We start from the raw sequence: 72089 nt of genomic DNA on the forward strand, positions 1-72089 counted from the left end.
CGTTGCACTAGGCAACGTTGAAGGCGTCTACCCGATTGACTATGCTAAGTGCAACCAAGCACGTTTAGAATTGTCAAGTCACCGTGCGAAAGATTCACGCGAAGACGAAATGACGGCTGCTGCAGGGACAAAGAAAGAACAGCAACAACTACCCGCACCACAAGTCAACCCGTTAAACATCAGCCAAGAGGAAATGCGGAAGTTGCAAAGCAGGTACCCCACGCTAGAAGCTTGTTTCGCAGCATTGGACAAAAGAAGCACTTCCAAGAAGCAAGCTGTAACCGAGTTTGTGTTGGCTCGAGGCATCCTTTTCCGCCGCTACCAGACTGCAGAACGACGGGACTTGGAACAACTTGTGGTTCCGGAGAAGCTCCGGGGTACAGTAATGAAGATGGCGCATGAAGGGTTGCTTGCTGGACATCAGGGACAAAAGAGGACAATAGATCGTGTCCTTGAGGAATTTTATTGGCCGGGAGTACAGGCGGATGTTACACGTTTCGTCAAATCGTGTGAAATATGCCAAAGAATTGTACCAAAGCACCTTGTAGGTCGCGTGCCGTTAGGGAATATGCCCATCATCGGGACACCATTCCAACGAGTCACAGTGGACATTATTGGTCCTTTGTCACGAACGGCCGATAAAGGGAATAAATATGTACTGACCATGATTGACTTTGCCACCCGCTACCCCGATGCGGTAGCATTACCAAGTATTGAAACAGAGCGGGTAGCAGAAGGCCTACTAGGAATGTTCTCCCGTGTTGGTGCTCCACGTGAGATACTGAGTGACCGTGGCAAGTCTTTCACGTGCAGCCTAATGCAGAAACAGGGACGACTACTGCCGTTTAGACAACTGCCCACAACGCCGTATCATCCCATGGCGAATGGCTCCTGGAAAGGTTTAATGGAACGCTTAAACAAATGATCCGACGCATGTGTCAAGAATGCCCTAAAAATGGGATAGATACTTGGCCCCATTGCCCCATTGCTGTTCGCCTACCGAGAGGTTCCACAGGCAAGCCTGGGGTTTTCGCCATTTGACCTCCTGTATGGAAGACTTGTGCGGGTTCGATGTCCATCCTTAAGGCATTATGGACTGGCGATAATCTCGACGCCGAGACAAAGACGACGTACGAATATGTCGTAGAGCTCCAGGAAAGGTTACGGTACACCTGTAAAATGGCTCATGAAGAGTTCCAGAAAGCAAAAGCTTCCCAAAAGAAGTAGTATGATAGAAAGTCAGCCAGCTTGTTGCAGGTGATAAAGTGTTACTGCTCCTTCCATCAGAGAAGAACAAGCTAATCTTGACATGGAAGGGTCCGTTCACGGTAGTCGAAAAACAGAACGATTATGACTACCTTATCGACCTCGATTCGCGAGTGAGCCTCTTCCAGATTAACCTCCTTAAAAGATATGAGGAAAGGGAAAGGAAACCACACAACCAGCAGTACGCCGCAGTTGCCGTTGAGTCGGGTATTTCAGTAGAACAAGAAATATCTTCTGTGGCTCTACACCAGAGAGAGACCCATAAAAATGTTGACGTAGTGACAGACTTGAGCGTGCAACAGATAGACCAGATTAATAAGCTTTTGGAAGAGTATCAAACGTCCTTACTGAATATGGCTTCGTGGTGGACTAGATCGACGGGGCAGACAACATAGGCGCTGAATATCTTAGCCGTGTGTGAAATCCTCAGTGGTGTTCTGCTTAACTAATTTGTCCTTTTTCTTACGGCAAGTTCTTCTTGGACAGATGACCACCACATGCAAATCGTGTTTGTGTATGTTGTTTATTTCTGTGCACTGTGGACAAGTTGTTCCCCAAACAACTTTCTTAAGTGGGGGGATAATTGTAGTGCAGGGACATTATTAGTGTTTTTGTGCGTGGACTGTTTCTGAGAACTCTCTAGATTGTGCATGAAGAAAGAAGAAACAGAACAAGGCGAGCCAGAGGCAGCTTGCGCGCTTGACAGCGGCGAGAACAGAAGCAAGAGAAAAGGAAGAAGAGAGGCGGGTGCCGAATGGCCACAGGGGGGCTCGTGACTTGGAAGACGCAGGACCAGTGCGCTGTTCCAGGAGCTCCTGCCACGGTACCTGAGGCGGCCCTGGGTTCATCACCCCTGCTGTCGGTGCAGACGCGGAGTGGCGCCGTTTGGAGCAGACCTGGCTGTTGCCTGCTCGTAGCCGCCTGTTGGAGCAGCTCCAGGCTGTGTGCGGGGTGAGGCCTATCCGAGGCCTTTGCTCTAAGCCTAACTGAGGCCTTTGCTTTGAGGCCGCCTCTTGCTCGAGGTGGCACGTAGAGTTGTGGCGGTGGAAGCCACCCACCTGACACCCGTTCGAGTGCTGTGGCCAGGGTAATGCAGCCATGGGCCGTCGCCTGACTCATCTGATGACCCGTGCTGTCATGCTGCCTTGGCTCGCCTCCCACGAGGGTCATCGTGCCTTTGGCTTACCTCCAACGGAAATCGTTACGACAGCTCAGACGATCTACCGCCGATCGACGGATCGACAGTAGATCAGGACTGAAGCTGTGAGACGTACTTCTTTTTTTCCTTGAACGCTGCGAGTAGGACTTAGTGTAGACGTGTGTGTTTTATGAACCTTTGCTCTGTATTCTGTGTTTAGTGCTTGTCTTGTCTCAGTCCTATCATGTTAGATAAATGTTCGTTTACATCCGTTCGTGCGTCTCTGACGTTTATTACCGCCTGACTGCACACAGACATACGTGCCTAACTATTCCATCACACCTGACTTTGCTACAGCTGTTGCACTAGCCGTAGAAGAGGCGGGTTTATCGTGAGTAGAAACGGTGAATTTCGGCAAATAAGAAATGCTACTTTCATCATCATCATCATTGACAGAAGCTGACCTCCCCCTCAGAAAAAACCTGGATCCGCCCCTGGATTGAAGTGTCGGAGGATCGGTCGCGACGTCAGCACAAACTTCAGCTGTCGAAAGGAAGCAGAACAATCAGGCGTCCTCTCGAAAGCGGCGTTCTTGTGCAGGAGGCTTGTCAAGAAATAAGCGACGTCAGCAAATCGAGGAATGAACCGCCGAAAATAGTAGCAGAGTCTTAGAAAGCAGCGAAGTTGTTTGACACACTGAGGTGGTTCAAATGCTTCAACGGCCTCTGTCTTTGCAGGGTCAGGCCTGACGCCGTCTTTGTCCACAAGATGTCCCAACACCAAGGCTTCGCGCTCACCAAAATGGAACTTTTTGGAGTTGAGCGCAAGACAAGCCTCCTGTATGCAGCGCAGTACAATACCGAGACGTGTGTTGTGCTCGTGAAATGTGCGCCCGAAATTTATATAATCGTCGAGGTAGCACATGCATATTTCCCACTTTAGACCTCGCAGAATAGTGTCCATGAATCGTTGGGTGCGTTGCACAAGCCGAACGGCATGACATTGAATTCAAAAAGACCATTGGGTGTTACGAACGCCGTTTTAGGGGCGAAGCACCTTAGGGCCGAGCCTTGTCCCTCGTTGTCCGTTGTCCGTCCGCAGCTCTGGTTGGCATGGAAACCGCTAGGGGCACTGCGGTGCCCAAGGGCTATATAAGCGCTGTACTGTACACATGTACAGTATATATATGTATATATATATGTATATATATATATATATATTGTACATGTACGCGAAGCTCCGGCTTCCGGAAGCCGGAAGCTGGCTTCCGGAGAACGCTTCCGGCGTTTTACCGCCACTTCCCGCGCTCTCGCCGCCTCTGGGTCCGCTTGCCAGCGTCGCCGTGCTGCTGCACTGTTCACAAGGCAGTCTTAATGAAGGGAAAACGAAGTGCGCACCTCAGTACCATATACGACCAATAGAACAACATTCTATATACTGTACACATGTGTTGTCACTCATTTGCATGTTCGAGTGGGCAATGTATGGGGGATTCACGGTTACCCGAATGATCCCCCGGTGCTTCGCCCACTCATCATCATTCACTTCGTGGATATGCGGTGTTTTTTAGTTATCCGCGGCATGCATAGGGATTTGCCAGTAGCCGAATCTCAAGTCAACAGAAGAAAAGTAAGAAGCCGAATGAAGGCAGTCTAAGGCATCATCTATACGCGCAAGTGGGTAGACATCTTTCTTAGTAATGTTGTTTAACCGCGGATAATCAACACTGAATAGCCAACTGCCATCTTTCTTTTTAACGAGAATGACAGGTGCATCCCAGGGACTCGCGGACTCCTGAATTATCCCCTTGTGCAGCATTTCCTTAACTTGCTAGCCAATTATCTTGCGCTCAGTCGGGTATACTCTGTACGGCTTCGGTCGTATAGGCACCGGGCGGCCGTCGTAAGGCGCCAGCGGCGCGCCGGCGATATGCTGGCGAACAGCGCCGCGAACGGCAGCTATCAAAGCACTGGCATGTGAAGCAGACGACGGGACGAAGGCGCTCGGTGCTTCCAGTGATTTGGCACCGCGGGTTTTAAAGGATGACGCACCGGAAAACGCCTTCTTGTGTGTCTGCTTTTGAGAAAGGTCGTCACTTGTACGAGGCAGATCACATTCGTGGCATCAGGTAGTACATAAAGCAGAAAACGAGCGCAAATTGCGATGCAAATGCACCACGCGAACGGAGCTCACCGCGGCAAGCGAAGACGTGGAACTCCAGCAGTTATATTCCAAATGTTTTTTGGCTTTGCGCTTTAACATTACCGCGTATTTAATCATAGAAATATGCGAATGACACAAAAATTATGGACAGAAAAAAAAAGGAAACATACGTCTTCCTTATTCTCTTTCTTGGGCTGCTTCGCCGATCACACATGTGTCAGTAAGTTCCCGCTCTCTGTCCGTTGTAGTTCTTTTATCTTTGCAATGCTTCCCCATTCTTAATTGCTTATAAACTAGCCCAATCTTCAGTCACGGCCCATTTTAAATTGCTTAGCGCGACTGGAGCCGTCGGTGGCGGCGAGTGTGAACACGCCAATGCGTTGGCGTTCGCCGTCGATGCACAGCACAGTCGTGTGCCGGACGCAACCAGAGTTGGGAATTGCTAGGAACGAAAATGTACATTAAAGGAAGACTGATACACTGATAAGACGGTAAAATGACTACACGTCTGAGTGTTCGCCTTCGGTGCCCAAACTCCAGAGCCGTTACACTGCGGAGGCGAAGACAGGTAAGCGGGACACGAAGCTCTTGCGTATGAACGGCTCTTTTATTAACGTTAGAGCAACTACATGATAGCAAATCAGCGTCGGAAATGTACAGTGCTCAGCGATTGAAGCGCTGGCAGCGCGCGGCTGCCGCCGTTTTTTTTTTCTTTTCTTTTCGTGCCACAGGTGAGCGCCGTGGGACCAAATGCAGTCATAATGCGTTACGAAGGTTCTCGCTTTCACTCTACACCACAATGCATCAGTTTGGTGTCCCCAGCGCTTACAGTCAGTGCAAAAAGCGCTGGCGACCATGCGATTCGAGTATCGCGTTTCAATTGCTGAGCACTGAGCGCGCTGTTGCCTACAGACCGCACATATTCCGCCTGAAAAACGCGATGCCGCGATGAATAACGGTTAAATTGAATGGCCTAACCAGCTTAAGTCATGTTTCAGTAACTGTTTGTGCACCCAAAAACGCAACATGTTTGATCAGACTTGGTTTCACGGCAGCGCCTGCTGCGCGCGGCCCAGCCGCCACATGCCATTACATTCGCGGCGCCTCCGCATGAAGGCGCCACCGGTCCAAATTCATCCCGCGCCCGGTGCCTATAGGGTGCGCTGATCCGGTATTTATACGATGTCGTATTCGAGACGTCGGAATTTGGGACGTCGTGTCAGTCTGGGAAAAGTAAAATACTTGCGAGTGCTTGGATACAACATCCAATAACGTGTAGCACTCACTCGTGCTGAGCGACTTGCTCACAATCTGAAGTAGTTTCGAGTCCGAAGGGCAGGGATGGAGGGACTCGTCTGCAGCTACGAGTACAGCCAGTACTGCCTATGTCCGAGAAGGAAGAAGTATGGGCTGGGCCGCTTAGTTCATTGCCCGTAATCCAGAGTGTCCTTCAACTACCGACACTAAAAATGCGGAACCAAAACGTTCTTCTTTAGACAGGCCGAATGAAGAGGCTCCGTTGCGGCATCAAATGTGGCGGGGTTGGCACCAGACCAAATGACCGGAACGCGTACAGCGCAAAGTGGGGGAATGACGATGTCCTCAGAAACACAAGGGCACCTTCTTCACGTGGCGAGTTCTCCATGAGTCCTGTCATAACCTCGTGTTGTGCCGAAAGCTCCTCACTTCGACAGTCAACGGTTGCACCACACTCCTGCAAGAAATCGATGCCTAAAATAACATCATGCGTGGATCGAGGAATAACGGCAAATTCAGTGGTAAAGACTTCGCCACACAAACTACTATCCGCAGAAAAAACTACGATCGGGCACTACATGTCACCACTAACACTACGAAAAGTGGAAATATTGTTCCAAGAAAATATCACTTTTTGTCCCAGCAGGGCTTGAAAATTTAAGCTCATCACGGAAATTGTTGCCCCAGTATCCACAAGAGCCATTCTAGGTATATCGTCAACAAGCACGTGAACTTTGTTTTTCAGCATGAAAACTCGCGGAGGAATGTCGGTTGGCAGCAAACGGTATCCAGCGACCTCACCCCCATCGGTCGCACTACCTAGTTTTTCGGTGGTGGGGATAGCAGGAGACGCCGCGGCGATGGAGACCGCTGAGTACGTGGACCAGGTGGTGGCGTTAAGCTGTGATCGGAGGCTGGTGACGGGTTCCGGAAGCTACCTTGACGAAGTCCACGATTGGTTGGCGGGCGTGGAGGCCATGACGTGGAAAAGGGTCGATATTTTGACTGATACGTCACTCGTGAAGGTTCTTCTCGGAAAGGCCGGCGGCGGTCGCAAAACCTAGTGATGTGGCCAGGGACACCGCAACTATACCACACACGAGGAGGCCGAAATACACAATGCTGCTAAAAGCCTTCATTTCCGCCAGCGAGCATGGGGTATCTGTCATGATCGTCATATTCTCTGTACCCTGAATAAGTGGTAAGGTACCGCTGCGCCGGATAAGAAGTGCGGCGCTGCTGCTGGTTGTTGAAGCGTGCCGGTTGGTGGGTGCAGATGGAAGCATAGCTCCATAACCGTCGCCGGTCGCTGCATTAATAGAGGTTTTCCACGACGCAGGTGGGAGACCGGGCTCGTTGCCTCGCGAGTCACCGCTACCACAACGGCCGATTTTGTGGCACCGGAGGGGCTCTTCCCGAACTATCTGTCGTATCGCCGACGACAGATCGGATGGTGTGCTCGCGTCCACGCAGGCCAGTGTCGGCACATTAGCCAAACGGCCAAATTTCGGTGCCATGCGACGCATCTTCAGTGCTTGTCAGTGGCAGCAGCAGCATTGTACGACCCACGTCTAAGCCTGATTCTTCTGTTTGCGCAGCTGTCCTTGTCGGCCGCTGTTTTTTTCTGCGTTCGTCTTCGTGGTGCTGTCCCACCGCTCTGCTTTCCTGGACGGTGCTGAATCACCCTCACGGAGTGAATCTGCGACTGCGTAGCCACATCGTGGTCTACTGCTGGCATCGGCAAAATCACCGCTGGAGATCGCTGCTATCGCGGCGCGCCGCATAAAACAAGCCCGCATCAAAGCCTGCTTTCCAGTGGCGGCAGCAGCATTGTGCGACCCATGTCTAAGCCTCATTCTTCTGTTTGCGCAGCTGTCTTTGTCGGCTGCTGTTTTTTTTCGGCGTTCGTCTTCGTGGTGCTGTCCCACCGCTCTGCTTTCCTGGACGGTGCTGAATCACCCTCACGAAGTGAATCTGCGACTGCGTAGCCACATCGTGGTCTACTGATGGCATCGGCAAAATCACCGCTGGAGATCGCTGCTATCGCGGCGCGCCGCATAAAACAAGCCCGCATCGAAGCCTGCTTTCCAGTGGCGGCAGCAGCATTGTACGACCCATGTCTAAGCCTCATTCTTCTGTTTGCGCAGCTGTCTTTGTCGGCCGCTGTTTTTTTTTTCGGCGTTCGTCTTCGTGGTGCTGTCCCACCGCTCTGCTTTCCTGGACGGTGCTGAATCACCCTCACGAAGTGAATCTGCGACTGCGTAGCCACATCGTGGTCTACTGCTGGCATCGGCAAAATCACCGCTCGAGATCGCTGCTGTCGCGGCGCGCCGTATAAAACAAGCCCGCATCGACGCCTGCTTTCCAGTGGCAGCAGCAGCATTGTACGACCCACGTCTAAGCCTCATTCTTCTGTTTGCGCAGGTATTCATACGTTGAAACGTTTTGTTTTCTTTTTTTTCGCCTCTGCTGCTGCTGCCAACAGCCATGTACTTTTCTTTTTGCTTGAATTTGTGTTTAATTCTCATGCCATGCCGACGAATGCTGAACTCTCAAAAAGAAATTAAGGAGCTGGAAGATAAGATTAACAACATGGCTAAAAGCACGCATGAGCTCGTGTTTGGTAGGATTTTGCTGAGAATGAAGGAGTCTGGGATAGATGTTGTCGACCTCAAGAAATTGATTCATTGAACACAAGCGCTGAGCACTTGAACGGACTTGTTGAGGAATTACGCAGCCAAAATGCCACCCTAATCGTTGAAAACAAACTGAAATTCCAGAACCATTCATTGATTCGCAAAGTTGAGGAGCTTGAACAGTACTCTCGCCTTGGCAATGTCGAGTAACGCAGTCCTCTCCCTGCTCGCAAGGAGAGGACTGCGTTACAATCATGCAAACGCTGGGAAACAAAATTGACTGTCCTGTAATCGCGTACCCACCAGATCAAATGACAAAAAAACATCATTGCTCGTTTCTGCTCGAGAGCTAAGCAAGCCGACTTTGTTAGCAAACACGTAAAGCCAAACTCTGTCTTAGTGACATTGGCTTCTTTGGCTCGTTCAACGCTCCCGTCTTTCTTAACGAGCATCTAACACCATGTAGCAAGGCTCTCTTTTCTAAAGCTCTAACTCTAAAGAAAGAAAAAAACTAGATGTTCCTTTGGACTGATAACTGCCAAATCAAAGCTAGGAAGACTACCAACAGCAGAGTTCTGCGCATTTGAGACAAATCTGACCTCGGCAGAATTGACTAAAACCGGCTACTTCACCATATGACATAACAATTAAGGCTTCTCTACTGAAACCCGCTCAAGTAAACTCTTTCTTAAACGGGTTTCATTCCATCATTCATTTTAACGCGAGGAGTCTTCGTAAACAGTTCGATGCTATCGATAATTTTCTCGCATCGCTAACCAGTTCATTTTCATTAATTGCCATAACTGAAACTTGGTTATCTGACAACGAGAAAAATCTGTATTGCTTCCCTAACTATAAATCGGAATACCGCAATAGATTAACTAGCAGTCATGGTGGTGCAGCCATATATATTTATTCTAATATTGCTTATCAAAGAAGACATGACCTATGCTTAACCGTTACTAATTGTGAATCTGTTTAGATCGAACTCGGTAACTGCTTCCTTGCTCAAGACAACAAGAATTTTATATTTGGCTGCATTTACCGTTCTCCCTCATCGTCAGTCAACAATTTCTGTACCAATCTTGATCATATTTTGCATAGTGCATCACTAGAAAATTAAATGTTATAATGGTTGATATAAACATTAATTTACTCTATGAAACATCACCCATCTCTATTGACCATACTAGTTTGTTTCATAGCTATGGATATGATTACTTAATTGATGTTACCACACGCGAAGTCTCGAATGGCACTGGTACACTTATTTATCATGGTCTTTCTAACTTGCTTTGTTCACAAGATGCGAAAGTTTTGCAAATCGACATCAACGACCATTACCCCCTGCTCTTACGCTTCAATTCTAATGTGCGACCTTGCCCACCTTCACATACGAAACTTGTTCTGGACAAAGATGGCTTCATAACTGATGTTGCTAATACTAATTAGTCTGAAATCAAATCCCTAAACGACCCGCAGAAAGCCTTTTCCAAATTTTTTTCACTAATTATATCATACTTACGACACTTCACTTCCAAGAAGAAATGCAAAAAGACCATGGCATTTCCTCACAATCCATGGATCTCGCAGTACTTATTAGCAGCATTGCGCAAAAGGGATAACTTATATAGGAAAACTAAAAAGCAACCGTTTAACATGAACTTACGTGCCCGATTTAAAAGCTTGTGTAACATGCTTAACTGTAAACTGAAAACAGCTAAACGACTGTATTTCGAGCAAAAAATTTTACACGGAGCAAATAACTCTAAAAAAAGTGGGAGATTGTTAACTCCTTTTTAAACAGAAACACTAGACTAGATCAGGTATCCAGAATTTTAAGTGGTGGAGCAGAGCACAAATCCCCTCTTGATATAGCTGAGGCTTTCAGCAGTTTTTTCTTTCATACCAATCTACCTGCTCCCACACAGATCGTCAAGATGAACCGTCTTCCTCATTCATTCTTATTTCCTACAACGCCAGAAGAAATAGCTTCTGTTGTAAATAATCTAAAAATAACAAGTGCTGGAATGGATGAGGTGCACCCTGCCAACATTAAATTAATTGCGCACTTAATCTCAGATGTACTTTCATTCATTGTTAATTTATTATTCAAGACTGGTTTATTTCCTTGTGAACTTAAGCGTGGCAAAGTCATCCCAGTTCTAAAGAAAGGCGATAGCTCATTACTACTTAACTACAGAACCATTTGTATTCTACCATTCTTTGGGAAAGTCATTGAGAAACTAATTGGCATACGGCTAACGAAATATCTCTCGAAATTTAATATCCTCTCTTCATGCCAGTTTGGTTTTCGTCCTGGATATTCCACAGAGCTGGCACTCATCCATCTTATTGACCAACTAAAAAATTTATCGATGAAGGATTTCTTGCGGCCTCAGTTTTTATCGATCTAACGCAAGCATTTCACAGCATAAATCATAATATCCTATTCACTAAGCTCGAGGCGATTGGCATTTGCAGCCCTGCCCTTTTACTACTAAAAAGCTACTTATATAACAGAGTTCAAGTTGTTTCTATTTCTAATGTGTATTCCCGTCAGCGAACTATTAACATTGGTGTGCCCCAGGGCTCTATCCTGGGGCCACTTCTGTTTTTGATTTATATTAATGGTCTACCCAATTGTCTCTTTTTCACAAAATACATTCTATACGCTGATCATACCACTATATTCACCTTTGATAAAGATATCTCCTCTCTCGTTACTAAACTAAATACTGATTTAGAAAATATTCTAAGGTGGTGCTATGTGAACATGTTATCTATTAATGCAACTAAAACTAAATTTGTTGTATTTTCTTCTCATCAGCAATCCTTAACATCCATTCCGCCTATAACTTTTGGTCCCCACTGTCTTCCTCCAAGCTCATGTTCATCTTTCCTCTGCATTCTACTTGATTGTAATCTGAAATATCTAAATCATATAGCTCGCATAAAAAGAAAATTTGCTTACAGTATATGCATCTTAATTAAAACACGCCCTTACTTCACGCGTACCACATTACTCTCACTTTATCATTCTTTCGTCCACTCTCAGATTACTTATGGTATAGTATGTTGGGGAAAGACCTATAATACTCATATTGCGTCTCTCCAGATAGTTCAAAACCAAGCCATAAGAATAATTACTTGCAATTGAAGTTTTTCTAATGCCAAATCTCTACTACATGAGAATAACATTCTTACCATCTCTGAACTCACTAAATACAACCTAGGTATTTCTTTCTACAGATTTCTGAATAACGAGCTACCACAAATCACGTTTTCACCATGTAACCTGATGATTTACAGTACCACCAGATTCGCCTTAAACAACAATTCTCTTATACCAAGAGTCCGCACTAACTATGGTAAACAGACCGTAGAATTCGCCTCCATATCAATATGAACACTCTTCCACTTATAATGAAAAACTCAAGATCTTTACCGACATTTAAAGGAGAACTAAAAATGCATTTATTGTTGAAAGACTAACGAGAATATTTATTGTGTCCCATTTATTTGATATGTCTTTGTTTCATCCGTACTTTTTATTTATTTATTCTTGTAACAAAGCAAATACGATGGTTATTAATTTTTAATTTTTTTCAATTGTTCTTGTTCCCATGAGATATGCTAAACCTTGTTATTCTTTACAATCTACTGAGTATTTTGTTCTGTTAACCCTCTTTTCTTTTTGCTTGTGTACTACTTTATTGTTTGCTACTGTTGCTTTAACACGTTAACTATCATAATTGCTCTTGTACAGGAGGTCCCGATACAGTCTTTGACTATGGGACCTCCTTCTGTATACTAAATACTTGTAATATGTCCCAACCTTTAATAATGAAGTTCTGATTCTGATTCAAACGTGCGGCAATGTTGGATTACGTCGGCCACAGATGTCAGGTTTTCTTTAGCTATCAAGAACTGGTATACATCTTCAGGTATGCTAGAATCCACGAGTCTACATAGCTTGAGGACCTCTTCTAAATACATAGTACAAGTCTCGCCAGAGTGTTGGGCCCTTTGGGACAGAGTCTGTTCAGCTCGCTTCTTACTCGCTGCGGAGTCCCTAAAGCACTTTTTCAGTTTTTGGACAAACGTATCCCAGGTCGTAAGCGTGTTCTCGTGGTTGTAGGACCACATGAAAGCAGTGTTCGTGAGCGAGAACACATTTGACAGCTGAGCGGCGGATTCCCAGTCATTGTTTGCTCACCCGTCGGTACTGCTTCAACCACTCGTCCACGTCCTCACCGCCAGTCCCGACAAAGCTGGGTGGCTCCTTGTACAGTTGCGAAGAGCCCGTCAGCCTCGGAGCTTCAGTTTCTCGGGACATGCCTGCTGTTGAGGACGGTGGAAGTCCCGCCAGTCGACGACTGCGACGAGGTTCAGGTGGTAGTGATTCCGTAGTTGGATGCTGAGGTACCCAGCACCTTCCACCACTCTGTTACGGGGTGTGTAGAAGGCGTTTATTCCAGGGAGCCGTAGGGCAAGTGTTGTTGTTGTAGCCTATCACGCATGTGGCTCCTACCCACGGTGGGGGATTGGCCAAGAAATGGGTGGATTATTCCAAATTAATATGGAGGATCAATTCCCGAATATCTATGGAATTAGTATTGAACAGCGTAGAATTATATGTTAAAGTAAATCCGGAAAGTCATATTGAATGAGTAATAATTAATTTAAAAGTACAAAAAAGATAGAATTTAGCAGGGTATTCGTTTGGATTCTGTAAGAAACGTTTGGACACCGAAGCAAGCATCCCTGTGGCTGGATCCCAAAGTGGACGCCCCGAACGACAGAATATTAGGTTCGGTTAAGTCCAGGCCAAGCCTTCGAAAAGGTCTTTCCAACAATCGTTTTCTTGCCGCAGTAAAGCTGCGACAAGATAGAAGAAAGTGGTGTATCGTCTCTTCCTCATTACAAAACGGGCAGAGGGGGGAGGGAAACAAACCCGACCTGTGTAAGTATACATTTAGGGAGTGAATACGGCAACGTAATTTGGTGAGAGAGACCTCAAGCATCTTTGTGTTACAGTATTCGCTACGCCAGGGAAATGTCAGGTGCTTATAATCCAGAGAAGCAGTCAACTGGGTTTGATAAGGCTTTTTTCATTGATCCCATCCAAAATCTAGCCGCCGTGATGTGTGCTGTCACTGGTAGAATAGGAAGAACAGGGCCGAAAGTGAGGTCTTTGCCAGTGAATCGGCAGTTTCATTAAAAAAACAACCCTTTATGACCAGGTACCCAAATCAAATGAACACATTGCACATGGGCAGGAACTAGCAAGTAAAAGCGTTTTAGCATGGGTGAATCATTAGTGGCGGTAAGGGAAGATCATACAGAAAGGGAGTCAGTAAGAATAGCAGCTGTTGTAGTCGTCTGGTCTAATTTACGTAAAGCTAGGATTACTGCTAAAAACTCGGCTAGAAAAATAGGCACAAAATCGGTCAATCTTAAAGAAAAAGACCAGTCGAGTGCAGGACAAAATATCCCAATGTCAGTCTTTTCCTGGCTCTGTGATGCATCTGTTGCGATGATAATATTTATTCCTATGGAGCTTAGGTGGTCTTGTAACATGGCGTTTAAGATTCCGTAAGGTAGTAGTTTCGCATGGTTCCGGAAAATGTCATCGAACCTGATCTCCAGGTAATTTGAATGCGAATTGTTAGGAAGCACATCGCGAATTTGCACATTTAGTGGTTCAAGTAATTTTTGCACAAATATAATCCATGGAGTATGAAACCTGGGCCAATGAACGGGAAAAATAATTGTGGATTGGAGATGAAAATTATTTGAGGACGGGGCTTAATGGTGATTCATATAATCGTAAGAAAGTCTGAATGATCAGAAGGTGAAATCGGCATAAAATTGGTGCGATTCTCGCTTCCAGATATAATACGGCATTTGCAACGTATTTTGGAAGGCCTAAGCACAGACGTAGCGCCTCTCGCTCTAATAAAACTAACGGTCGAAGCTTATATGATGGAACACCTGAGAATAAAGCACAGCCAAATTCTAAAACCGGACGAACGTACATTTTATACACCATCAAAAGGGATTTTTTTCGCCTGCCTGTTCTTCGATTGCTCAACTTGCACAAAATGCCCATTGTATGAGCTTCTTTTGTTGCAAGTTATTCAATATGCGGCCGGCAGTTAAGATTTCCGTTATAAATAACTCCAAGGTACTTCAGGGCAAGTGGGTGCCGGTACTGCACGTCGTCCTTATCTTCCTCGCTGCTCTCCTAATGTTGTTGCTGCTGATGCTGCCGCACCACTACCTTGGACGCACTGTAACAATAATATATATATATATATATATATATATATATATATGTCCCAATGTTACTCATTGGCGTAGTAGCGCCGAATTATTCAAACATCTACGCACTACTGCTCATGATTTCTCATCTTGCCGAATAAGTGCAGCGGCCAGAATCGCACGCCTGCGTCTTTCGGGCCAACGCCAACCGGCTCTTTGAGACGATTGGCCCGTGCGTCATGTCCAACAGCAACAATGTACTTCAACGGGCGAAAGCACTTGCTCGCACGCCAGTTTACACAGCCGCAGAAATTAAGCGCGCGAAGAATAAATCATCAATCTTACCACTGTCTTTCGCGTGCATGCAGAAGGTTGTATAGCACTAAGTTCATAAAAAATGACAGCATGCCAGTTTCCGCCATTCCTTCACTCGTGACAGATAGCGCTTTAAGAAGCTGTGTTCTTAGACTGTACCAACTTTGATATGAGCCCACATTTCCCAGTCCTTCCTCCTAACAGTCCATGCTACACAGACGCAGTGCAACATCATGCCGCCTTCGGTATAGGCCCAATTCTTAGAGGAACAAGTCATGTTGTTTCTTCGCCGCAGCACAAAGGAAAGAAAATGAGTTGTCCTCAGCCACCATGACATTGTCAATGTCACCGTCTTGCGGCGGTCGTCACACACAAACTGGCGTGACAAACACAACTGCTCACCTTACACAAACACGTTGCTCAACCTGATAAGGCTTTACGAAACCCCGACGACGCTGGATAGCCAGTTACATCTGCAAAGTCTTTTACATAATATCGATTCTGGCTGTGGGATCTAAAGCTTTTTTAAATAATTAAGGTACATGGCAGCACTAAGAACAGATGCAATTGAAATTTTTAATGGCAGCTGTTCCTCTTCATCCTTTTATAGAAGATCATGTTTCATCATACGGAAAAAAAATTGTGATCGCTACGTATACGTAGCGATCGCAAATCATCTCATTGGCACAAAGCATCTCGCTGGCAGCGCTTTCTTAACCATGTTGCCAATACGTTTTTCACGGTAACTGTATTCTGCTTGCTGCAGATACGGTGGAGTTTGACTAAAATGTTGTTTGTGAAAATAAAATGGGCGCTCAAAAACCAACATCAGCCCGGAAAAAGTTTGACGGCTACAACTTATCTGGCTACAACTCTGCGCTCCGCCCAAAATGGTGCCCCGTACAACACAGGAATGAGTTTGTGGGCTGTGCGACAGGTGTCGAGTATGCTATTTCTCTGACGTGCGGAAGACCTACCTCTGCCAAAAAGGGTGCTGCCTCACTGAACGTCTTCGCGAGCATAATTATAGTGTCCATTGTTGTATGTCTGATCACTTTCGCATTCAAGTGCACGATTATGAGTGTAGAGTAGAGTTTAACGACTGCTATTTAAAAAAACGTTCTAATGAAGTGACTAGGCAAATTATTTAGGCAGCCGAGATATTGAGTGTGGCCGACAGATTTGTAAGAATGGCGTCGATTCACCTGGCTGACAAAGAGCTTTCATTCCCCTCGTGGTTGCATGTAGGCTGCGGTGTGCGATTTCGGTTTTGGTCACGTGCTACTGGCATGCATTGTTTTAGTCTGGTTTATTTGATAATTTATTGCGATAGCAATTATAAAGACACTCCAGGTAATTTTTTTGCCGTCGCCGTGATGTTCTGCATAAAGATATAGTGCGATAAGATCGTATCGTGAGAGGGTAGGCTAAGAACGGTGGTGTCTTGATGGGCGCCGTCTTCCCGGTCGCCCAGTGTTGTGCACGAAAGGGGGTGGAGGGTGTTGAGTACGCGCCAAGGGGGAGGTATTGAGACCGGTGAGCACGCTACAGCACGCTAGCCCGGCCGATGCTGCGAGCGCGGCCGCGTGCGCCCTACCTTGGAGGTAATCTGTGAAGGATATAATGGTAACAAGAGCCGAGATGGCTTGTGGATACGTGTACGCGGTGTTCTCGAGGGCCCTGCGTTGGAGGTCGCGTAATCTCAAGTTTCGAAGACGCGTTGAAGTTACAGGCAGCGCAAAGTGTTCTCCCGCCACCGCGGCCACCTACCACTGAGTGAGCTCTGTGCATGTTTACCGGAGCATGCGTGACACCATGCTTGGTAATTTAGTTAGTAAGCAAATTTTACTGCAATACATACAGCATATAAAACTACTAACCTTACTTCGTACAACCGTCTTAGGATTTGCTATCGCAACCGATGCTTCGCCTTTTGTGCCAAACTGCGGCTATGTTGTCTGGATATGGCAATACATGTTTGCTGTTCTGTGCGCGCATGTGTGCGAATAAAGTTAGCCGGAAGACAGCGCTTTGTTTAGGTTTCTCTTTATTTAAATTTCGTTGTTCCTGTGTTTGTGTAATTCTGCGCTGAAGCTACCACGGACCACACCAAACGGAATATTTGAGATCGAACTGTTGAATGATTAGCTGGAAAGATTACCAGAAATCTCTTTCATGGCGATGATTAGAGGAAGTCTGGCTTCAAGTACTACTTTTCAACTGTTTTGAAAGCCTAGTGCAGAAACACATTGTGTGCCACGAGCTTTCATGATACGTGCAGGAGTCATCATTTACTAAGAGCACTTGAATATTTTCTATACTACATGAAATGTTGGGAACATCATTTATATTTAAGGGACATGGCGATTATCTTAAAGGACCAAATATGACTTGTATGTGAAAGGGAAGCCGTATCACAATAAATCTGTATGGTTGCAAGGGCTAATATCTAGCACATTAGAACTATAAAAAAGGTTGCAGACATTTTTAAAACTGCCATAGATAGACGTCTAGCTAATGCCGCCTCATAAGCTTCGCAGTGCTCCACCGTGCAATTTTGTCGTGTTTTACACTTCAAGAATACGAATATCAGTGTGTATGATTGTGTTTCTATCCGTGTGCTTTTTTACGCCGTAATTGGCAACGCGACTTCCATATTCTAATTACCCCCACTGGCTCTTCAGGTGGCATCTCGAAGAGGATTGGAGCTTCTTCAGCGACGACACATCTGAGCGCTTAGAGCAGTTCTTGAGCCTCATAGCGGGAACAAAACACAACGCTTCTGAGGAGTACACCCTGCCAGAAGGTAATTTAAAGAAACATTTACCGCAGCTGTAGCGCTTATTCGGAAGATTCTAACGCGCGGACGTTTTTAGGACATGGCTTACAAAACGCGACGTCTTTTATGCTGAATTCACAAAGCTTTTCGTTTTTATGGACCGTCTGGTATTAACGAGATGCCCTCTATAACAGTTGCACTATCACGATTGGCTGGACTTGATTCTCCTGGACATCTGCAGCGAATGAACTCCTTCATGAACACGTGACCTCATTGTTTCGCTCCGCCACCACAACAGCTTATACCACAATGTTCGCCAAGAAATTGTGGAGAGAAAATTAATTCAAAGTACCACAATTTCAGAGTCGCATTGACTGGCTGCCTTGTTTTTTTTTTCTTGACTAGCCATCTCGTTCACCAACGAGATTGCGTTTATTGCGCAGGGGGAAATGGGGTGCGGGGAGCAGACGGAGCATGTGCCTTCGCGTTTTACGAAACGGTATTCAAAACGTCATACGATCAGTCCCATCACAATTTCGTGGTCGGCAGGAGGAAACCAGTGGATGTTTTGTGTCCATACAGCTGCATTACACGAACTTCAGTTGCTGTTGTGGTGATAAGTACTTATGAAAACTCTGGCCTTCTAATCCACAAATCTGGTGTCGAGTGCCGTATGCCTCTCGTTTGGAGTTATTTCAAATGATCGAGGCAGTCGTGCTATTCTGAAAAGAGCAATTATAATGTCCGATGACCGAACGCCAGCTAATTTCTGCTGTTGCACTTTTTATTTGTGTTGCGTTGTGCATGTTTTATTGATGACAGCAAGCATTAAAGTTATATGTAAATGATGAAAATAGCATAAGTAAAGGAAAGTTCGCTGTTCGAATTGTTCATAATACAATTAATTGCAGTTTCTAAACAAGGAAAAAAAACTAATTCGCCGTTACTGATTATTATTCTGAGAAACACCTGAAAAATACTTTTCACAAAGAAAAATTGTAGTTTGTCCTGACGGAAGTAGATTACATGACTGAATGGCTGCAGCGGAAGTTTTGCCTACTTGGAAGGTAAATCGCGGAATCTGGTGGGTTGCAGCAACTTTTCTTTTCGTACACTTTCCTTTCCCTTATGATTTAGAGATCTCAAACAAACATAATTATTTTCTCCTATACTTCCTCTGGCTTTCATCTGTTTTCTTTATAAGGCAGTAAATAAAAAATATTCGAGCTCTTCTGATCCCTTTGATTTTTTCGCTCATCAGTAAATTGGGAATTTCCTGCATCCATGCTTAAGAACTCCTCTGGCCCACACGATTTAGATTAATCCGATTGTGTTCGGCCTCGGAAAATTGTTTCTCGCCGCTTATACAGATGTGGTGAATGGGAAGCTTCGATATAGTACAAGGAGAGAGGCGACTTCTATTCCCGCGATCCATCTCAAGCAAGCTGAAATAAATTCCAGCGCTAGCTACTGCACGTTGCAGTTGGAAGCTTTTATGGACCTCTTTCGCTGAGCAGTTTTCTTTAGAGAAAAGAGAGGACGCTTTCGGCGGCACGCTGCACGCTACCTCGGCGAAAGCGCTAGAATACGAAAGCATTCCCGCTTCTGCCCTGCTTGAAATGAAACTTGGTTTTCGCTGACGCGCTATGCTCCATTTATGCCGTAAAATGTGCAATGGTGAAGGGAAGACGTGTGCGGTAGTTGGTTGCAGCACAGCTTCTTTTTTTTTGCTGGCACCTGTTCTTCTAAAAGCTTCAATTGCAATATTGCAAGCCTGTTTGACCCAGCACATAGTGATTGAGCTTGGAAACGTCACCTACGCTGTGTGCAGTGAGCTTTATCCTTTCTCTTGTGTTTTGTGTTTTTTGCTCATTTTTATTATGTATTCTACACCGTAACCGCACGAGTACCGAACTTGATCTTGTTGGTATCAGCTCTCATGGTTGTTACAATAAAACAGAGTAAAAAACAAACAAGAGCTTGGAGGCATCCAGTGACCTTGGTTGTCTCATGGTGTCCCTCCATGAAAACACCATGAGGCTCCTAGAGACCAACTATGAAGGGAGGTTTGTTAGAATTTCTTCTGAACTGTATTGCCATCAAACCAACTCAATCACAACTTTTTGACGGAAGAAGGCTTGCACCCAGCAAAGGCTAAGAAGGAAGCATTCAGGATGGAAGTGCGCCTTTTGAAGCTGGCAACGTCACTCAAGTGGTTCTGCCTGTCTGCCCTCTTTATGGATGCACAAAGATGATTCCCCCTTTTGAGGGGATTTTTTCAGAGGTTGCTACCTGGCAACAGTGTTGGGTGTTTAGCAGCAGAGAAGCTTGTCTTTGGCGACTGTCAATAATCCGTTGTCTCTAGAGCCCCTGTGAATTGTCCAGTTCTGGGACGCAATATGCTTTCCATGCATGCATACACTTTTAGCTCATGAAGACGTCTAATACCCCTTGCCTCAAGCTGGTCCTCACTGATGTCGCCCAAGAAGGCATCGGGAAGTATGGCGATGCACTTACAAAACACTGTTGATACCAGTGAAACCAAATTATTTGGCTGCGGTTTTTTATGTCTACTCCATCTTTCTCCGTTGCAATGACCCATTCTTTCTAGAAACAGAAGGCATACGTACTTGGTCGTGCATAGCCTGCGTACTAAGACCTGTTAGCGTCAAATATGTCAAAACCTTCTAATACAATGATGACTTCCTTCTCTTGTTTCAAACTTTGCCAGATGAAGCCAGCAGCAGGGTCAACCAGATGTTCAACAGGATCCCCATTAGTTTCTCCTTCACCAGGGCACTGCTCATAGATATTTACGTTTTCTTGACTTCACTCTGCATTTCAACCATGGCCACACCTGCTAAACCTATAGCCTGGGATCAAAAAAGGGCTGTGCATCATGTTGTTCCAAACTCATGACGTGCTATAAGGCCTTGAGGAACACCCTCGTTCATTTACGCCATCATATTACATCAATCATTGCATCTTACGAGCAATGATTAGCATCTGCTGGTTTTTCAGTTATTGCTGTCCGGCGCACTGAAAGCTATCCTGACTGAGTTTCGGAAGCAAAAGAGTGCTGCCTGACAAGAAGTAGATAAAGCAAAGGTCGCTATAGCCGCATATGTCAATCAAAATGAAGAAGGCCGCCGAGTGCACACGTGGTTTACTTCATATCCAACAAGCTTGGTTCTCCCTTTGCGAGTGAGTAAACTCAACTTTCTCTGAAGGAATGGCCGGTGACAAACTACATGCAAGCTGCTGTGTCCCCTGCAAAGCCGAAGTGTTGTAAGAGATTCTGACATCCCGCGGTCGCTTCTACACTGGGCAAACAGGCCACTGTAAAAACAACTGCCCGTACAAACATGCTAATATCATGAACATGGGGGTGTTGCATTCTTCTTGGCTACTGAAGAGTGGTAGGCTGGGTGCGGTCCGAGATGACTCTGTGCTTACACCGTCAATGTAACCTAAAGGCAGGTTTCCTTATACATATGGTGTGCGAAATGGTTAAATGATGTGAACTATGATAGCCATTTTTAATATGAAATGCAACGAAAGAGCAAAAATAGGTAAATTGTAATGCAAAAATATGAAGACAAGGAGTGCACAGGTTAAGTGATAGACTTTCTTTTATTGAAAAAGATGCCACACAAGTGCAAGTATGCCACCAGCAGTGGGTAACAAACTTTCAAGGATAGGTGAGAGGCAAAATTTACCAAAATGCTACAATCACATTCAAATGTAAAATGGCCTTGCACGCAGAACACTGACATTATAGTGTACAGAATAAAAGGGCAAGACTCCGCCCAAGAACACTATGGCATCACATACTCCCCTCCCCATAAAAACTGCAACAAGAACAAAAGCACAACAAATGTAAGACATGACTTGAAGTCAGTGGCGTTGGAACTTTACTTTCACTGGGGGAGCGATAAAAAACACTACCAAGACATCAGCATCATAACTTATTCTCCTTGAGCGCCCAACATTTACTAAATAAACAACATCAACACACAGACATAAAGGCAATATTATAAACGAACTACAATTTTAGTTTACTAACTGAAGCATATATAAAAGCGTAGTTCCTGTACTGTATATTTTGTGCAACGTTTTGTAAAGTCTTTGTTAGCGATATTCTATAGATTTCGCCAGACTGTCTTTATATAGATTCATCATTTGACGCGATTCCGTGTACCTGCGGTAAACAAGGTTGTCACAGAAATTAAACTTAAAAGGGCTGGCGTTGAGAAATATATAAATCAATGACATGGTAAGCCTGTTGTTCAGGTAGCGTTGGGAGCGACAGCAAACTAGAGTACACATACGAAAACATACGTGTATGTGTAGAAAAGAGGAAAGCAAACCAGTCCGACAGCTTTTCACTTGTACGATCTGCGGTGCCATAATCTACTTCAGCAGGGACAATAACATATTCCAAAACATGGAATATTATGACACCTCAGAAAATAATTACTTAAATTTCAACCGCGTGAGACACGACTAGCCAGGGGAAACAAACAACCATAAATCGTAGACGTGCCCGAGAAAATTACGACTTGCACATATTCGTCGTAGACTCACAATAAAATTGCAGAAATAATGTGTATTTATATGTCAATGGGAAAATAAGGTTAATGTAATGACAAATATAATTTACACATCTTAAACATGCTTTCGAAACACAGAAATATTAATGAATGCTATAACGATGACATGTACTGCTGGACTAGTTGGTACGTATTCATACTGAAATCTCGCGAAGAAGACACGGATGAAACGAGTAAACCGGTAAGAACAGCGCCCGTTCTGTTCAGTTTACTCACTTCGTCCGTGTCTACTTCGCGTTGTATCAATATGAACTATACCGTGTAATTAACCTATTATCCAAATGTATATTCCTAAGTGATGTTTGAAATGCCACAAAGTCGCACAAACACATTTATGCGCTGTTGCTTCTCGTGGTCACACTGTGCCGAAAGTGGAATTCCTTTCCGAGGTTTTTACAACAAACGTCTCAATTACGGAGTCAGCTCAAAGTGGCGGTTAAATCGCCGTCCACGTGCAAAAGGAGTAGATGCTTCAACCTTTCCTGCGACATTGTGCTTCGAAAGCACGGATTCATACGTCGCTGGACACAGAAGGATCGCTCGGATGTTGCTGACGACGCGAGGCCCGTAAGAATTAGAAGAACAAATTTTATCCATGCTTCCTCATTAGAGGGAGCCATGCTCCCTCATTTGCAAATGAGAGTTCCGACGCCCCTGTTTAAGTGCAATTTGCCGAGTCCGAAAACAAGAACTATAAAGGGGATTTATTGGGGTTCGTAGCGACAGCGGGTCGTAGGATGCACCGAGCACAGTCCTCTCGCTCGAGCTTCTGCTGCGCGCTTGATGCTGCCGATGCTGCTGACTCTGCGTCATCGTTCGTCATCTTCCTTACAAGGGCCCCGCGGAAATAAAGGAGCCATCCTGGCGACTTAGTTGTCCGGAAGGACGATGGAAAGGTGATATGGCTTGAGGCGCTGAACGTGAACGACTTCACGGTTCCGACGTCGCATGTCGGACGGCGGCGTGAGCGGCTCAACCAGGTAATTAACGGGTGATGTTCTCTCGAGAACGCGGTATGGCCCGTCGTACTTCGGAAGGAGTTTTGAAGCGAGCCCAGGCGTGTGGTGTGGCACTAACAACCAGACGAGGGCGCCCGGGAGAAAATTGGGAGTCGAGTTCCGGGCGTCGTGAACGGCTTTTTGACGGTTCTGGTCGTCTGAGGTGAATTGGCGGGCCAGCTGGCGACATTCTTCGGCGTGTCTGGCTGCTTCCGAGATCGGCAGGCATTCGGATGGGTCCGGCCGGTAGGGCAGAATGGTGTCTATTGTGTGCGAAGGATGACGGCCGTAAAGAAGGTAAAAGGGTGAGAATCCGGTAGTGGCCTGAGTCGCGGTGTTGTAGGCGTAGGTGACAAACGGAAGAACTAGGTCCCAATTAGAGTGATCAGGTGAGACGTACATGGCGAGCATGTCACCAAGAGTTCGGTTGAAGCGTTCCGTGGTACCGTTAGTCTGTGGGTGATAGGCAGTGCATTTACGATGAACAATAGCGCATGCAGCAAGCAGTTGTTCGATGACTTCAGATAAGAAGGTGCGGCCTCTGTCGCTCAAAAGTTCACGTGGACCTCCATGACGAAGGAGAAAACGGCGTAGTATAAAATTGGCGACCTCCTGCGCTGTAGCATTTGGTAGAGCAGCAGTCTCCGCATAACGTGTTAAGTGGTCTACCGCAACGATGATCCACCTGTTGCCGGTAGTAGTCAACGGAAGTGGCCCGTAGAGATCTATGCCCACGCGATCAAAGGGTCGGGATGGGCATTGTAAAGGCTGGAGTTCACCGGCGGAGTTGTGCGGTGGCGCTTTGCGACGTTGGCACTCATGACACGAGCGGACGAAGTTGCGAACAAAAGTGTACATTCCCCGCCAGTAATAGCGGTGTCGAAGTCTTTCGTAGGTCTTGAAGACTCCCGCGTGGCCACACTGAGGGTCGACGTGGAACGAGGAGCAAATCTCTGATCGCAAGGTTCGCGGAATGACGAGTAACCATGTGCGACCCTCTGGGGCATAGTTGCGGCGATACAGTAGCTGGTCTCGAATCGCAAAATGAGGAACTTGGCGCCGAAGCGTTCGTGACGCTGGAACTTTCGACGTATCCGAGAGAAGGTCGAACAGAGATGCAGTCCAGGGATCATCACGCTGTGCAGAGGCGATAGTGTCAAAGTCCAGAGATGACAATGTGCACTCGCAGGAGGAGTCGTGACTGGCCTGCGGGGGAAGCGGTGATCGGGATAGCGCGTCAGCGTCGGAGTGCTTTCGCCCGGAACGGTAAACCACGCGGATGTCATATTCTTGAATTCGCAATGCCCAGCGGGCAAGGCGGCCCGATGGGTCTTTTAGCGTCGACAGCCAACATAGTGCGTGGTGGTCGGTCACTACGTCAAAAGATCGGCCGTATAAATATGGGCGAAACTTGCCAAGCGCCCACACAATGGCCAAACACTCCTTTTCTGTTATGCTGTAATTGGCCTCCGCCTTGGTTAACGTGCGACTCGCGTATGCGACGACGTATTCTGTGTGGCCAGGTTGACGTTGTGCCAACACAGCACCAAGGCCTACACCACTTGCGTCAGTATGAAGTTCGGTTGGCGCTTGAGGGTCAAAATGGCGAAGAATGGGTGGCGTCGTGAGAAGGCGGCGCAAGGTTGTGAAGGCGTCGTCACACTCTGGAGACCATGATGAGAGATCTCTAGAGCCACCAAGGAGCTGCGTGAGAGGTGATATAATTGACGCAAAGTTTCGAACGAATCGCCGAAAGTAAGAGCAGAGGCCGATGAAACTGCGTAGCTCTTTGATAGTGGTAGGTTTTGGGAACGCAGTAACAGCACGTAGCTTCTCGGGATCCGGGCGAACGCCCTCCTTTGACACGACATGGCCTAAAATTGTGAGCTGACGAACAGCAAAGCGACATTTCTTCAGGTTAAGTTGCAACCCGGCGTTGGTCAAGCAAGTGAGTACGTGCTGGAGGCGGAGCAGGTGCGTTGCGAAATCAGGGGCGAATACCACAATGTCGTCAAGATAGCAAAGACAAATTTTCCATTTGAGGCCACGCAGAACATTATCCATCATTCTTTCGAACGTAGCAGGTGCGTTGCAAAGTCCGAAAGGCATGACGGTAAATTCATACAAGCCGTCTGGTGTAACAAAGGCAGTTTTCGGGCGATCGGCCTCTGCCATCGGAACCTGCCAGTAGCCTGACCGCAAATCCAGCGAAGAAAAGAACTCGGCTCCCTGCAAACAGTCCAGAGCATCATCGATGCGTGGTAATGGGTAGACGTCCTTCAGTGTAATCTTGTTCAACCGTCGAAAATCAACACAGAAGCGGATGGAACCGTCTTTCTTCGTGACGAGTACCACGGGAGAGGCCCATGGGCTCTGTGAAGGTTGAATGACGCCCCGACGAAGCATGTCATCGACCTGTTCTGCAATGACGCGACGTTCCGTAGCAGACACGCGATATGGTCTTTGTCGCAGCGGTGAGTGAGAGCCAGTGTCGATGTGATGCTCGACTGTCGATGCACGGCCAAGAGATGTTTGCGCAACGTCGAAAGAACGGTGGAAGTGCTGAAGGAGTGCGAGAAGTTGAGATCGTTGCGAATGTGTCAAATCGTCGGCGATGAATGGGCTGAACACATCTGTCCATGCTGAGTCGGCTACGGAGAGGGCACTCAGTGCATGAACGGCAGTAGAAGGCATTTCGTTGAGGGCGGAGACAATTCGGGTTGAATCAACCGACTCGACGTAACCAAGGCATTCGCGGCGGAGCAGTGATAGCGGCGACGAAAGATGATTGTAAACGGGCATCGTGCTGACACCGGCGGCGAGGTCAAGAGCTGCAAAGGGCAAAGGAAGCGCTTTTCGGGTAACAAAGTGATGAGAGGGCATGAATAAGACCGTCCCGTCGGATATAGCACTACACGAGACCGGTACGAATGCTGAAGAGCACGGGGGAATACAGGTGTCTTCTTGCACGAGAAGTTTAGCGGCAGGATGAGCATCGACCGAGGCCAGGTCACCAAGGTGGGAAAGTTCAATCTCAGCCCGAGTGCAATTTATGATGGCATTGTGGCGTGAGAGAAAATCCCATCCTAGAATAACGGCGTGGGAGCACGATGAAAGAACTATGAACTCAATCGTGTATAAAACGTCCTGTATGGTTACACGGGCTGTACAAGCAGCGGTAGCGCGAATGGGTTGAGCACTTGCCGTTCGAAGCGACAATCCAGACAGAGACGTCGTCACTTTACCAAGCAAGCGGCAAAACCTGGCATCCATAACTGAAATAGCGGCACCGGTATCGACGAGGGCGACTGTAGCGACATCTTCGACAAACACATCAATGACATTGGCAGGTAAAGGAAGAGGACTTCGGCATGTCGACACTTGCGCAGTTCTTGCCTCAGGAACTGCGTCGTCTAGTTTCCCTCTTCGTTAGAGACGGGTCGCTGACGCATAGGAGAAAGCGATCGGCGACGTGGGGAGGGTGACCGGAAGCGTTCGAAGCGAGGACGGCGATCAGTCTGGGAGCGAGGTGGTGATGGATCGAAGGGTCCGTAAGGCACATTTGGATCGGGCGGCACATAGGACGCTCGTCGATCGTCATCGAACGCCTGCGATCGGCGGCGGCAGAACCTTGCGACGTGACCGGGATACCTACATGCAAAGCATATAGGGCGATTGTCCGGCGTACGCCACGGGTTAGCGACGGCAGTGCTGGCCCAGGGAGCGGCAGGAGGAAGGCGGTGCACAGGCTGCTGGAAACGTGGTACGGGCGCACTGCGAGGGGCCATTGCAGCAACCGCAGCATAAGTTAACGGTGTAGCCATGGCATCCTGCTGGTGAACAGCTGGCAGCGCTTTCGTGACCTCTTCATGGATCACATTACGGAGAGGAGACGGCAAAGTGCTGGCAGACTCCGGAGTGATGGACACCAGAGACAGCTGTCGTGCGACTTCTTCGCGGACGAAATCTTTGATTTGGGCTATCAAGGAGGCTTGTTCGGGGCCGGTGGTCAGGCTGCAGAGTGACGCCGCATTAGGTGTGGGATGTCGCCTTGTCAGAGCTCGCTGCTTTCGCAATTCATCATAGCTCTGGCACAAGCTGATAACGTCGCCAACAGTGCGCGGGTCCTTGGCCAGAAGCATCTGGAACGCGTCATCATCGATGCCCTTCATGACGTGCTTAATCTTTTCCGCTTCCGTCATGGCAGCGTTCACGCGCCTGCACAAATCGAGGACGTCTTCTATATAGCTGGTGAACGTCTCACCCGTGTCCTGTGCGCGTGTACGCAAACGCTGCTCGGCTCGGAGTATCCTGACGGCGGGTCGGTCAAATACTGCGGTAATCGACGTCTTGAACGCCGACCACGTTCGGATATCCCTCTCATGATTCCTGAACCAGAGACTGGCGACGCCCGCAAGATAGAAGGATACGTAAGCCAGCTTGTCCGAGTCATTCCATTTGTTGTGAACGCTCACCCGTTCATAAGATGACAGCCACTCTTCAACGTCGTTGTCGTCGGTTCCGCTGAAGATGGGAGGTTCCCGCTGGCGAACGGTGCCAGCGCAAGGGACGGGTGGCGATGGAAGAGTCTGCTGGTCGGCGTCCGGCATGGCAGAGGGTAGCGTCCGCGAACGAAGTTCCACGATGGTAGAGTGGAACGTTACCCAGCACCTCCACCACTTATAAAGGGGATTTATTGGGGTTCGTAGCGACAGCGGGTCGTAGGATGCACCGAGCACAGTCCTCTCGCTCGAGCTTCTGCTGCGCGCTTGATGCTGCCGATGCTGCTGACTCTGCGTCATCGTTCGTCATCTTCCTTACAGAACAAACAACCCAAAAATGTTTAGCTAATTTCTGAAATGAATAAAATTTAAATTGTCCAACTGTCTCGTCACTTTTAAGTAATGAGCCTGCACAGCTTTAGAGGAAAGAGAGCCTGATAGCAAGGTTACCTCGCTTACCAAGGACACCTCTGGTTTGGTTGTTCTCTGATCTTGCACAATAATTGTGTATATGCTTCTCTTGTTTAAAATGGTTTAGCAGACAGGGAAAAATGGCCGTCGCAACAGCAGGTGTATGCATAGTATGCGCACGAAAAGCCACTGCTTTCTTTCTTTATTTTTTGTTCTCTACTACTATTCACAAGTATTTAGGCACCTTAAGAGCACTGCTGCAAACATGATATTGCAAAACACAGAATTGGGCAAGTTGTGGCATAAAGAAAATTGCAGTTTTGCTCGTAATAGCTGGTGAAATGTAATGCACAGTAAGCCTGCTTGATGCGGTGTCTGTTGGAGTGAACACTTGTCGATGCAAGTGAGTAATCTCCTTTTGAGACGCAAAATCAGTGTGAGTCATATTTGTTTGTGGACGTTATGCCTCCCAGTGATGAAGTGGAAAGACTCGGCTTTTCTTGCTCCTCTTTCACATCCAGACTTGGTCACTGGTCTCTACCAAAACAACCATTAACTTGTTAATGCTGAATTCGTTCTGATTTTCTCAAATATAAATTTGGGCTACCCCATCACTAGGCCTCACTCTTTCCTTGGGGAAAACAAGACCTCAGCAGTTCCATACAGTAAGCATGAGAAGCCAAGCACTGGAAAAAGAATAATGAAGACTAAGCAGACACATCCGATCATTGTCATTACGTGTAAGAAAATTTAGCATAGGACTGCCTCCACAAGTGGGACGGTAGCGTGCCACAACATGAAGGCGTGAACGCCAGCTCTATATACAGTACACAAATATTGAACAGGTGTTAGCCAATCATGGCACCTGTTGGATCGCGCTCTCCAGGATCATTATTCGCCACGGCTGTAGCTTCAGCAGAGTGGCTTAGATGTAGAATTATGGACTGCCAACCTTTCGGTTGCAAGTTTGAATACTCACAGCACCATGAGAATCCTTTTATTTGCAATTTTCTCGCAAGAAATTTGGGAAATCCAGCGACAACCCCAGCAGACATTAGAACAATCAAGGCTGTTACAGCCGCTACTACTGTAAAACAGATGGCACAAGCCCAAGAATTGAGACAAGCACATTACATGCCTTTGCTCTTCTGCTAGTGCTCCATTACTTTTGTGCTGCAGTTAATGACCTTGAATGAGTTCAAGGAGCAAGAACTTAGCCAAGAAAAACATTAGGCTGAACAGAAGTATCTAGTCGTCCAATTTCACCTATGCAGCTTTATACAATCCTGTGCATACTTACCCAAAGCACGTGAGTGGCATCCTGCAGACAAAAAAGAAAAAGAAAATATTCAGCTTTTCTAATTGGTTAGGAGTAAATGCATTTGTTTCGGCCTAACTGGTATTGCGCACTGCACGTACTTGCACTTGGTATATCTAATAAGCAACTGTTAAGTCACCTTCTTATCTCTGCAGCAAATCACTCCTGCAATCAAGTGTGGCGGTCCAGGCTTTACGTGCATTTCCGGCTGTGCAGTTGGTAAAAGTCCATGGCTGTTTAGTGCCACTTCATATTTGAAACGTCCGGTGGCATAAGAAGGTTATAACAACACTGGCAACCCTAACAACGGCAGGCTTCACTAAAAGCCACCAGTACCGCCTCGTTGCAGACTGTGTTGAACATCCATCTTGTCTACTGTGACTAGGATCCTAGGTACCTTTCTTCCGCAGTGGCTGGTATTGGTGGTGCTTTCATGCAGAAAGAAGCTATGGTCGCATAAATCAAAGTTGGGTCAGAAACCAATCTGGCACAGGGGGAAACAGTCCTCTTTCTTAGATGGTAGTTCAGCCCCTCTTTCGAGGAACATTTGTTCAAGCAATTTGCATGCTGCCGATGTGAATGAGATTGGTCGAAGGTTGGCTATAGTGTTTGGTTTCTTGCCTGGTTTCGGTAATGGCATCACCATCGAGTGTTTCCACTACATGGGGAATTCACCAATATTCCAGATTTCATTGATTACCAGCAGTAGTGCTTGCTTTCTAATTTCGGGAAGATTCCTCAAGATCTGCCAAGTAACTCCATCTTTGCCAAGTGCGCTTTAAGTGTTGGCATGCTCGAAAGCAGAAACAGGTTCTGCCATCGTAAAGAGGCTTTCGATTCATTCCTCGGCAAATGGTGATTAAGGTGCATATAAATCTGGGGACGGTCGGTTGCTGTAAGGTGGATGGGAAAAGCATCTGCTGCTTGTTCTTCAAATTCCACAGATGTACACTGTAGATTGAACGTCGTGTTTTAAATTGTATTAGAGTTTTTAGTTCATTCTGTTATAGTCCCGAATGTGTGTTACAGCTTACTGAGAGCTATGTGTGCAAATAACGTGCAGCGGTCCTTCCACTGGTCTCCGGTGAGTTGCTTAGCACAACGTCTCGCCTGCTCAGTCTTGTGTAGAACATTGATCAGGGCTTGTTGCTTGTGGCCACAATTTAAGTATGCAGTACGCAGCTTGGCTTGCTCGCCCCAAAGTTGCAGCAGGTGCTTGTTAGCGTTGGATATTACTCCAGTAAGCTCTGTTCGCATGTCGATCCTTACACTGTTGCTAGCGATTCTTGAACGCCTTCATATTCTGCAGATTCAAGTGAGTCACGGAAATTCTCCCAGCCTGCAGTCATGGTTTTGAAAATGTGGCACATTTTCACCTACACTTGAAGTGTTATCTAGATCAGATAATGGTCCCTGCTTCTCGGGTCACAATTGCACTGACACTCTGAACGAAGGCTTGCAGTCGCCCAGGTTAGATCCGTGTACTGTCCTTGTGGTTTGAGTGGCGGGTGTGGCATTGGGATAGTTGCAGTCATTTGCTAACTTAATGTCTGCGGTGTTTGCTTCTTGAAGGTGGCATCCTCTTGGCTATGCGTCTGTGTATCCCCAATGTGAGTATTGTGCACGGAAGTCACCTCCACTGAGTATTCTGTGCTGGGGAAAGTGAATTTTCAGATGTCAAAGCCAAGTGAAATCTCCTTGAGGGCGGTGGTTGGTTTTGGGACAGAGACAGACAAATGTCAAAACGGCTTCCTTCCACTACCTTAGCCTGCAGCACACCGCTGCAACTTTTTCATAAGAGGTGCAGTACAGAATAATGTTCAATTATATGTGTGGAGCGTCTACGCAAGGAAATCTGGCCATTTGAGCCTGCTCTATTGATGCCTCTCCTCACTCTACCCGATGCTCTATAGTCGCTTGGAGTTAGCCTTTGTACCCTTGTATGTCTGGCGTTGTGCCTGTTTTCCTGGAGTAGCAGGACGACGGGTTGGCCCTCTTGCTAAAATAGCTGACCATTAAGTCAGCTATTTCAATGGGTTGCAATATTGGATCGCATGCATTAGGTCATACTAGCACTCCAGCAGCAGCTTTCGCCATGTAGTAGCGGCCGTCTGTAACGTTTGAGGGAGGCTAGCAGTAGGGTATTGGTGTTGTGGATTTCGCAGTCTCAGAATCTCATGAAAAAATTGAGCGAAGATGACTCCGATTATTGAATGAGGATTTGGAGGAGTTTTCCATGCTAATCCATGCACACTGCCATCATCTGTTGTTGCTGCTGGCATTGTTACTGCTGCTGAATCTGAAGCTTTAGCTATTTCGCCTTGTTCTATGAGAACCTGTTCGAGCTTAGCTAACAGAAGTGACATAGCTCCTTCAATTATCATTTTCTTGTGCACAATTTATCTTCAGGGAGCACAGCCCTCATGGTAGCTGTTGACTGGCGCAGCCTCTTCTGTTGCGGCTTCCTGCTGTGTTTCACTTTTTTGTGGACCGAAGAAGCAGACTTCCAGGATGTGCATCTACTATGAGAATTTCTAGGCTCCGGCGTGGCTGACTGCAGGCGCTGCCTACTTTCCCTACCTCTTCGGGCTTTCTCCTGCAGCTTGTGGTCCACTTCTTCCCGTGCTGCTCATTTTCAAGTGCAAGGAGGCGTGCAGAGAGCAGCTTGTTGCTTGTCTAGCTGCTCTGTTTGATGCGGTACGTCTACTAAGGTCACTCTCAGTTTGAAATATTCCATAGTTTCAGTGCGATGTCTCAATGTACTGCGGTGGCCAAGTTTCCATTTTGATTATTCAGACACTGCTTGTGTATAGCTCATGTATAGCAGCTTGTTCTGTCTGTACTGTGCAGCATGGTCACTTGATTCTCGTCTGGCGTATTCGCATTCATGGGAGCTGGAGGACGACTGTGCAGTGATCGGCTACGCGGCCACTGCTCCGTGTGCTTCTTCAGTTCATTTTTACAACAAGCCTTTTTGGAGTATTTCGGGCAAGGTGTCCTTCTTCGCAGTAAACGTACAATGAGGAGCCGTAGGGGGGGGGGGTGGACAGTCTTCAGGTTCATGTTCCGTGCCCCACTTTGTGGAAACAGGTGGGCGCATGATTGCCTATTTTGTAACCTGTCCCGTGGCATCGAAAGCACACCCACATTCTGGGTACGCACGGTGACAGAGGCCTCCGCCAGCTGCAGCACTTCACAATACAATGACGCCTAGGCGTCGGTAAAGGGAGCAGCGTCATTGGGCTTACACCCGCGGGGCATGCTGCTCGTATCGTGGCTCCTTCCGAGTGCAATGGTTCCACTAGTGATTCAGCTGTTTCTACTTGCATATTACGAACTGCGCCGCGAGACATGCCTTTGCTGGGCTGCTGGTACTCACTGACTTCAAGAGAACCATACAAAGCAAATACATTAAATGTTCGGATGGAAATAGTGTGTTGCCCGTTGTAAGTGGTTATGGAACGTTTGGGAAGTTTCAGTAGGTCAGGTTGGCCTGCCTGAGCTGCTATTATCTTGTGGAGGCTGTCAGAAAACATTTTTGACATGGCCTGCCTCGCTCTGGCCAGTACAGAGAGCCCATATTCGTTTAGCCTTTGTCGTTGTCGCTGGCATGGTGGACACCCAGATGCCTTTGTCTAATGCAATTGGGTAGCATGCAGACCAGCTGGCTGTGGGTGCACAGACCTTTGCCAGAATACGACCATGTTTTTACTGAAAACATGATTGGCCCCTCCCAGATAGCAAGCGGCACGGAAAATCTCCGCTGCGATTGATGGGTTGATGAACGTATGGTTTGAGAGAAGGTAGTACCTAAACTAACTCCCGGGAAAAAGTGCGAGAAAACGCCCGCGATGTTGGACATTGGTACACGCTGCGAAGGCATGAGCGGCTTTTTCGAACGATCACTTTCGCGAGTTTATTGCACCTGACGCGTCGGCCGTCTACGGTCGACAACGTTACTGTCAGACAGTAGGAGGGAGAAGGGCAAAACCACAGTTGACGGTCGTTGATTGTACTTTTACTATATATATGCAGTGTACTGAAAAGCCCCAGACTAAGTCAAGTTACCCAGTGTGAGTTTTTGTAGGGTTTCTCCCAAATCTTCGGATGATAAAATATATGACTCTGATGGGCACACCCCACTGCTTGATCAATTTTGTCACTGCACGAATTTTCTGTGCAACGTATATAGAACAAGACATATCAGAAGTGCAGAGCAGTCTTGGGAACAAGTGGACTTGCGAAAGCTCAAGTGGGCAACAAAAAATGCATTCAGCTTCATTCTTTGCACTTATCGCAGCGTTGGGTAGGACCGGTGCTCCATTTTCCTCTGATTTAACTGTTGCGCTAAGTTGAGTGTTATTTCGAATGCCTTCAGAGCACCCAACAATGTCCGGCGGTTCGTCGCCATCACACAAATGCGGTGTCCTAACTTTTGAAGGTTCCTCTAATCTTCTGCATTTAGCTGCTTTACTTTTTGTTCAAACGTAAAAAAGGACACCAGCTTCCTTACGCTGCAGCTGAAAGCACTATCGTCAGCTTCATTCTCTTTTCGTAATCTGTATCGATAAAGTGATCCTAACTTGCCAAAGACTTTTCACACAGTTTCTATCTGCATTCTTTGCCACGTGTACCATGCTGAGAAATTTTTTAGTTGTGCTGCAATGTGCTGTTCTTATTAAGTCACATGGAAAGCGGTGGCACCAGACAAATAGCCCTTTTGTTGCACTTGTGCCACACAGCAGCTTTATGGCATGGCACCCTTATACAACACATTTCCATGAAGGCCTCCAAAGTTTTTATACTGTATCACAGTTTTTATACTGTACTGTACCATGTGCAGGCATGACAGAAACTTAATCGAACACACCCAACAAATTCATTCCACAATGCTGGTCAGTGCCTTCCCGCAGAACTATCCTGGAACAGTCGCAGCAACTTATTTATCGCAATAATTATTTATTGAATTTCCTCTGTATTCATTTTACTCTCTCTCTCTTTCTCACGGCCGCTCGATGAAAGGATACAGAAGGTACACTCATGTATGCTTTCATCGAGTGGCCGTGAGAGAGAGAGACTACAGTGAATACAGAGGAAACGCAATAAATAATTATCTTTACATCATGTTATAAATGCTTACAGGGGCAGCACTATTATACGAATATTCAAAATTCTTAACAGGATAAGAGCATGCTGTATTGAATATGATTACAGAATGAGTACTGTTAAAGTAGATTGACCATTATCACCCGGAGGAGTCTACGATGTTTAACATGCCATGCTCGCTGACATGTCTCATGAAATCCTGGCACTTATCCGTCGGCTATAGACAGGCCAGATGGGAAGTCCAGTGTTGGTCGCGGTTGTCAACAGTGGTCACTCCTTGCCAAGCGACGTCCTCAGGTGACATCAACTGTAAAGGTGGGACCCAGATCAGCACATAAAAGCGTCTGTCGATGTTGCTGGACACAGTGCTGACACGTCTTATGTTCGGAAGCCCGTCTGCATGCGCCGCTCATGCAGCCATGTGCTTTTTCAAATGGGCATCTTTCTCTTTTTGGTGCCATAATCCTTTACTGCCGTTTTCTTTGCGATGACACTTTGGTTGGTAAACAGCCTCTCGAACCTTTTCAAGAGGTAAGTTTGCCTGGGCCAAGTAGTCATAGGGAACCTGGATAATGAGCATAACACCAAAATATAATGGATTGAAGAGCCCAGCTCACCTCTCTGTTATCCAAGAATAGATAAGTACACAATCAGTGTATTCTACCAGTACTAAGCTGCAGGGTTGAAACTTGGTAGAAAAAAGGAAATTTGAAAACAAACAGCCCCGTGCAATGCGTGGTGAATTAGATTATGGCAGGTTTATTATTATGAGACAAGAACTATACAACACTTATTAGATAGCAAATGAGTGTAGCTGATAACTAGTTGAAAGTAACAGAAGTGGAGTTGGACAGGTCATGCTATGGAAATAGCAGTTAATTGGCACTCTTATTTTAAAAGAATGTTAGCCAAGGGGAGGGAAACATAGTCGAGGGCAGCTGATAGATTGATGTGTGGCGTTTAATGGCGCAAGGGCCAGCGATGAGATATGGTAGCGAATTGTTTATGTATCAGGTATGAAATGTATAAATTCAGATGCAAACGTACTGTAGCTGTAGAGAGGCCTAAGATTGGCTCGCTGTAAACTGCGTAAAATATAATGACAATGACTAGCAGCATAAAAGTTTCACTATGAAAGGTGATCTAATAAGATACAAGTACTGCCTTCAGAGGGCTCTTGAAGTAGAGAGCTGAGAGGCACGTGCTATAAGAACTTATGTCACTGCAGTTACAGTCTCGAACTCGAGGCTGTGCTAGACATGACCCGGCCAAATTATTTATGAGACGTTAACTTCATCTAAAAATCTAAAAACTGTTTCCAGGTTGAAAAGCGGTTCGTGACTTCGAAAAAATGATGGGTGAAGTGGAATATGCAGACGATGCGCAGAATGGAAGTACTTTTTACGCTGAGTTTCTAATTCTCTGCACTGGACGAGCTCATATAGCACTGTAAGGATGTCGCCAAACCTTCGACATGATGGAGGATAACTTCCAGTCAGTAGGTAAGAGTGAGTGCTGAAGGTATGACCTATTCTTATTTGACAGAGTAGCACTTCCTTGTATCGTGCTGTTTTCTGCGAGATCCAGTAGCCTAATTTACGTTTTATCAGGTGTAACTTCTTGGATACCTGGGTGTCCCACCATTTCTGACAGTGCCTCTTTAGCTTATGCCGTAAGTATGGTTTAAAATCTCTGGCTGGAATGGGTACGTTTATCTCAGTGTCGCTAAAAACTACAGAAGTGGCGTTCTCGTCAGCATCTTTGTTGCCTTTTATGCCACTGTGTCCAGGTACCCAGCATAGGATGATGACTTGTTTGCCCATATCAGCCGAGCATAGCAATGCATATAGTTGGTAAAGAAAGTGTTTTTATGTTTTCGTAAACGCATTAGTGCTCGGACTTCACTCAACGAGTCCGTGAGCACAATAGCCCTAGTGAGATTCGTTTGCGTTATGTGTTTAACTGCAAAGAGGATCGCGTATGCTTCGGCCGTAAAAATACTGGTATATGGATTAAGTGTACCGGATAGTAAAGACGATGGCCCTTGAGCTGCGTACGCAACACCAGCAGGAGACTTTGAAGCGTCTGTATAAAAAATCAAAGGAATATTTATCGTGAACTTCAAGAAAATATAATTAGATTATATTTTCTTGAAGTTCACGATAAATATTCAAAGAAGCAAAGAGGATCGCGTATGCTTCGGCCGTAAAAATACTGGTATATGGATTAAGTGTACCGGATAGTAAAGACGATGGTCCTTGAGCTGCGTAAGCAACACCAGTAGGAGACTTTGAAGCGTCTGTATAAAAAATCAGAGGAATATTTATCGTGAACTTCAAGAAAATATAAGTGTATGTGTGCTTCAGGTGCTCGTTAGCTGCTTCAGCTTAAATATGGCCTCTGAAAGTGTAGAGACCATTCATTACACTCAACGTACAGGCTTTGTACAGGACTTGTCCGGAAGGCGCCTGTAGCAAGGCGGATACCCAAGTGGTGGAGAAGATCTAGCATTCTCAATGCACCAGGCGTAGCAGAATTTCTAGATTATGGATCTGTAGTCAAGGCGTGATAGTATTAGACTTTTATACAAGCTTATGGGGCATCCCCTGTCGCTTCCCCAGGATCTCCGTGACAAGAGCTTCAAGAGGTTCATAGTCTAGAGGCACTTCGCTTTGAAATACTTCATATGGGAGATAAAGGTTAGTTTATTGTCTAAGATAATTTCTAAGAGTTAATGTTCGGAGCTTACACATAGTAGTTCTCCATGAAGACATATAGCGGGATCTGGTAGTACACCTCTCTTGTTGGAGAAGATCACGCACGTAGTTTTGGGGGGGTTTAGTTTGAAACCACTCTCATCCGCTACTTGGACAATTTATTTAGGACAAGCTGTACTTGTCGCTTGTAGATACTAAGATTGTATGATTTATAACCCAATTGGATGTCATAAACGTATACAGAATAAAACATTGTACGTGGTACGGCAGCGTGGAGCGAGATCATTTTGACAATAAATAAAGTACATCTCAGCACACCACCTTGCGGTACGCCATCCTCCTGCATAAATAGTCCAGATAGGACGTTAGCAACGCTAACACGGAACGTGCGTTAAGAAAGGTAGCTCTGAATGAAATTTAGTATATTGCCTCGAACTCCCAATTCCAGCCAGGTCACGGAGAATTCGAAAACGTCAAGTTGTGTCGTATGCCTTCTCCAGGTCTAAAGATACTGTAAGGAAAACTGTTTGTGCACAAAGGCATCACGGATATTTTACTCGTTGCGGACAAGGTGATCTGTTGTGGATGTACCTTCCCTGAAAGCACACTGTAAGGGATCCAGTATTTCGTTGCTTTCAAGAAAATGTATGAGGTGGTGGTTAATCATTTTATCAAACAGTTTGCATATACAACTTGTAAAAGCTATAGGCCTATAAGTACTGGCCGAGGAAGGGTCCTTGCTCTCTTTGAGAATAGGAATTACGATTGCTTCTTTCCAGGCGGACGGAATATAGGCGGCAGAGAACATGGAGTTAAAGAGTGACAGTAGTGCCATAGATAAAGCAATTCAACAAGAGAACACTGGCATACAGCCCAGCGACCGAATTAACGGCGGTGCGCTAAGCAGTCGGCATCAATCACTTTCGTTTTCGGTTTTGGGAGTGCGCATTTTGAACGCTATCTAGCATGCCGGCTGCGCTCTTTTTTTTATGCCCGACCACGCACGGTCTTCGTGCGGAATCAGTTTGTTTAGTAAAAATGATTGCTAACGATCGTGTCAACTCCCATCGAATCTGTGCCACGTGCAATTTCACAAAGTAGACGCAAGACTCCTTGTGAAATGAGGAAATATTTATTTTGCCCTAAATAAAAGCTCGTTCCGCACTTTTTGTGCGTTCATCCAACATTGTGACCCCAGGTAAGCAGCAGTTCCCGTATGAAGCTCCACCGGACGGCGTTATCTGAAAAAAGGTAAATTACAAGCATGTTACATTTACATGCATGTAACAGCATGTTACAAGCACGTGTCATTTGGCATTTACATATAGAAATACTGCGTGTACAGGCTAAACGTGCGAAAGTGGTAAATTGGTGGCCTTACAAACAAAAGTAATTCGCTTTTAGATACATGGAGTAGAAAATACCCGACTCATCCAAAACAATACCATAAAATATGAAAACATCTGATTTCCAAGCATTCGCCCATTTCCAGGCATTATTTTCTGCACTTTAACAGCACAAATATACGGGCGACTTCGCGTTTCCAAAACTTGGCCTCGGGCGACGCGACGGTACGCTACATACACAGAGACGGACGCAACATGCACCCAAGACCTATGCGTGGGTGAAAAGCCTGTTTTCAGTCTTTTAGAAGACGGAATTTTCTAATTACAATTTCTGATATGTTCCTCGGCGTTATCTTTGGCGCGTTCTGCCGGTGCCAGCTACACATTCCCATGTTATCACTCTTGGCAATCACCCATCGCGTTTTCTACAGGCGTGAGTACCGAAAGAAGGCAAGGTAAATACAAGGTAAATATACCTGGTAGCGAAGCTTCCATAGAAGTCCATACGTTCAATACATGGCGGTTAATCAGCGGTTCATGGGGCTTAGCGCCATCTCTGTGAAGAGAGAACACTTCCGGCGGAATAAAAAATAATTTGACGTCATATCTGTTCAAAACAGAAGTGACGTCATTTTGTTCTCAAAGGTGCGAAATTTTCTTTCGGAGGCCTGCCATTGTAGCTGTATATTCCAATGCTCCGCCATTCGACTTATGGGCATTTTGAGATTTCAGCGCAGAAAGCGATGCAGGAAAAGATCAGCCGTACGGGTGTCGAAATCGCATCGCTGTACAGAAGATACTTTCCTTGGAGGTCAACGAACGCTTTGAGCGTAGAGTGCTCGTCCTTTCGTCGGACGCCAAGCCCGTCGGCGAGCGCTGTCCCACGAAAAGAACTAAATAAACAATTATCTGGCGGTCTCAACTCATTACTTTTGACTGAACAGGTTAAGAAACAATAAAACTACCCGCGTCACCTAATTCAGACAAACGTCGACATGCAAAACAACACATGTGATAGGGGCGTATTTTAACAGGTGAGCTTTACGAGCGCGCCTTTCCACGCACTCCAAGAGCTGCATTAGATTGCAAGTGATAGCGGCGTCAACGCCCGCCGCAATCGATGGGCGCTCTCATGGTGGGCGCTGAAAAACTGTACGTATTTATAATGATCAGGTAAAATAGAGTTGCGTCTTCTTTGCTCGCCATGCGTATATAAAATGGATTAGTAATTTTATTTTCGTTGAATGAATATAACGGCGTATCGCTTTATATTAAAAAACGCTTCTTTCTTTCCCAGTGTTTATTCCCTCCAAACATAGTCGCGCTTCAATCGCGGCTCCCATAACAACCCTTGCGGATGTCGGTGACAATTGGTTCTGAACCGCTTATCGTCCGAAGCTTCGCGACATATGTGACGCGACCTTAAAGAAGGTGTATGTTGTTGCGGCGCCACAAAAAATGTCACAAACTTGTCCCTCTAAGATTCATTACACGCCAAACTAACTTCGTCACCGCGGCCGAGCAGGTTATTGCTAACTGCGTCACAGCGCGCTGCGTGGAGAGTGTGCCTCAACAGAACCGAAATAAGTTACAATAATCCCCTAGGAAGCGCCGGAAACATGTCCCAGTACGATTAATTTATTCAAATTAACTGCGCCAGGACGGGCGAGCTGTTTTTCGCTAATTGCGTCTTAAGACTCGGTCCCGTGCCGTAAACCTAATTGCGTCGTAGACTGTGAAACAAAATTTCTCACCTTGCCGTAGTCCAATAGTGCAGTGGTGTCTTGTCCCAGTGCAGAAGGAACGCAAGAATACGCCGGGAGCACAAGAATCCAGGCTACATTAAAAAAAAGGAGACAGACGGGTTGCCGCGGGCGAGCACTCAAACGCGCGCGCAGCCGCCCTCGCTCACCTCGGGGGAGTCTCTGGCGGATGACGGATGCATATGGCATGTCATTGGCCTGTCGCTAGGTAACGCAAGGAAAATCAGTCGCAAAGTTTAAGTTCACTTATACGCAAAACGTTTTAGTTGTTGCGGCAAAGAATTTTAAAAAATAAATCAATGTCTGTTAACCTAATTTCACTTTCTTTTTTTCGATGCTCGCTGCAGCTAACGTTTGGCATCAGTACTATAGCGTGACGTATGGTGGCGTGTTTCCTGTTGCCAGTTTTTGCCGAGTGTCCCCTCTTGTTGAATTTCTTTCTCTATGGTAGTGCTCTGTGGGTTTCAGGGTGTAAGTGTTTTATCATTTCATATAGTATTCTGTCACTTCCTGGGGCGGACACTTGTTACAACAATTCAGTGAAGTCTTAAACTGCGCCATGCTAAATGAACGGTTGTCTACTTCAGTGGCTGCGCCTTTCCGACCCAGAAGCTGTCACTCTGCTTGTCGCTGGCATCTTAGAAATGTGTCTGTGTGATGGGATATACTGGAAGTGTGCTCCAAATGTGCTCCTAGACAATCAGCCTGGTCCTCAAGAGTGTCTCATTGTGTATTTACTAAAGGTAGAGGATGAGTTTTGCAACCTTTTATTTTGTTAAGCCTGTTCCAGACGTTTCTTTCATCTGTATAGGAATGAATGAAGGAGATGTATTTTTGCCAGCTTTCCCTTTTGGCACGGTGGCGCGTTCATCTACCTTCAGACTTTATTTTCTCAAAGCTGATAAGGTTTTCTTTAGTTGGAGAATTACGGAGGGGATACCAAGTCTTATTTTGTTTCTTTCACGCTTCCCTACATTCATCGTTTCACCAGGTAACACGTCATTTAGAAGGCGATCCATTTGTTTGCGAGATACATATCAACGCTGAATCGACAATAAATGCTGTTAAATGTGCAACTGCATCGTCAATACTAAGTATACGAATGTTATTCCAGGTCAAATATGTCAACTGTCTGTATCGCTGCCAGTCCGCTGAGTCGACTTTCGACGGGGGCGCATCAGATGAACACTCGTCTTGTTTTCTTAATATTAAAATAATCGGAAAACGGTCACTCCCGCATGGATTCTTAACCTTTTATTCCAAGTATGGCACGACTGTACTCGATGCAATGCTTAAATCTATGTATGGAAATGTTTTGTTTGCGACGCTGTAGAAGGTTGGTTCTTTCTTATTAAACAAACACGCGCCTGTAGATAACAGGAAGATTTCTATTCGGAGCTCTCTGGCATCACATCGGGAGACGCCCCACAATGTATTATGTGCATTTAAGTCTCCAACGATGATATAGGGCTCCGGAAGCTTTGCAATAAAGCTTTCAAACTCTGTTCTGGAGAGTTAATAGTAGGAGGTGGGGGGTGTACGCTTATAAGGAAGTAATTGTCAACAGCTTATCAAAAAGCACTGCTTTGACTGTAACTGCCTAAAGGGGCGTTTGCATCGGCAAATGCGGGCAGGCGATACCCTTATCAACTATTATGGCAACACCGCCCGATGAGACGAAAGCGCCGTTGTGGTTTTTACGGTAAATGGCATATTGCTGCAGAAACTTTGTACGCGTATTTGTAGTATTTAGGTGTCCCTTGCACACAGAGCACCCGTCGATTAAACTTGTGTAGCAGTTCCTTTATGGGGTCCAGATTGTGGAGTACACCTCTCACATTCCAATGCATTATCTCTGTAGCCATATTGGAAGTGTTTTGTGGCGTGTGGCAAGAGAAATAAGGAAGCTCACGAGACCTTTCGAGGCCCCCGTGATGCGGGGTTTTCCGTTCTTCGCGGTGCACTCAAGGAAGCTGCGCTGTTCTTTGGGCGCGTGAGACTCCTGTGTTTTTCTTGGTTCATCACCTCGTCTGAGGCGGTGGATAATGCCAGCTCAGCGGGGCCAATCGCGGGGGTTTCGGGCCTATCAGCACGGGCAGTGGCCCTGGGTTTGGCCGGCTCGCGAGTCGGTTAGCCCTCCTTGGTAGGGGGTGGAACAGTGCTGGCTCCTCCAGCCAGGGGGGGGGGGGGGGGGGCTTATGGCGTGCCACATCGGTGTATGAAGGACTGGACTGATTTTGGGGAGAGAAACACTTACATGCCACTGGGAAAAATAAGTTTAGTTTGACTTTCAGTTCTATCATTGGTTTCTCTTTTTTCACTGAGGGGCACGATCACGCGTAGGCGGGATGATCTCCTTCACAGTTGGCACAGCAGGTTGCTGAAGTGCAGATATCTGAAGCGTGTTCAGTGGAACTACACTTCGCACACGTAGCGCGCCCTCGGCAGCTTTGCGACTCATGCCCAAAACGCTGACACTTCAAGCTTCGACGCGGATTTGGGATGTATGGTCTCTCACGAAGCTAGCAGTAGCCGGCTTCGATTGATTCTGGTAGGTTGCTGGTTCCGAAAGTAATGATATTAGGCTTAGTAGGCATTTGCTTGTCACCTAGCCTTAGTGTTATCCTCAGCACCTTGACTACGTTCTGGTATTGCCATCCTTCAAGTAGTTCGCTTTCACTCAGTTCGAGGAGGCCATCTTCCGAGATGACACCGTGCACTGTGTTCATCGACCTGTGTGGGCCCACAGACACGGAAATGTCTCCAAACGTCACAAGTTTTTGGTTTGTCATATTGTAGTTTGCCGCGGACTTCGAGAAAAAGTTCGCCGCTTCCCATCTTTGTTACTTTATAGCCTGGCCGATTGCTTACGGGATACATTTTGCTACAAGAAATGGTAAAATCATTCGGACTGTATTATTATAGTGCTGACTGTAAAACGTGGTACTTGGGAAAGGACTGTTTCGTCTGCATAAAGAAAGTGAATGTTTTATCGGTGCGCCCACTTTTCAGAGAGCGATCAGGTAGTGGTGGAAAATCGTTTGGCATATAGCATTGGAAAATTCGGCGGCAATGGTACCCACCCACCACCGAGCCCAACAAGGGGACACTACAAGGTTGGCATACTTGCAGGCGCCAGCCATGCATCGCCGCTATAACCTAATATAAAATACCCAAGGTTTGATAGGTACACCAGTCTAACCCTTGCCGCCCAGAAATTCACAAGTGAGAAGAATTGAAAAGAAGACAGGAAAGATGAAAAGGCGAGATGGAAAGAAAAAAGATTGAAGATGACAGCAAAAGGCTACTGTCGATTTCCTCCAGGTGGGTCAGTCTGGAGGTGCCGTCTGTGATAAGCAGAGGCCAAAGAGGCGTGTTGCCTCCGCCGGGGGGCCTTAAAGGTCCGAACACCCGGAGTCGGCTCAACCCCCCCGATCCCCTTTTCCCCAGACATGGCTAAGCCGCGCACTACTACGCGCGGGAGGGTCCACCCTCACGTGCTCGTGTACGTGGTGTCGCAACCCACCAAACGCCTGCTGACGCAGACGCCCCTGCAGACAGGTCGATGGCCATAGAGACCATAGAACCATGGTACTATTAAGCAATGCAGGCATAGTATGGAGTTGGTCCTGCCACACAAGGCAGGATAGCTAGATAACACTGTTACCCTATAGTTTTAATACAAGAGAGGCCACTGTTTGTATAAAAATGTGTAATGTGGGTTTTGAAGTTGTGTAAAATTTATCACAACTCTGTTCTTTTTCATTTGTTTGAATGTTTTTCTGACTGTGCACTACCTTGCACCATCGGCTCCTACTCATCACTCTCTTTGATTGTTTCCACTTTTTTAAACAACACTTTCTTTGCCGCTTCCTGGGGCGTGACATTTTTTTGTCGTTTTCTTGCCATAAATATGTGTGAAACTTGGGCCACTGGGCATGTACACACCGACAACATGGCGCTGGGTATTCTCTGGCGTAGTAGACAACATCGGCAAAGGCTAGGTGATACTGGGCATGTGCTCACACTTGGCAAATCGCCCAGAATGGAAGTGCCGCTGTGACACAAGGGGCAAGAAGCCTCAAATGTTATGTATTATGTGTTATGATGTGTTATGTATTTCTCTGGTGCACACACCTGTCAGTACTGTACCTTCTACGCAACCTCACTCACGTTTCCTTGCAGCAGACTAGCTCAAGATTGCCTGATATGAGTTTGAGCACATGCTGGGACTCAAAATTGCGCATCAATTTTACAACCCATGAGCATGCTCATTGCACATGGTACCCAAGAAGACTACAGGTGACTGGCGCTTCAATGAGAGCTACCAGCGTTTAACGCCACCATCCTCGACCCCTACCCACTGCCACACATTGAAGACTTAGCATCAGCACTGTACCGCGCTGCTATCTTCTCCAATACCTCTCATCTAATCCTCTCAGAAACATTTTGCCCTTGAGAAGCACCACACATCGCCTTCATCTTGGACACAGAGAGCTAACAGCTACATGCAATGATGGTGTGCTCGTGTGGTTTGCTACTGCTGCAACCTCACTAACTTGGACAAGCTTCGCGGAATTTAGATTTCAACACCATGCTCGATCTGCGTGTTTGATTGGGATAACCCTTACAGTGCATTAAAAAAAGGTTGCATGGAGAAGGGCAACTGATTATACACGGTGTTTCAGCGAACTCTTTCAAAAATTCCTAGAGGTTGCTTGTGGCACATAGCACAATTCTAGTTGATGAGCACGTCTACTCCAAGAGGCGGGCATTTCTTGCTCAAGAAATTGAAATGCATAATCAAATAATTATCAAAAATTGACTAATTAGGTTTTAACTAATTACCTAATGGCCCATATTGCCATTTACAAATTGTAGCCGTGGAGTTTGCAAGGCAGATCCACTTGGAACGAATTCTCGGGATGACACCAGTTTTGAGACAATAATTCCCGAACATTGCGAAGAAATGTTCGGGAATTGTCCTTAAGTGTCCTTAAGTGTCCCTGCGTCTAATTATATTTATACTACTTTTCACGATTTCAATCGGGCTGATGATGACTCAATTACTGATGGGTTATGTAATTCTTTCGAGCAGTTCGAACAACTTAACGCGTCCTGCGATGTTAATGCATTAGTCTCGTTTTTTCAAGACATTGTCCTCAGGTGCGTCCGAAGCTTTGTTCCTCTGAAAACTAAGAAACAAAACCCAACGGTCCCTTGGATGACTAGAGAATTACTTCACATGTCCCGCCGCATTTCCAGACTGAGACGCCTAAAGCGTGCGGGTGACATCCATGCTACAGCACAGTTTCTTCTTCTTAAGGATGAATATCGCGCCAAGGCAAAGAAAGCCAGCGATTTTTACTATAATGTTACCTTAACTAACTTATTGCACAGTAACCCTAGAAAATTCTGGACCGCAATTTTTCCTAACGTAAGTTCTATCAATACTTTTATGGTTAACAATGTGTCCTCTAGTGATCCTAAGGTAATCGCCACCGCATTTAACGCGCATTTTCAATCTGTTTTCGCGATAGACAACCTCGAAATTCCTCCTTACAGCAGTGATGTGTATCCTCCTATTGAAGATGCCTTTGTCTCTGAGGAAGGTGTTCTTAACATGATCTTGAACCTTGATATGAAAAAGAGCTGCGGCCCAGATGGGATTCCCAATACTTTTCTGCGTCGTTATTCTCTTTGGTGTTGTCGCTACCTAACGCTTATATTCAAGAAATCACTATCAACTAGCACAGTTCCTTCGTCGTGGAAAACAGCAATAGTTATTCCGTTATATAAATCTGGCGACAAACAGTGTCTGTCAAATTACAGGCCGATCTCTCTAACATCGTACTCCTGCAAAATGTTGGAGCACATACTACACAGGCATATTTCTGACTACCTTGCTAATAACAATATTTTATCTAACTTTCAACACGGTTTTCGGCGTGGTTACAGTACTATTACTCAGTTGATAGAATTTAGTCACGACATTGTCAGTACACTTGATTTAGGTTACCAAATTGATTCTATCTTTATCGACCTCTCAAAAGCTTTTGATACAGTTACCCACTCCAAACTTTTATGCAAGCTTGACTCGATATTTAACAATTCCTCTCTTGTTAACTGGATCACTAGTTTTCTCAGTGACCGTTCACAAAGCGTTCGTTTCAGGAACACCAACTCTGCCGCTGTTGACGTAACTTCCGGTGTGCCGCAGGGTTCTGTCCTGGGACCCTTACTCTTTTTGCTGTATATTAATGATTTACCTTCCAGCATACCTGTCAACATACGCTTATACGCGGACGACTGCGTGCTTTATCAAACTATAAATTCACCTAAAGATCATATTCTTCTTAATGATTCTTTTGACTATTTCTGCCAATGGTGTAAAACCTGGCAAATGACTATAAATTTCAAGAAATCCGTGTACATGTCATTCTGTAGGCGTTTGTTTCCATTCACATTTTCTTATGCATTTAACGGTTGCGCACTGGAAAGAGTGTCCGAATATAAATACCTGGGTCTTTATTTTACTAATAACATGTCTTGGTCTCATCATATAAATTATATTTGCAACAAAGCACTTAAGAAGCTGGGCTACTTACGGCGTACTTTGCGCACAGCTCCTTTAAATACTAAAGTAGTCGCTTACAAATCTGTTATCCGGCCACTTATGGAGTATGCTTGTGTGGTATGGAATCCGCATAAGAAATCAGACACCATGAAATTGGAAATGGTCCAGAAAAAAAGCTATCCGGTTTATCTACCGTCGTTATGACAGCAACTTTTCTCCGTCTTCTAAACTTTCAGAGTTATATCTAACAACTCTCAGCACCCGTCGCAACATAGAATCCCTAAAGCTATTGCATTCACTAATTAACTCATCGAACAATTCCTGCCTTAGCAAATACATAAAATTTGTGGAACCTTCCTCATCTAGGAGATATCACCATCTTAATATTGTACCTTATCGGTCACGAACAGATGCGTTTAAATACAGCTTTTTTCCTTTAACCATTGATTATTGGAACTCTCTGCCTGGTGCCATTCGCTCCCTTCCTCTGGACGATTTCTTGCTCAAGCTTGACTGTTATTGATTTATCTTTTGTGTTGTTTGTTCTTGCTTCGTGGTGCTTATATTTGCAATTTGTGTACGCTCTACAACTGTATAAATCCCCACTCCTGCCATAGCCCTAACAGGGCTGCAGTATGTAAAAATAAAATTAAAAAAAAAATAAATGCGTTGGCGTTCCAGTTAGTTTCTTAAGAAAACGTCGCTTTATGCATTGAAGTACAAAATTAACAGGAACGCCAATGCATTTCTCCACAATGTTCGGGGATCTATATCACGAAACTGGTGCCATCCCGAGAAATTATTGCAACTGGATCCGCCTTGTGAACTCCACGACTACAATTTGTAAATTGCAATATGGACTATCAGTTAGTTAAAAACTTAACTAGTGAATTTTTGTTGATAAGTCGAATATGCATTTCAATTTTTTGTGCAAGTAATGTCCGCCTCTTTGAGGAGACTAGCTCATTAACTAAAATTGGGCATCCTGCCACAGGCAACCTTAAATAAATTTTGAAAGTGTTCGCTGAAACACCCTGTATATCTTTACCACAATTCCTTGCTTTCCTTTTGTTTTTGTGAGGCTGCGCACACTTACATGCATTTTGTTTATAAAATTGTTCGCAGAAAATGCAGACACATGTTCATTCAAGCTGTTCCTTCCTTGCCCTATTTGAATAATAACCAACTTTAGGAGCTGCAAATTTAGCTAACTTTCCCCAAGCAATAAGCTACTAGAAGTAGCTAAAGACAGCAAAATATTATTATTTTCTAGTCGGGTATCATGTGGTGCAGTGCAAAGCAGGTTATTTGAAATGCATGACAAGGTCCGTGTTTAAAAAATGAACTTTGGAGAATTCTCGGAGTAATATTAGAACAGGCGACTCTAACTGAGTGAGCACAGCTTTCGTCGCAAAGTGTAGCAACGAGCTAGGCAGATGCTGTCATGACAGCGTAATGTTTAAGTTGCAATGAGTATAGAAGAAACAAAAGTAGAGTTGTGAAGTTCGAAGCGCTATGGCTAAGGCCTCTTTATACTCTTGACATTAGATAGCTTTAGATTAGAGGACGCAAGCAGCACGCTTGAACAAGAACTCTGTTTGGGTATTGCTAGGACCCATGTGACTTACAGAACACAAGTTGCTTGCATCCCCTTATCTAATACTATTATTTTCATTGTAAAGCAACCAGTATCGCAGTATGTCTGGTCAACCTGCATAAATGCTAAAATATTCAGCAATTTTAAAGCCCTTAAGGTGTGTTGGTGGAGTGTGTAAAGCACTTCACCACACTCTTGGCAACTATACATGCGCTTTCCATGCCTGTATTTCGTGTTAATCAACGTCCGAGGTGTTTACGTTGCTTTGCTATGCTGTAGGATTAGTTTGACAGTCCTAATAAAACTGTTGAAGTGAAACTCATGGTTGATATATTGGCCATGCCATTGAAAATTTCTCCAGTTTCGCTCCAAAGGCGAAGCATCAATTGCGATAGCAAATTAGTAGAGAGCTATTCAGAGTAGGGATAGTAGTTTTATCGGCTGCATAAACTTGGACACATTCGCTTACTAACTGAATTAACAAGCGTGGTGTCAGCGCGCACAAGCAAACATGCATAGATCACACTCAACGACCGCAGACAACCAATGTCAAAACGCTGGCAGCAAGCGCAGCCGCCGCAGCGAGCGCAGGTTCGTACGGCCTATCGCTTCAACGGAAACTGAGTGGCAAATCCACAGCGTATACAAAGGTCAGAGCCGTGTGGAGATTGCTTTTAGGAGACGGTGCGGGCGACCGCCGCGTCCGGGCAAAGTACAACACAGTTGTTGGCAGAGTAGAAGCTGCCCCCCCCTCCCTCCCGCGCTGCCTTCCCGCTTTCCTCCTTTCGCGTGGGTGATTGAGTGGCCAGTTCCCCTTGTGCCGGGTTGCAAGATACGCATTTGGTGCCGCAGCACACTGTCGCCCCGCCTCCCTCCCTCCCATAACCCCACGACCTTTCGCGCGACGGAAGTCGCGTTTGCTTTCCGCCGTTCGTTCGCTCTGCGTGATGGCGCGCGTCCCCCGCGCGCTTTCACTCGCGCATACGGCGCGCGGCGACGATTTTATCGCCCTTGGACTTTATACGGCACCTCACGGCGACGGCAGAAATCCGGTTGAAGTTTCCATATAATTGCTATCGCAATAAAACTGTTAGGTCTGACACTGTGAAAGCATTTGGTAACACATTAGTAAGCTTCACTTCACTACAGATTTCTATAGCGGTGAAACCATTTAGCATGTTAAAATAAAAATACCGGCAAATGGAGAGTTCGAGAGCAACTTAAATTATCATAAAGCGGGCGGCGCAGTATCTTCAAGGCAGCGGGAACATCCAACCTGAAACTACGGCGGTCATTACTACCCGTCACGCAGTACACTGTTTGCTTCACCGCATTACACGAATGTGCTGTGGTGAAGTCATTGTGGATTCATATTGCCGCATACGTTCATCCCAACTTTAAACGGAACTCTGTGTCCTATTGCCAAAACTAAGAGCTCGAAAAACAGGCAGAGATTCTGCTGAACACCACAGGGCATGGTATTAAGCTCCATCTCACTGTCTCACTCCATCTACAGTGCACTAGCACTGAACGCGATTGAAAACATGCGGTGCCTTATTTCAAGGACGCGTGAATGGTTGTGCGCAAACACCACCTTAAGCATCATATTACGTGACATAAGTCGTGGCCTTCAGGAACACGCACAATACCTCCGCCTTCGACGTCAAGGTGCCTGTGCGATGTGGTGATGCTGGCGAAAAGGACGGACACGGCAACGTTGCCACACAGCACCAGCTCGCAAAGTGCGTTGCCGAGCTGCTAAGCCGCATGAATATTTCTATCGTCATCACCAACTAATTGTTCAGAAATACGGGTTTTACACCACCAAAGTTCACCGAGATCAAAAGCCGTCATGCCACACCACCACTACTGCACACCTTTCCGCCAAGAAGCGCGGTCGACGTGGGCCAGACACCTCCAGACATTCAACGCGCCTTGTAATAAGTCCTTAAACGATTCTGTCCCTAGGCACCTAGGAGCTGCGCTCGGCAAGGTCGCTGCATCACGGTGTCTCCACGATTGCCATGACAACACGTGGTAATTTTAGCAATGCGCGCCGTGCACAGTATTTTCTAGGGCTGATTTTCTAGGGCTGATTTTGAGGTTTTATATAAAAACACCTACACTACCCAGAAAAACCAAAAATAACTGAACACAAGCAAAAACAAGCATATATTTATTTAAAGAAACTTCAGCTACTTAACTTTAACACATTTTGTGTAATTCAAACCAAAGTTGGCCAAAACAGCAGAGCAGGTAAGCGCGGCACTCCACCTCTTCGCCATCATTAATGTGGGGTGCTTCGGAAAAATTTTTGGCAGCCAAACCCATTGCGGATCTCTTCTTTCCACTCATCAGCCAACAATATATAAAATTTTGAAATAAATTTAAAAGGCCTACCGGCCTTCCTTTGTTCGATCTTACATGGAATCACCCAACAGCTTTTTTCTGTTTTCTTTAACTTCGCTTACAGTCTTCATTCTTCCCTTGACGCTGAAACACGACAGTGAGCCAGCCCACTGACACGGAACAGCACCTTCATTAAAAAAAACTGTCGCTCCAATCGACGCTGTGAAGGTGGTTAGACAGCGAAGCTGTAAATGACACCCACAACGTTTACCCATTGTGACGTCACTTGAATTCACACACGTGGCTCTACAAAGAGTGAAACCAGAGACAAGTGAAACCTTCTTTAACACACCCTTTATTACTTGACAACGACATTAAATTCACGGTTCTGGCGTATTTACTCTCCGTGGTCTACCCATGGTAGCCTGGAATGAACTGAATGAGTTGCTAGACCGTGGTGACGTGACTACGTGATTTCCATGCTGTTAGGTAGTTTTCCACTCGGAGTAGCTTACACAACCGTAATCTTTACCGGGAAATGCACGCGGGCGAAGGAACGTGCTTCGCATTATTCGCAGACGTCATTAGTATACATTATACGGTTTGCACTTCACACGAGGGTTTTGAATGACGTTAACCCCTTTGGAAGCAGATGCAATCCTAATAATTATCGGAACGCGTCGGAGGCTGTTCCCATTGTTCACACGCGCCTTATCATCCATCATGTGGTTTTGATGCTTGTTTTGTGATTTTTCTTTCGAAAACGAGTGCTGAGCTGTATGCTGTATGCATGATTTCAAAGGAGATATACAGTTTGTATTCAATTTTGAGCCTGGCGTTTTTTGCATACGCCAACGACACAAAAATTTCCTTGACTGGTAGAGGAATACAGCTTTGCTGGAAAAAAATCGGGGTAGCTTGCACTAGTGGCACAATGCTAAAGACACAGCAGACGCGTAGCCATACTTAAGCACTGCAGCGTCTAGGAGGCACACGGAAGCGTTCACCCATCAAATCAACACTTCTGTGCCCGGCGCGGTAGTTTCGCGGTTATGGCGTCGCTGGAAGTCACAATTTTGATCGCGACCGCGACAGTCACATTTCAGCGGAGTAAGAAATCGGGGTAGCTTGCACTAGTGGCGCAAGGCTAAAGACACTGTGGAGCTGATCGGTTCCTAGCTGGTCCTGGCTATACGAAGTGATGCTAAGCTTTACGAAGTAATGCCAAGTGATGCTAAGTTATACGAAGTGTATAAGCATTTCCTCGTGGTCCGTGGCATCGGGGAACGTGCAAAGAGCACCTCAGTGACTGCAAGTGCGTTGCACTTGCAGTCCGAGTGCACGTAGGGGAAGTGGGGCGAAAGCTATGCACAGTGTTCAGACGGCGCGCAGCAGACGACACGCCGGCATTACGTCACAACGCAGCTGGTGGGAGCTCGGCCGAGCCACCGCCAGAGGCGCCTGCTGCAGTCACGGACACCGAGAGCGTTCGGCGCTAATGCGGGGAAACTAGAAACGTGAATGGCATCGGCAGCACCTCTGCGCGTTGCTTCGTTGGTGCTGCTACAATTTGTTTGTTTCTCTCTCTCGCTCTCATTTTCTCTTTTTCTCTCCCGAGCAAAGCGCGCGACGCGCGCACTCTCGCTCTCACTTTCTCTCCCACGAGCATAGCGCGCGACGCTCCGCGAGGTGGTTGGTAAGCAACGCAGTGGCAGGCGGCACACATTAAGGTCGGCTTAAACAGCTGGGCAGCCGATCGGCTTGCACAACTGATTTCAGTTGGGCCAAATGCATCAATTGGGAAGGTACGGTTTAACACTCTTGCTAGCGGCGCCGCTGCGATCGGTAGCGATGCCTATTATTAAAACATTATAATAAATTACACGCTTTACGCGGAGCACTTACATGCGTCACTTGATGATCAGAAAGACCTACTGTAACGACTCAGTACGTTTGAACAAAATCATCAAAATCGTTTCATAGTCCCTTTAACAATATATCGAATATAACAATGAGCAGGGAATGCACCGTCCACTTTTATATGTGTTCTATGGTAAAACAAGTGGTTACTATGATGCTCCAATGACGCGTTATTGGCTATAACAAATAGATCTCGCCACTGGGTGTGCGCACCGAAAGAAAAAGAAAGCAACACCCTAAATAAAAAATACAGACGGTAATTTTCATGCAGAAAGTTCTACATCGAAAAAAACGTGTCAATGTTCAGCTGCAAATTTATGTTTACCAAAAAAAAAAGGTAATATTTGTGGTGCAAGTAAGTCCTCAGAAAGGTATGCACAACTTTTGAAAAATAAACATCGAAAGGTCTGAGCTCTATTTATAACTATTAGTAATAAGCCTAATTCAGGTGGCAGCAATCTATAGAAGCAAACCAAGATGTGTGCAACCTCTACGCAGCAGCTGGCACAGATCTATTTAAAAAGTCAGAAAATATAACAAAGGCGGCATTATCTAAAGTTTAAGATAAGCTTTTTTGGCGCATTTATTTTCAGATTTTGTCATGAAAAAAAACAATATGAAAAATAGGAAAACGAATAAGATCACCTTTATGCCTTCTGCAACTAAAGAAAGAAAATGATGCGCTCGCATTACTTCCGAGATATCTGTTCATGCACCATCTACAAAAGCCTCTTCGGCTACCGTGCTGACTGGTCACCGATTTGGTGTTTACAAAGTAGTATCTCACCAAAGGAAGTGAACCAAAGTGCTCACGGCTTCTGAAATGTTGTTGGTGCTGCTGATTGGGGATAGGCAGCATCTCTTACTGCCGATGTCCAGAAATTGGCTGAAAAGGATACCTCAATTAAGAACTCAAGCTTTATTACCGATATTGTTCCGCAAGTCTGGACGTACCTAGTACGGCAGTGTATGTGGCAGTTTACATATATATTTAACTCACCTCACGCCCTCCAAAACAGAAGGGGTAGTTGCACTTAAAGAGCTTGAATGCAGCTACACAGCCCTCAGGTGTTCGGCTGTTCTGTAGAATACCGATGGGCGCAACAGCAGCTGAGAGTCCGTACTCGGTTTCGTGTCACAAGAAGCCGTGGAGTCGAGAAAGATGACCTCGGTGGATGACTCGAGCAGCTGGGCATGCTTCATGATTGGAGTCACCATGAGAATTTCCCAGTTATCTGTGCCTCCCTCAGTGTACACCTTGACATTAGCTCCTGCGCCAAAACATATTATTTAGTATGGCACATGAAAAAGCATAGCAAGTCTTCCATGAAGCACAGTAACTTTGAATAAGGAATAGAAGATATTGCTTGCAATTAATTGGAAGCCTATGAAAAATTCTGGGGATTAGCTACTTTCAATTAGTGCAATTAAGTGCAAACATTCATAGCTTGCATTTGAAAAGCTAGAGAAGAAATGATAGATTCAGTAACAAAGTTCTACTCTTCATAAGCAAACTGCTACAGAACCCTTTAGTTTCAAAATGATCTACGGTACATAGGAAAATGTGTGCACACGCACACATTTTCGTAATGCAATATCAGCGAGAATTCTCTATGAACGAAATGCTAACTTTGGATGGTGCAATCTTTTGCTTCATTCTTGCTAGGCTACATGAAGTATTTCCCGAGTGCAGTCCCTGAATCAAAGCAGTTGCACGATAATGCACCGTATAAGCCGGATTATAGGTCGAGTGGCAATATAGGTCAACCCCATAAGTTTAGGTGAAAAAGAAAGAGGGAAAAAAAGAAAACAACCAAGAGCAGCCAAAAGGCATTTATTTCCGAAACGGCACCGTGCACCCACCATCGGAGCTGTAGTCTCATTCCTCGGAAGTAGCAGTACTGTCCTCCGAAAGCGACCATTTGCGCTGGCCGCCTCCCACAGTGCGTCGTAGCCGCACAAAGTCCGCGAGTGTGTCCCCAAGCTACGGATGAACCGCACTGCGCCCACGAAATGGACGTTTTGCACGCGTTGTACTTCAGCAGCTTTCCTTCCTGCGCCCTCCAATACTGCACGCCTTATTTCCCAAATGCTAAACTGGCACGGAGCAGCTAAGTTGCCGTTGACTTCGGCGAAGTCAACTTTTATAGCAAATGCAGTCGAAAACTGTTTCCTCGTGCAGCTACTCATCCTTCAACGGGCGAAAAAATAAAAATACTAATCGGAACGGAAAAGTTTCTCACTGTACATTGCGAAACTCGATGGGTGTAGGAACACAGGTTGACAGACGACGAATGACGTTCGGCTAAAAACCGGTATATAAGACGAGCGGTGACTGTGGCTTGTTTGTTTTTTTCATTAAAATATCTCGACTTATATTCCGGTTTATACAGTAGTTTACAAAATGTTTACAGTGAGCGACGGAGTGAACAAGTGCATTGAAGCAGGTGAAATAACTATGGCGTTGCTTCCACATCCCTTGTGTTGTTTTGTATGCAATGTTTTTGTCTGCAAAACGGCACACTCAGCTGTTTTTCTAAAGCACGGAATTTATGTGTTTTTGTGTGGTACCTACCACGTCAAAGCAACCAGGAGAAAAACATATGTACAGCCTTCAGATTTGCATTCCTGGTTCTTAGGAGAAGGCAGAAAATAAACTGAAAGAGCAACAGCATGTTGTTTTGTGAGAGCAGAAAGGTGTCTAGAAAATTCGGGAAGCTGGCACATTGCTATTACGAATTTTTTCTATTGTCACCTTGTGCTGCATACCCGGGTATTTTCTCCTGAAGCATTGCGAAAGGGTCACAGACTGTGCCGTAGTGCGCCTGGCGCCACGTTTCATAGAGGTGGTACACAGCCCTCTTTGTCGGATTCAAAGCACAACAAGCGAGTAGGACGGGGTTTGCCGCACCTTTTTCCACTGACATTATGCTTTCACGCAAGCATATGGCTTCATCAGGAGTCAGGCCATCGGACAAATAGCCGTGAAATAGTGCCTTTGTTTCGTCGTTACAGCGTTGCAATCGCAAGGCAGAAGAACTCTCAGTTACACGGTACAAGTTCATCACAGCTCAAAGTGGTAGATCTCGACGAAGGAATGCGTCACTGCTGATGATGCCGTAAATTACTTTTCTCACCTTATTATCGATCAATCCCCTAGAGCTGGTGTTCCGCTTCTTACCTTATTTGTTGAGGCCACAAACATGACACCGCCAGAGCTTGTGACAGACCATCCTGCAAGGAACCGAAATACTTGTCACACCACAACACCTTGATTTACAATGCCAAATGTGATCTTTAAAAAGTGCTCATGCTCAATTTGAGTATGAGTACCTTTGAAATCAATCGCCCGCATTTCCTGAATTTACCATTTAGTTGCAGATGGCTCCACACAGCTTCGAAGGCCACAGTGATTTGGAAATATGATCACCAAAGCTTGTGGCTTTGTAGCATAGGGCATGACTCTGCAATTACCACTCCTACTACTGCTGACCATGGATCTTGGGCAATAAAAGAGTCCAAGAAGGAAGCCCGTAAGCCTTCGCTTACCCAGTAGTTTCAAAACCTGAAATATGTGTTTTTGTTTTAAATTACCCTGAGAATGTTTCACCATGCAATACAGACATTTTAGGCATTGAGAATGAGCAGTAGGAAATTAAATTTCTTAAACCAAAGGTTAAGCAAATGTCTTCAGCCTCCACAGAGAGGGGTCCTCGGTCCAGGGCTTCGGCCTTTGCTGCTCTCCGGGCCTGTTGAATCAGCTGTGACTGGTCGTTCGGATCTGGGTTGGTCAGCACAACCTCCCACTACTCAGGTATACGACCTTAGGGGCTGCTTCTTCATTGGGGCAAGCTCATGTGATATAGTACAGGGTGGCGTACTCGCTACACAGGGGGCAGTTGTTGGAGTGTAACGTCCGATTCATGGCGTGCAGTATGCCGAAAACGGGGTCTGTCTGTAGTCCCCACACCACTGCTTCATCTCGACTGACAGGTAGTCAAAATCGTTTTTTCAGCTTTTAGATACACTTTCATTCGTTCCACAGATGTCCGCGAGTGAAACGAAAAATTCTGTATGTAGCTCACACATTTTAGTATTTTTTTTTTTCGTTTTCTACGAAGTTTCGTTGTCATGTTCAATACGCTGAAAAATAATTTCGCGCATGTAGAAGACATGGGTAGTTTCTAAAAGGCAAAAGCATTTTTAAGTAGCTCAATGGCAGAGCGCTTCGAAAGAACGACGTAACACAGAATGAACAAACTTGAACGCTGCACTTCCGCTTGCAGTTGCAGTACAGCGCTCGTGTTTGTTCATTCTGTGTCACATAGCTGTTTCGAAGTGCGCTTCCATATTACATCATCACTAACCAACTAGCCCATGAGCACGTCTTATTCATGTATGAAATAAACCATCTATATTTTCAAATACTTCAGGCGCAAAACTAAATATTTTGTATACATACACAGGACTGAGTGACCTTTTTAAGTTGTAAGCATAACAAACATTTCGTTCTTCTCATGACAGTTTGTGCTTGAAAATACATATATTTTATATTACAGGGTGACATCTGCATTTGAAAAAAACACCACCATTTCTGCCACACTTCAGAAATCATTTAGTGGCTCTATGGTCTGCGATAAATTTGTTTGCGTCTTTTAAGCCCGCCTTTTGCCCGATAAAGCATCGTTTATAAAGACAGCGTTTCTAACATAAGCGCGTGACAAAACGGAACACTCTTTTTGCATCTGTCTTCTTTTTGGTTGTTGTAGGCGATCCATATTGTGCTGGTCACTTCACTGTACCGTCTGACCCACTGGGAAACATTTTCTTCGCCGGCAAAGCCGCTTCGCAACATGACAGTGTCGCCGGTAGATGCGGAAACGCCCCGCAAACACTGCCAGCCGAAGCTAAGCTCGTCCTCGATTGCGGAAAGTATAATCCCGTCCGGACGGAGTCGGAGTTAGAGAGGAACTCTCTCCGCAGCGTTGCTGTCACACAAAGTACACACACGACACGTGGCAATGCTCGTAAATACACCACAGGCCGCACAGTCAGATGTGTGCAATGTATACAGATACGCTTAGGTAAATCGCAGAATTCGCAGGATACTGTGCCACAGGTCTGACAAAACCCATGAAAGAGGATTAAACGATTACCGCGCGGTGCGCAGGCCACGTGATTTTGGTTTTGGCAAGCGCACTGGCGCTCGTGGCGTATACGATGCACACCACATTTTTACCGCAACCTTTACACTTATTTACTTTTAATATATACATAAGAAACATAGCGCTACGTCCAAGACGCGGGTCTTTTGTTTAGCGCCTTAGCTTTTCGAAACACAACCGGAAATTCCGCTTCTGCACATTTTAGGAGCCGGAATGACGCCTGTGGCGAACACTCAGGCTCAGGCATCGCAATGGGCGCATCCATAGCTCCTGCGTGAGATGACAGAGACTACAAAGACAAACCATGAGGAAAAACTACATTATCATTGGAGGTATTCTTGCTTTCCTTGACAATAGACCCCTTCCTTGAAAATCCTCCCAAGTTTCACGGATAACTCTTCTTTGTAGGTCCTACCAACTTTTCTTGACAATGGACCTCTCGACCGTTCGTGTGGGCTGTACGCGGGATGTTATTTAAGGCTGTCCTGGCCCCAGTGTTAACCAGAACCACTCGAGACTTTGATAGAGTCACTGCCTTGTGCAAATCATATAAATACATTGATTCTTGCCTTCATGACCATGATGCCCGTCTTCGTTGTCGTCCCCTCATTCCTGCGGTGAACACCCACCTCACCTGGTCCTGGTTGTATCAAGGTGTTGAGCAGCTAATAAAAAAGAAAAAGAGAAAAATCTATGCCATTGCACATTTTTACAGTGTTTCTTTCCTTCCTGTCTGTCTGTGCTACGTTTTCAAGTTTATTGTGACTTGTGCTGGAAGCAGAGAAGTTAATGTAAGCTTCAAATGCCGTCGCATGCAATGCGCACAAAACACGCCCGCTCATCGTTCTTTCACACATTGTATCACGGCAAACCACGCTTTTCCGTGACCCTCATTCAACGAGCGCATTGTATATTGGAGCATTTTGATGACAATAAGAAATGAAAACATATCTTTGCACGAACAAATAAGTTCCAAAACTCCCCTCTTGTGATGTCCATTAACGAATGTACTCCATTGAGTGCATTCCATTTCATTCGTATCGTGTGCGATCAATTTCTGGGACGCCGTGTATTTTATGCATATGAGCGCTTACTGCGCATGTTTATTATTACATCTCTAAATATCAAAAATATCTCGATTACTTAGTCTTTTATAAACTAATTCATAACCATTTTTCCGGTCCACGGTTACTTTCGGCTGCAATTTTCTGCGTGCCTCTCTCAATCTTGCGTAATCCCAACAGTTTCTACGTAAACTCCTCTTGCACCTCTAACGCTATAACAGGTCTTATGACACAACAAAATACCTTACGTTATGATGTTGATATTTTCATCTGTCATTCTGTCATTCTGTCATTTTCATCTGTCAACTTCTGTCATTGACAGAATTCAATTTTTGTAGCATTTCACCACTGTTCTTTCAGGTTTTCTGTTTGCTTTGTTGTTTTTGTTTTCTGTTCTTTGTGTAACACAAGTGCACCAATATTAAGGCGTAGAGCTGTTCTTGGGCACTTTCAGAAATAAATGAAATGAAATGAAATTGCAGCAAACGTAGTCATCCTAACAGAGTCATCGTTATTCGAAAAGGCCTTGCTAACGTATTTGGAAAGGGCCATTGATTTATGAGAAAATTAAATTGTGGCTGTCTTCTCTCGCAGAGCCGAACTTCACAGACCCTGTCTTTATTTACGGAAGGGTACTGGTCGAGAACATCGGTGGCATCGATGAGCGGAACATGGTGGGTTCACATTTTAATTCATATGCACTGCATCATATTTGTGTAGTCAGCATCTTACAGGCAAGCGGCACTTCACTTAGGCGCAGTAGAGTGCGTGCGTACTTGTAAGTGCATGTGCTTGTTCGGACGGAACTTCACCGTCTCAAGTTAGATGATATCATCGAGCGAACGGTTGGCCCAGCACCTTGGGTCTACCCAGTTGTCGCCGTTCCCAAGCTGCATAACCCTGACAACATAAGAATGTGCATATACATGCCCATGGTAAAGTGCCATTCAGCGAGAACGACCTCTGTCCTATTCTACATGGCATCATCATAGCAGCCAATCGAGCTAGTCTTATCGAATCTTGACTTGAAAAGTGGTAATTACCAGTTGGAGCTGGACGTGCCTTGAATGCAGCTGACATTTTCTATACGCGCCGGCCTGTTTCGATATAAGCACCTGAAGTTTGAAATCAGCAGTGCAGACGAGATTTTCCAGAATACAATTTCCAAGCTCTCAACGGCATACTGAATGTTCTGAACGTCAGTGACGACTTTTAGGTTTTCGACAAAACAAATCAAAAACATGACACCGCCTTACAAGCTGTCCTCCAAAGCCTCTGTGAAGCAGGACTGACACTTAATAGAAAAACGTGCCACATCAAACAACATGGAATCACACTCTTAGTATTAATCTTTTCTTCAGCGGGCATTCCAGCAGACCCTCAGAAAACTGAAGCATTCCTACAGGTCACAACGCCAAAGTCCCCTCAGGAGGGACGTCTTTCCTTGGCATTCTCAACTATTCGGAACGATTTCTTCGTAACGTTGCAGATCTCACAAAATCACTGTGAGAGCTTACAATGAAACACGCAACTTGGCATTGGACCCAGCGTCATTCGAGTGCTCTCAACAAGCTTAAAGAAGTCATGTCCAATGCTTCAACAGTTGCCTGTTTTGATCAATCGAATCCTACTGAGCTTATTGTGGATGTAAGCCCGCATGCACTTGGTGCCCTTTTGTCGTAGCGATGTAAGCCCGCATGTACTTGGTGCCCTTTTGTCGTCGTGATGCCACACAAACATTTCAGTATTAGCTTACGTGAGCAGAGAGCTTAATCCGGCTGAGAGTCACTATTCCCAGATTAAACGTAAGATGCTTGCGGCTGTTTTGGGCATTGAACACTTTTTACAGTACTTAAGAACTTCTTACTGTTGACTGACCACAACCCTTTGGTAAACATCCTGAAGAACCCGCGACTGGCATCATTGATCGGAATTGAACTTGTTGCCCTTCGCCTGCAGCATTATGCATTTCAGGTGCGACACGCTACAAAGAACAGCAACCCAGTGAAACACTTTTTGAAGCATCCGAGCATAAGGTGACAACTTGCATGATAAAGATCCAGGATGTTGATTTCATCCATTATCACTTGATACCAAAAGCACTCAACCAAATAACTTGCCGAACAGATCACTTGCATGGCAATGTTCTAGACGAATATGCTAGCTTCATCCAGTATCACTCGACCCTAAAAGCATTCTAAACCCAAGAACTTGCGAAGCATACAAGCAACTACTTACGAAAGCCCTTCAGTAACCAGAGCTAAATGCCTGGTTGGGCCCAGAACTAAGGCCATTTACCGCAGTGCTGGTAGAGGTCACAAAAACGCGCAAAGGCCTCATTCATCAAGGAATTCGCTTAATTCTGCCTGCCACTCTTCAAAAACGTGCCGTGCAGCTGGCAAACCGAGGTTATCAAGGTACCGCTCAGGCCAAGCAACTTCTTAGAGAAGGTCTGGTTTTCGAAATAGACAGCTTCGTGCATACAGTGGTGGAGAGCTGTGTCCCATGTCAAGCTGCCGTGCCACAATGAATTAAAGAACCACTTGCTCTTTCAGTACAACCAAATGGGCCCTGTGGTGAACTCTCAGTCGACTTCTCTAGACCGTTTGCAGATCGCAAATATACTATGATGGTCATAGATAATTTTTCAAAGTATCCCGAAGTAGAAATGATCAACTCTACAAGTGCGCAAAGCGTAATCCCTGCTCTTCGAACAATCTGCGTCCTGTTTGGCATACCATATCAAGTAAAAAAGACAGCGGTCCCCCATTCCACGGCACAGAATTCAAACAATTTTTTAAAGAACTCGGCTTTAGACACCACAGAACCGCACCCTTGTGTCCTCAGGGGAATCGAGAAGTGGAACGATTTATGAGGATTTTAAAAAACGCGTCCACACCAGCGATCTTCATCACAAAGTTTGGAAAGTTGAGCAGGACATGTTTCTGATGTCATATCTTTAAACAAAACAACGAACAACAGCACGAACTGTTCTTTGGCATACCCATGAATAATATTGTTTCGCATTACTCCCCACAGACTGCTGGGAAAACTGAATTCCGAAACATGCAGTCATGTGAACTCCCGAAGAAAACTGATAATAAGCACTGTATAGATGCAAAGTGAAATGCTGACCAAATCAGTTCCGCATTAGTCAGCGGGTCTTGTGCCAACAACTGCAGCGCAACATGTTCACTTCATTGCACGACCGCATACCTTACACTATCATAGGGATCCATGGATCACAAATACAAGCCGCCAGACGCAACAAAGGGATTGGGCGCAGCTCCAGCTTTTAAAGACGCGTCAAATTTCCAAAGAACTCCTCTAGAAAAATGCGCACTGAATGTCATACTAGTACCATCACCTTGTCGGGACAGTCGTCTCTTCAGGAATACCGCCATGCGTACGAGTGACACTGGATCACCTGTGCAAGTTCCAGCTTAGCGGCAGTACCCTTTGCGCGACCGCAGATCACCAAGATGGTTTTGAAACTTTGCTGTGGAACTGTGAACACTCGTTTTATTTGTTATTCAGAAGGTGGGGGGGGGGTAAATGTTATGCTATGTAAATGTTATATCTAGTCAAGTATCCATAGCTAGTTGGCAACTATGTTGTAAATGATGTTACATCGCTATTTTATCTAACCGAATCTATATTCTCTTTTGGAACCCCGAGGGCGCAGGAATAACGCAATAAAGCAGTAGCTGTTCCACGGTAGAATAATATGAAGGCATATAAACTCGCTTCTAAGTGATCGACAGGGAAGACTCGCTAAATTTGCGCGCTTTCTCCCCTATTGAAAAAAAAAACCTATGTGCTCCTTGACTACCATATCCAGTAATCCGGTATGAAACATACAACATTCCATAAAAAAACGTTTTTCCCATATGTCATATGATGTTATTTGGTATAGGTGTTATGGAGAATAGGGTTTTTTGTCAGTAGGGACAGATGCTGCGGGAGTGCGGCGGCCATAGCTGGGGCTCCGCCAGCTTGGCCTATGTGAGTCAGGGAAGTGCTACCGAATATAAGTGATAAACTTGTTCCGAAGCTTATTTTAACGTGATATCGTTAAGGGCCCTGTGTCGCAGACAATCTGGCGTCGGCGTCAGCGTCGGCGTAAGCGCCAGCATCCGTGGCGGAGAAAATCATCCCCGAACCTCCCCAGCCAGGCAGGTTCTCCGCATGGCGCAGAGGCGTTAGTGAAATAATTGGATTTCTCAAAGTAAACTACGTCAAGAAAATCGTGAAGTACGACTTCACCATAACCTACAGGCATGATAGTGTTGGATTGTAATTTGAATATACGAGAAAACAATGCTCTTACGAGGAAACTCACAAACCCAAGCCCCTTTTTTCAGAATTTCTACCTTTCACACAGCGGCTCGCAGTGGTTTCACCTTGCAAAAATACCATCCAGATGGCGCTCGCCTCCTCGGCAGCCTAGGGTGCCTCGATGTGCGTGCGCTCCGCTGCGGGTGAAGACTACTGCGTTACAGTGTACTAGAATGTAAAACTGCGTCGTCTGTTACGGCGGCCGCCATTCCCAGTCGAGCTTTTAAGGCACGGGGCGTGCTCCAACGTGGTTTGTGCATTTGCCGCTTCTAAAGCACGCTGGTATTCGCGACAAACGAATACACAACTGCTTTTCGTGCTTTTTCGAATGAAGAATCAACAGAACAGGCTTGTTGAAATCAAACAACCATAATTACAAAACTGTTTATAAAGATGAAAGTTGTTCATTACGCTACAAGAATATTTCGGTGTATTTCGAAGGCATGCTTGCAAAGATCGTCCTTGTCTTCAATATTTGGAGTCAATGCAAAACAAGCTATGCAGTTTAGGAAACTTATTAGGTATACTATTAGAAAAACTGCTAAGGCTAGCAGATTGTACTTCGGTGTGGATAGAAGCTTAGGTCACACTAACTTCTGCACATGCCTTGCTTGCATGACCGCTGAAACAAGCTTTCTGAAGGTGTCGCAGGTAGATGCGCAGTCTCAATCTTGTGTACCTGTCGGTCAGCCTTTTGCGAATTTCTTCCTCGTGGCTTGCGCAGAGCTTCAAGCACGACCGGTATGCTTGCAGGCAGCGTACATTTCCTATGCTATAAGTGAGCGGAGAGGTGACCATTGTTACCAGTTTGCCTGCGCACCGTGAGTTTATTCCAGCAAAATGCTGCTTGTAGATTTTCAGCATGTGCATCAAGTCATTACTGGGATAAATTTGGTCGTCACCTTCTACCACATATTCCTTCAGAGCATTCAGAGAGGAATGTTCATCGCTAGCACATCCCAGCAGGGAATCTTTGCCTTTCTGTCAGTTGACAGACGGCAAGATTCCTTTCAAAATTAAATCTCCTATGGAGTGGAGAATGCTGGACTCTATTGTGGAGAGTTCTTCAATGAACAGAATTTCTGAGTCGTTCATCTCATCGGCTTCGACTTCTGTCCTTTCCTTCTTTGCCTGGGAGAAGATGTCTAACAGGTATTCGCAATAATCGAGATCGTAACTCGTCCGTGGGGTAAACAGAAATTGGCTCACGCTCACGAACCTCAGAGCACATTTCATGTTATACGCACTGGGAACAGGTTTTCTCAGCCGCACCACCGAAAACAGGTTCTCGAGGCACACCTGCAACAGTCTGTTGCTAAGACAAAAATCGCAGCCCTCATTTCCCAGCAAGACTTCCTGGAGGCGCATGACAACGGTTGTCGAAATGAGAAGGCCAGCTTGGCATGGCTTCCACAGTGATGTGGACCTCATTTTCACTTTTATAATGGTCTCCATTGCCGTGAGTAACCTGCCTAGGGTGGTATAGTATTTGACCATGCTCCTGCAACTTAAAGCCATTGTTGGGTTGCGTGACGACATTAGAGCATACCATTTGGAAATGAGTTCCAAAAACCATGCCGTGGTTTCAGCTTCTCCTTCAATTATAGATTCTCTTATTAAAAATCGAATAGCAACCAGTGCTTCAAGCAAAAATTGAATGGCAACACGAACTTTCATCTTTGTGAAATGGCCGCTGCTGGTGTGCACCTGGGATTAGGTGCGCTCGACCTTGAGCTCGTGCTCTGCGTCATAGTCGAGCACAGCCTGAACATGCTCGAGTTTGACTTGCGATGATGGCAGGTTGTTCTCCTTTACAGTGGCGTCACTCAGCGTAAGATCTGATGAACTTAGTAGCTGACCCCGAAGATTTTTGAGGACGTGTGCAGGGTCAGCCTTCAAAAACAGTTGTTTTCCATCCAAACATAGATGTGGTATAGAGCACATAGGTGCGAGTTAGTGTGGCTGGAAAAGCCAAATTCTCGCCACACTGCTCGATTTGACGTACCTATATCAAATATTACAACGCCAACTCTGAGGGACACCTAGCTGCCTAATTTAGTTAGCTCTAGAACATAGCGCTCAAGCACAGAGCCCTCTACGTGATTTCCAGTGAATTCATAAGCGATCACTTGTTTCCCCCTCTGCTTTAAACCACCTAGCATGAAAACCAAAGCGTGATTGGCCGGCTCTTCAGGTTTTGGAGGTAGCATCTTTCCTCCAAGGAGTGCATCTTCAGCACGGTCCAATTCATATCTAGTCGCAATCTCCGTTTCATCCAAAAAAAACAATGCAATCTTTTCCCACCTCCTGCATGGCCACTGCCTTGCGCCGCATGATATCAATCACCTCGTGAAGTATTCCCGGAAAGAATTTCAAACCTTTGAGCCTGCAAGCTAGTGTCCTGTTAGACAGAAAGGGATACCCCAGCTTTCTGAGCGTTTCGTATCCAGTTGTCCAGCGAGCGAACTTAATTTGAAGGCCTCGCTTGACTGTTTCTGGCGTCCAGGAATTGTCCCGGTTGTTGCTCCTAGACAGAGCGTGGAGCTGATGTGCATTCAGAAGCTTCATATTTTTTGAAAAATTTCTGGCTTCGCTTTAAAGCCGTTGAACTTGGTTTTTGAGGCCCTTAATACACTAATTGGGGGTAGCATGATATGTCTGAAGCTCTGTTTATTTCCTCGTGATGTCCGCTAGCTGCTTCATCAGCTCCGCAGAATACGAGGAAGCAGTCTGTGTCTCACTAGGTGCGCCGGCTTGTTCTCTTCTGTCTGCATGCTGAACCTGCTGTGGACATTCAGCAACGGCATCACTGACCTGGAACGAGTCTGACATTTCGGATGGCTCTTCCTGAAGCGGAGATCGGGGTTGAGCATTGTTCGTGGTCTCAGAGAGCGTTCTTTCTTCGCATGACGAGCTACTTGCTTCCAGAGGGCTCGAATCCGCTTTGCGATTTGAGAGCGGGATTTCGGACGGCGCTTTCTTCCTTGGCGCTTGTCGCTCTTTAGGCGCAGCTTTAACGTGAAAAATATGCACTATTAGAAAAGTTTATCCGCACCTGTGTGGCTAGTAGGGTCTTTTGTACACCAAGCATGATTAGACCAAGAATTGCATCATTTCTACATGTGTACCCTTGGGAACGCAGATAAATTGGAGCCAGCACGTTAATCTTAAACGCTACCATGCAGGAACTGGACATTCCCAGAGGGTGTAAAAAACAATTTTTTTTATTAAATGCCATACACAAGCATGTTCTGTGACGTTGGTTTGTAAGCAATGCATGTAATAATCGCTCGATAATACTTATCGGGTCTTAGAGGTAACAGCTTACGTCTGAATGAAAAAAAGAGTTGGAACTGCATTCGGCTTCAGCTTTTTCCATCCATCTCCACGATGCTGTTCAAAGCTGTTGGGTTCAAAGTGAGCCTGCAAATAAATGTGTAAAGTTCAGACACATTAGCATTTTAGTTTTACTATAGCTGATCTAGACAAAATCAAGTAAGTCATATACCTGGTATGTCCAAAACTACCAAGTATGAGCAAGTATGTCACAAATGAAACCTTACACTTGCTTCACGGAGAGTACCCATACAACTCCCAGAGAGAGATTTTATTTGCAGACTCAAAGTATAGAAAATTGATGACAGCAACGCGCGAACAAAAAATTCCGTCATCATGAAGATGTGCTGCCAGCAAGCAATGCGGATCATACAGAGGAGGGGGTGCATATAATCAATGACATGGTGCGAAAAAAACGAGAGCAGGGGTGCTATGCAGGATGCGCCGAGTTTCTCGTTCGCACGAATTTTACCCCCGTTTGCTCGATGGCAGTCAGTGAACGGAGACAGCAAGGAAGGCGCAATAACAACAGGCAAAAAGAAATGCCGAGATAAAGTCGCGTATGAAAACATGAGCGCACCCTGCGCCGCACAGCACTTCCGTGCTTCAGGCACAGAAGAGTGCACAACAAAACGCTCGAGCGCCACATATTGTTATCAAAGTAATATCGCAATTTAGCAATCCCCTGACTGTCCCGCTATCTGTCTGCACAATTGCCGTGAGCCGCTTGCCACGCCTTTCTAGGCCGCGTCAAGGGCGTGCCTCCTTTTTCGTGCATTATCTTTCTATCCTCCGTCGAATGCGAACAGCGCACATGCAGTGCCTGCTTGCACCTACATTTTGCCTCAATAGAATACGTTAAAATACAACAAATAAAGTAACAAACATTTTATTTCTTAATGTATATGTTTTTTGCATGCTATAAATTTCTCATGACAAACGGAGTTCTAGCGAATTAATCAATTTAGCGCTTTTCTGCAACGAGTGGCGACAGTGAGGCGAAAGCTTTCAAGCGGATACGTCCTAGAGAGTCGCAAGCACGAGGGAGTTCATACGGTGAGCAGTCGCCAGTGGCGCTGCAGTGCTATTCTCGATAAGGTCAGTCATGACAATGATCTAGCTTTATGAAGATGTTGAATTAGCAATGAGAAAGGTGCAAACTCAGTATACTGTAGTCATGCGAGACTTCATTACAAAAGTGGGTGAAAAGCAGCTTGGTGAGCAAGCAATTGGCAACTACGGCATCGATTCTAGGAATGCACGAGGAGAGATGTTAGTAGAATTCGCGGAAAGGAATGGGCTCCGAATAATGAATACCTTCTTCAGGAAGCGCAGCAACAGAAAGTGGACCTGGTAAAGCCCTAACAGAGAAACAAGGAATGAAATAGATTTCACACTCTCCGCCGATCCAAGCATAGTGCAGGATGTGGAAGTGTTAGGTAAGGTAAAGTGCAGTGACGTCTAGGATTTCTCTCAATTTGAAGAGAGAAAGAGTGAAATTAGTCAAGAGGAAACAGGCCAACCTAGAGGCAATAAGAGTAAAAGCAGACCAATTCAGGCTGGTGCTCACAAACAAGTATGCAGCTTTAGAAAAGGAAGATAAAGACAACATAGAGGTAATGAATGAAACCGTAACTAGGTTGATCTCAGAAGCAGCAATTGAAGTGGGAGGTAAGGTACCAAGGCAACCAGCAGGTAAGCTCTCCCAAGAAGCAAAGGACCTAATAAAGAAGCGGAAAAACATGAAAATGTCCAACTCAAGAGATCAGATACCGGTACCATGTGACTAGGCGATAGTTTAACGGCTGCGTCGCCGGAGCATGGTCGCTCAGTCATAGAGTAACATACGGATTACAAGTGTGGCCATTCCAGCCTAAAGGCGGCCGAGCTACGCAGCTTCATGGCGCCCGCTAGAGGGAAATACAACCCTCCCTGTCTCCAAGGCAACGCGCGTACTAGTTATCTACTGTAGTAACTTTTCTAGTGCACTATACGTCTACTGACGTTTACTATACGTTTACTGACGGACACAACATGAAAATGTCCAACTCAAGAGATCAGTTAGAATTTGCTGAACTGTCAAAACTGTCAAACACCGCAGCAATCCGATTTTATCGGGTGACAACGCTTGTGTGCTATTGTAAAATTAGACTCCGAACGGAGGAAGGTGTGGCAACTGTTTATTGCGCAGTGCTTGTGATGAAGAAATGCCATCGCACTTGGTCTAGAAAAGCGAGCTATTATCGACGCTGACCGTGTTTGCGACAATGCAGCTCTGATACATCACCGATGATAGAGCAGCCATCTCAACCGACAGCTGCGATACGTTGTAGTTGGAAAACACTACACATCCTCAGCATAGTCGTCCACCACGGCGCATCGACACCTAGCAAGCAGCTACAGTGACGTGCCGATAATTGCTGTGCGCTATGTCGCCACAATGCAGGCAATGGACCGTGTTGTGGGGCCATCACAGCCCAAGAAGAGAAATGCATAAGGCAACGAAAGTCGAGGCTTTGTTTTTGATAGTGGTGCTGAGTACATCACCGGTGACAGTGCATTGTGTGTGTTTTATTTCGGCGGTCAAGATTGGTGATGGCCTCTCAGCTCAGTACGCTCAGTGCGCGCACCCACGTGGTGGGTGCGCGCACACGAGTTACATGCCTCGCGCGGGGCGTGACCTGTGGTTTTGAATGACAGGCGAACTCGCGCCAAACTGGTACATCGTGAAACTCCCTTAGAGTTGAACTCGGGAGCATGGCGGCGGCAGCAGTAGCCTGTGTCATCGCATCCAGCGGCAGCAATCGTCAATATGACCATCTGGACCCGTTCACCTACATGGCCGACGTAGAGTTTCAGCGTCATTTTTGCCTTTCCAAAACGTCAGTGCGCTGGCTGCGTCACGAGTTAGGCAAAGGCCCTTGTCTTTTGGAGACAGCATCGCGGGTAAATTATGCTTTCAGAGAGATTGGCGTGACTATAGCTGCGGAGGAAGAGTTAGTGCGATCGCTTTGGCGCTCTCCGGCTTCTAGTGCTGTGCGTCCATCGCACACCAGCGCCAGGTCATGTCCGGCGGCGTCATCGGAGTACTGGGGCACCTGCAAGGACCTTGTGTTCAAACCGGACCAACCAACTGTGAAGGTGAAGTGGTCATATTGTACAGGAAGACTCAGAATGGACGCCGGGCTGCCATCTGATGCAACAGGTGCCGAAAGCAGTTTTCGCAGTTACACGGTACTGCTGCACTGCATGGGCAGAGAGCCGAAGGAAGTTACTTCCACAACACGGGCCGCCTCGGCCGTTCGAACGTCCACCTCACCAGGCGGCAAGTGATTTGACTCATGTACTGCGTGAGCAAAACCGTAGATGTGTGGCTGCTGAGGGAGATGACCGGCGACTTATTTTCTCTATCGGAGCACGTCATCACCGACTGGAGGAACTACGCCCGAGAGGTTGTGAGAGACGAGCTGCTGACGCGACCTCCACTCGGTGGCCCCGGGAAGACAGTGCAAATTGACGAGTGCCTTCTTGGCAGTAAGCGAACGTAAAATCGAGGCCGCCTAATGACGGGCGACAACGTTCCGCGGAGCGCCCAAAATTTCGGCGGTGTTAAAGATCGCGGACCATGGGCCTTCGGCATGGTCTGCGTTACCGCAGGGGTGCTGCGACTTTTCAAGGTCGACCGACGATACGCGGCGACGACAGGCCCCATTATTGCAGCTAATGCTCAACCGGGGCCCATTATCCACTGTGTCCCAAATTTAGTGGATGCTAACGGGGCGAGCCTTAATCTGCATTGGCAGAAGTCAACCACAGCGTGAAATTTGTGGACCCCATAACGGGCGTTCACACGCAAAAAAAACTGAAAATTGTCAAAAAGTGAAGCGCCACCTGGTCAGCGGTGGGTACAGGATAACTGCACCGCTACTGGAGTACCACTTGACATGGATGTGGTGAATTGACGGCCACGTGAACTGCAAAGACTCTTTCTAGCGTTTGTTAGAAGCCACGGATCGCTCGGGGCTACCCAGTATGAAGACTCTTTCCTGCGGTTAGAAGCCATCACTCGGAGCTAGCCATTATGAAGGTGCATCACACCCACACTAAAGCGTAATTTTAGCATCACAGCATCACAGCCCCATCACAGCCCTATCACAACTCGCATCACAGCCCATCACAACTAGCATCACAGCCCCAGACTAAAGCGTAGTTTTCTGACCCTTCATTGTATCAGTGCTTTCCGGCATTTCTGAGTACTTATACGGTAAGCGCGCGGCAAACCACTTCTGCACTAGCCGACATTCACTTCTTCTCGCAGTCTTACTTCAGCGCGAGCAACGAGCGATTTGTTGAAAGCCCAGCGTTTTCTGAAAACGAGGCGGACACCAATCTGTGCTCGGAAATGGGAGCGTAAGCACGTAGCGAGCCGCACCAATTCAATACAGAGGAAAGAGAAGGAGCAACGGGCGATCTGTTGAAAGCCCAGTGCGAAAACCAAGCGCACACCAATCAGTGCTCCGAAATACGAGCGCAAGCACATAGCTAGCCGCGCCAAACCAATCTGGAGGAAAGTGAAGGAGGGGAGCGTCCCCTCGTTGTGTAACGCTAAACGTATTAAACTACAAGTTAGTCTAATACATATTCAGTGTAAATCTCGTGAGCGTTAAAATGCTTACAAGCCACGTTAAAGTGACTAATAATATTGTACTAAATGCATTTATTTTTTAACTTGCTTGTGCCTGTATTACCCTCGGTGGAACGACAAACAAGTGACAGAAGGCACGACCACGCACCGACAGTGTGATCATGTGAGCCCCAGTTTGTCGACCACTCATATGGCAACGCCCAAGGGATGATAGCCACTTAGATTGAATCTAGATAAACCAATGAAACTGGAGGCGTGGTGAAAGACGAACTTTGTCTACATACCATTGCTTTTTTGATCTTGGGGCGTCGCCTGAGCTCGTGAAGATCCCGAGTTTCGCCAAACTCGGCGCATCCTGCATAGCACCCCAGGTACCAAAAAAAGTCTATGGCAGAATATAATCAAACGTATTTCCTTTTTCACAGCTGTTATACAATGTTTCGGAGAGTACAGCTTATTTTATTTGCAAATAGCATAGGGAAACAATTATGTCACGTGCATTC

The sequence above is a fragment of the Dermacentor silvarum genome, chromosome 1 (assembly GCF_013339745.2).
Source record: "Dermacentor silvarum isolate Dsil-2018 chromosome 1, BIME_Dsil_1.4, whole genome shotgun sequence".
Classification (NCBI taxonomy): Eukaryota; Metazoa; Arthropoda; class Arachnida; order Ixodida; family Ixodidae; genus Dermacentor; species Dermacentor silvarum.